The following is a 72,089-nucleotide window of genomic DNA, read 5'->3' as shown; positions in this document are numbered from 1 at the left end:
TTGGAGTATTTTTCCCTCCATTGTTTCCAACTAGAATGCTCCTTTGCCTGCATCTGTTGTGATTTTATATGGCCCGCTCCAATTGGTGCCCAGTTTTCCTTCGCTTGGGTCTTTTGACGCCGAAATTTTGGCTTTAAGGACGTAGTCGCCTACTTTGAGCGGTCGTATTTTAGCTTTTCTGTTGTAATACCTTTCGACCAGTTGCTTTTGAGTCGTTATTCTTATGTGGGCCATATCCCTTCGTTCTTCTGCCTCGTCGAGGTCTTGAAGCCTACCCATGTCGTTGTCTACTCCGCTGGTATGTGAATATCTCAGGCTTGGTTCTCCGATTTCGACTGGTATAACCGCGTCGGTTCCGTAGACCAGTGAGTACGGTGTTTCTCCTGTGCTGGATTTGGGCGTTGTCCGGTATGCCCACAGTACCTCTGGTAGTAATTCGGGCCAGAGCCCTTTGGCTTCTTCGAGTTTCTTCTTCAGTATGTTCAATATTGTTTTGTTGGAGGATTCTGCTTGGCCGTTGGCGGCGGGGTGATATGGCGTGGAGAGTATCCGTTTGATGTGCCATTTGTCAAAGAACTCCGTTATCTTTTTGCCGATGAATTGGGGGCCGTTATCGCAGCTGATTTCTTTGGGGATGCCGAAGCGGCATATGATGTTTTTCCATATGAAGGCGATGACTTCTTCTTCGCGTATTTGGCGTACGCACCTGCTTCTACCCACTTGGAGAAATAGTCAGTCAAAACTAACAGAAATCGTACCTTTCCTCGTCCTGCTGGTGGGGACCGATTATGTCCATCCCCCATTTAATGAAGGGCCAAGGTGATGTTACTGAGTGTAGGGGTTCTCCCGGTTGATGTATCATGGGGGCGTACTTTTGGCGCTGTTCGCACCTACGAACGTACTCCGCTACCTCCTTTTTCATTGTGGGCCAGTACCCGACTCGGATGATGCAACGGACGAGAGCGCGATTGCCGGTATGTGCGCCGCGGTGGCCCTCGTGTACCTCTTCGAGTACTTGCCTTGTTTGGTGTGGCCCCAAGCACTTAGCGAGGGGTCCGCCAAACGTTCTTTTGTACAGATCGTGACTTATTAGGCAGTATCGGGCGGCTTGTACGCGGAGCTTTTTGGCTGCTTTTTTGTCGAGCGGGAGTGTCCCGTCCTGCAGATAGGAGATAAACTGGTTGCGCCAGTCCCAAGTTAGATTTAAAGAGAGTACCTCAGTGTGATCTATGGCTGAATGGAGGAGGGTGACTATATTTCCCTTGTTGATGTTTTTGGTGGCTGCAGCCAATTTGGCTAGGGCCGTCTGCTTCGACGTTCTGCGCCCTCGGGATTTGTTCCAGGCGGCATTCGTCGAACTCGGGCATCAACTTGTGAATTTCTGATTGATATTTCTATAGTCTCTGTTCCTTGATCTGGTAAGTCCCGGTGATCTCGGGGCATTGTATGGACTGACAATTATTTCGCCCGTGGGGACCTCGAGTACAAGTCCCGTCCCGATCCCGAGGCGTTGGAAGCGCCGTCAGTGTAGAGGGTCCAGAGGTCGGTACTAGGAGTGGCACGAATGGCCTCTAGTTCCGCTTTCGGCAGAACCTCTGTACTGAAATCGGCGACAAAATCTGCAAGTACCTACGACTTGATGACGTTTCTCGGGTGATAGGATATGTCGTGCTCGCTGAGCTCTATGGCCCATCTGGCGAGCCTGCCCGATAACTCGGGCTTGTGTAGGATGCTTCTCAGGGGGGAGGTCGTTATAACTTTTATAGGATGACACTGAAAGTAGGGTCTAAGCTTTCATGAAGCTACGACCAGTGCCAGAGCCAGCTTCTCGAGGTGTGGATACCGTATTTCGGCGTCCACTAGGGTTTTGCTGATATAGTAAATACGAGACTGCGTACCTTTGTTTTTACGGGCCAGGACTGCGCTGACGGCGACTTCGGACACTGCCAGGTATACTAGCAAGGGTTCGTCAGGGTTCGCTTTAACTAGCAATGGTGGCGAAGACGGGTATTCTTTCAATTTTTTTAAAGCCTCGGCGCATTCCTCGTTCCATTGTAGTCCGTGATCTTTTCTCAATACGTTAAAAAATTTATGGCACCTGTCGGAGGATCGCGATATGAACCTGGATAGGGCGGCTATTCGCCCTGTCAGCTTTTGTACCTGTTTTTTGCTGTGCAAGGTCTCAGGTATTGCGTCTATCACCTTGATCTGGTCAGGATTGACTTCGATACCTCGTTGTGATACGAGGAAACCCAAGAACTTCCCTGATGCTACGCCGAAGGCGCACTTTTCTGGGTTTAATTTCATCACGTACTGTCATAGTATCTCAAAGGCTTCTTTCAGATGGTCGAGGTGGTCTTCTTTGTTTGCCGACTTTACCAGCATATCGTCGATGTAGACCTCCATGGTCTTGCCAAGCTGTTCCTTGAACATTCTGGTAACTAGCCTCTGATACGTCGCCCCTGCGTTTTTGAGTCCGAAGGGCATCACCTTGTAGCAATACGTTCCCTGGTGGGTGATGAAAGTTGTCTTTTCTTGGTCCTCCTCGGCCATCATGATCTGGTTGTAGCCGGAGTAGGCATCTAGGAAGCTTAGCAGCTCATGTCCTGCTGTGGCGTCGATCAACTGGTCGATGTGAGGTAACGGGAACGAGTCCTTCGGGCATGCCTTGTTAAGGTCTGTGAAATCTACGCACATCCTCCACTTCCCGTTTTTCTTTTTGACCATGACGACATTGGCGACCCATTGGGGATATTTTGATTCCCTTATGGACCCGTTGGCCAGTAGCTTATCTACCTCTTCGCTGACGGCCTCGTTGATTGCGGCGTTGAAATTTATTCTAACTTGCCGCACGGGTGGATATAGTGGGTCGACGTTCAGTTTGTGGGTGGCAATGTCTCTTGGTATCCCCGGCATATCTGAATGAGAAAAAGCAAATAGATCTGTGTGGTTAGTTAAAAATTCATGGTACTTACTTGGGTCGCAGAGGCTGTGTCCGATGTAGGCTTTTTTTGAGTGGTCGGTGCTGTCCAGTTGTACCGGGTTGAGATCCTCGACCGTTGCTTTGCAGGCTTCTACGATGTACGGATCTTTGATGGCTTCCGTTGTCGGGTCGACCTTAGTCCCCGACACAGTTGATTGCTATGCTTCCGCACTTGCTCCTTTCAACTGCTTGGTGTGTGAGTAGTCTTGAGCGATTCGGTAGCACTCTTGCGCGGTGCGCGGCTCGCTCCGAATGCTAAATATTCCCCAAGGGGTGGGGAACTTGATCACTTGGTAGAAGCTTGAGGGGAGTGCTCGCATGGCGTGTATCCATGGGCGTCCTATGATAGCGTTGTAGGCTGTTTCTTGGTTCATGACGTGGAAAGTGGTTTCCAGCGTAACTCCTCCTGCTAAAATCAGCAATGATACCTCCCCGGAGGTTCGTTCCACTGCATTGTTAAACTTTTCAGTGTTATGCAACGCGGTATTATACTATCTTCGAGCCTCATTTGCGCGAGGACTCTTGGATGGATAATACAGGCGCCGTTTCCGTCATTGACCATGATTCTCTTAACATCAGTGTCGTTAATACGTAAAGTTATGACCAAAGCATCATAATGAGGAAAAGACAAACCATCGGCATCTGACTTATCGAAGGTGATACTCTCTTCGAAGTCATCATACCGTTCGTGGGCGATTGTTTGCTTCAGTTTGTGCGAAGTGGTGAACTTTACATGGTTGATTGCTGAATCGTCGCCTCCTCTGACGATCATGTTGATTGTGCGTGCTGGCGAAGGCGGCTTTGGCGGCCCTTGAGGTTAATCCCGCCCTCGTGCGAAGTTGATCTTTCCCTTATCGCTGAGCAGCTCCCTCAAGTATCCTTGGTTCAGCATTCTGACCACCTTCTGCCGTAGCCCTATGCAATCTTCGGTTTTGTGCCCTCGTTCTTGGTGGAACTCGCACAGGACATTTGGCTTCCTCATGGCGGGGTCTGATTTCATCTTCTGCGGCCATTGTACCTTGGTGCCCAGCTTCTTCAGTGCGTACACTATTTCTGAGGGAGACACGCAAAAGTTATGGGCGGATAATAAAGGGGGCATACCTCTTTCATTACGGAGTGGAGCGACATGTCGCTGCAGTGCTTCTGTGTGTCTAGGCGGTGGTGGATGCGAGGATCTGACGTAAGGCTGTTTCCTTTCTTTGTTGAAGCGCGAGGATTGTTCCCGCCGGCCCTCGCTGCATCGATCCCTCCTTGCTTCTGACTGTATTGTCGTGAGCCGTTGGGTTGGTCCGTTGAGGTCATCCTCGTCTGCTCGTACCTCGGCACAGTAGGCGTTGTGGATCTCCTCCCATGTGGTGGGAGGATACTTCATGAGTCGGCTTAGTAGCTTTTTGGTTGCTCTCGAACCATCTCTGCTCAGCCCGTTTTGGAAAGCTGCGACCGTCATGCCTTCCGATACGTTTGGTAGGCTCATCCTTACTCTGTTGAATCTGGCCAGGAAGTCCCTGAGTCCCTCACCTGCGGTTTGTCGGACGGTGAAGATATCGTTGACCCTGGCCTCTACTTTCTTAGCTCCTGCATAGGCGGTGGCGAACTTATCTGCCATTTCTTCGAATGTTGATATCGTTCTGGCTGGCAGCTGTGAGTACCATGTTAGCGCCCCCCCCCCCCCCCGGTCGACGTTCTCGACTTTACTGAGTACGGATGTACGTTATTCCTTCGTACAGATNGTCAACGTTTCTCCGAACTTTTTCAGTAGTACGGATGGTACTTATTCCTTTGACAGATCGTTACCCTTCACAGCGGTCACATAGTGGATCAGGTGGTCTTCGGGGTCCGTCGTCCCGTCATATATCCTTAAGTAGGGTGGCATCTTGAAGGTTTTTGGGATCGGGTGAGGTGCAGCTTCTTCGCTGTATGGCTGTTCGACGAATCTTCCCACGTTGCGCTTTGGTAGTAACTTAGGAGCGCCGGGAATTTTGTCTACTCTTTCTTGATGCTCTTTCATCTGATCCCGAAGTGCCTTGTTTTCATTCTCCATTGCCTCCATTTTTTTAAGGATGGCTGCAAGTGTGCCATCGCTGGTCTGGTCATTGGTGTGGTTGTTGTTTGTACGTACAATATCGTGTTCACTGGTGGTAGCGATGTCTGTCGTCAACGGGTTCTTAATGTTGCTTTGGGGCGATTTTTCGAGCAAGCTGCCTAGGGTGTTCGTCAGCCATTCTTCTAGTAGCTTCTTGACCACCGGGGGTGGTGTTTCTTTGACTACAGATGTGGAAGCTCCCTTTTCTTGCATGATCGTCAGATCTTCAGATGGGGAGGGTGAGATTTCTCCCTCTTGAGTGCTACCAGGTGTTGTGCTCAAGATATTTTCTCTGCCGGCCTCGTTGAGAGGGCCTATGAGGTTGGTTGTGACGCCTGCTATTGCTTTCAATCTTGCGTCATTTTCCGCCATTTTTCGATTTCAGTAGGGTGTGAAGGAAGGTGGTTTATTTTTGATGTTCTAGGTGCAAACTATGATTTCGATTGCCGAAGTTCCCCACAGACGACGCCAAATTATTTTGCTCAAAAGATACTAATTACTTTATAAGCGAAAAACAATCAAAATAATTCACAGGTAAATCGTGATCGAATATAATGAGACCTAGAAGTTCGTATTATGCTTGTGATTGTTTCAACAACTTGGATATTCGAGAGAGTAAGAGAAAGCTAGTTTAGAGAGAGAGAAATAGAAAGAAAGATAGCTTATTATTGAAAGATCTCATGCCTTTTACAACATTGGGATTCTCCTTTATATAATAAGAGAACCCCCTCAAAAATAATAAAATAATACAGAGATAGGTCACGTGCTTTCGAGGAGACGACGAGACCTAAGGGCACGCTTTCGCTCTGACATTCTTAGGTCGTCCCCTCTACTTCGGCTATTGCTTAGTCGTGGGTCGTTGTTACCATAGTGGGCAGAATTTGACCTCATACACTAAGTATAACTTGTTTTTACGTAGATTCCCAAATACTTTTTGAAAATCTGATTTGGATAAAATTTGATGTGAAATTGAATGTGTTTGGACATAAATTTTGGGGCAAGTTTTGACGCGTTAAAAAAGTCTATCTTTTTTTCCGGCTAAAAATTCCCAAATGGTCATGATTGACCCAAAAAAGGTCTTACGCTATATTTGGGATTTGAAGTTTTGGTTTTCAAAATCTCCCAAAAACTAGATTAATTCTATGAACAAACAAATATTTGATTTTTTTTTTAAAAAAAAACTTCAAAAACTTATGGTCAAATGCCTACAATAGTCTGTTTGGCCAGACTTCTTTCAAGGCTAAAAGTATTTTTTTTCTTAACTTGAAATGTTTGGCCAAGCTTGATGGGGAAAAAGTACTTTTGAGGAGAAGTAAAAGTAGGCTTTGAGAAGCAGAAAAAAGTACCCTTAGCGAAATATTATATATACCAAATAATCTTACTTAGTTTAAACTATTAAGTAATATATAATAACTTTTGGGTTGAACTTTCATATTAGTTGAATGATTTTTTGATTTATCTAAATCATCTTGAAAGAATAAAATACTTTTCAATTTTATTTTTATATTTTACTTAAATAAAATTAAAAACTTAATTATTGTCTTTAATAATAAAAATTTGTGATTATTTATCTACTTATATAATAGTACATCTCTTCATGTCCTTATTCGTAATTTGATACTTAAAAGAGGTTTTTTGAAAAGCTTGGTCAAACATAAATTGTTGTTCAAAAGTGCTTCTCAAATTGATTAGCCAAACACAAATTGCTTTTCTTCAAAAGTACTTTTTCTAAAAAGCACTTTTGAAAGAAAAAAAAATAATTCTCAAAATAAGCTGATTTTTTCAGCCTGGCCAAAAAGGCTATGAGAGTGTCATGGTTCATCAACACAGATCAAAATTGCCCTATTTTCGAAATACTAGGAGTGTGTTTCGTATGACAAGAGTTATTTTGTAAAAAAAATACTTTTTGAAAAATACTTTTCGATGTTTTATTGGCGAATGAAAAGTATTTTATGAATTTTAATAAATATTACATGTTAATAATAATATTAAGAAATTGGGTGTCTTGATGATATTTTGAGTACTATAATAAAGATTAATAATAATGTATACGTGATAGGGTTGGAACAAATAATATGAAGTTAGAAGTTAAAATAATTGCCAGAAAATGACTTTAAGCGAGAAAATATTTTTTCCCTTTTAATTGAAAAAATATTTTATGATAACCGAACACTAAAATGATTTTTTATAAAAATATTATCCTGAAAATAACTTTATAATAAAAATATACCCCTAGAGGAAAAACATCAACATTTAGCTTAAAACATCGAGAATAGAAGAGTCGGCTGAAAAGAAGAAGAAACCAAGATCAATATTTATTCAAAGACAAAAGGCACGTTAATTCCTTTAGAGTGGAAGGGATAAGAGAAAAAAGTGATTTATTCACTATTCATTTGTTCAAAAAAAAAGAAACAAACTAATTAAATATAAGAATAATTAGTCACTTGGCCAAGGTGTATGGGTCAAAATCCGACTAAAGGAAGTTCGACATGAAGAGGTGACCAAGTGTGAGAACTGTGGCTCATCATGGGCGACTAGGTCGAGGTCAACCAGGGGTTCACAATACTGAGCCGCCGAGTAAGCCATCGGGGCCGAGATCGAGCAGTAGGAAAAGAAGTAACGGCTAGTACAGCTTTACTCTCAACGGGAATATTCCATTGAATATTCCTTCTGCTGTACTTTTTTAGGTTTTTTGGGAATACCCCACATAAATAGTAGAAGAAAGAAGGCAAAAAGTATGTAATGTTCATTCTGATAAGAATTCTTATGGAAAGTAGACTCTAGAGAGACAATACAAAATATTACTTTTCCACAAGGATTCGATTTGCTGTTTATTCCCCCTTTTTCTCGCATCAGATCCGAGAAAACCTCATATATTCCAATATCCATTTGTCTTATATCATTGTTAGAGAGAAGAATCATACACCTCATTCAACAATTGGGTGAATCATTCTCTCTATTTACACTTATTGCCATTTAATATAGTTATTGCTCATCATTGTTCCTTCACTCATTCTTGACAGCATCATTTAATATCATGTGTATTAAATTGGCTCAGACGTTATTCTGCATTATTTATACAAACACGTGTTAGATCTAGAACTTATTATATTTAACTAGGATGTACCCATCACCTTTGTAATTTAATTGGTTTAACAAAAGGTTTCATACTTTTTGATCAAACAATTTGGCGCCGTCTATGGGGAACTTTTTAGTCAAAGTCATAGTTTTTTTAGATCTAAAAAAAACAACCGCAAAACACAAAAATTTCTTTTTCCAACTTGCACAGTCTGGAATGTAAAAATCCATGGGCCCTGCCCTCCAGCTGGAAAGTAGTAAAATCCACTCCATGAGACTCAAATATCCTCATGTTGTGCAGTCTGTCCCTTCACCGATCAATGAAGTCCTGGGGATCCTCATGTTGCTCACCTCCGAAGACAGGAGGGTGTAGCCTAGTCCATCTGTCCAATAGCTTTTGCGGCTCGCCGTTTGCAACTGGTCTAGGCTCAGGTACAACTGCTGCAACTGGTTAGGCCCCGTCCGCGGGTAGTGCACCCGGAGTCTGATACACTGCAGCTGCATGCCTAGGAGCCTGAGCAATAAGGGTCTGTGCTCCCCCTCCCGCCTAGGATATGGCTGGGTCTGCTGGAAATAAACCAGCCTAGGTCATATAATCCATGAACCGCAGCATACGGCCCATGACCACCTGTGTCATGAAATCAACCGGGGATGGCTCTGCTCTAGGCACCTCGCCCTGCTCCTCCACAATGGGAACCTTTATTGTATTCGCTGGTGGTGCAACTGGGCAACTCTAGGATGTCCTCGTCCCCTACCTCAGGTCGGTGCCCTCCCACGACCTCTGCCTCGACCTCTAGCAACGGGGGGAGCAGCTCTTCCCGGGTTCGGAACGTCTGCTGCCCGCGTTCTCACCATTTGTGAGAGAATAAAAGAGAGAATTTAGTATACCATCAACTGCATGATAGAAGGTGAATAAAGAGTAGTTTCCTAACACCCCATAGCCTCTCGAAGATAAGTACAGACGTCTTCGTACCGATCCGCAAGACTCTATTAGGTCTGCCCATGACTTGTGAGACCTACATGAACCTAGTGCTCTGATACCATGTTGTCACGACCCAATTCTATTATAGGCTGTGATGGCGCCCAACACCGTTGTTAGGCAAGCGGACACCGATCAACTAGTCGTTTTCCGTTTAAATAAATTATTAAGTTGTAACATTTCCTTATTTGTTAAAAGGATTTAGAAGTTTACGAGTGTAACATAAATAAGTGGAAGCAATAAGTACTAATCGGAATCTTGTAAGCAAACCCAAAATCATAAGCCTACTAGTGTGTGTGCCAAGACCTAGTGTCACAAGTGTGTGGGCAATCCAGTAGAATATACAAAAGAATGCAGCCTACTGTCTGAAGGAATAGACAGAAAAGCAAAACATAAGGGAGACTCCAGCTGCTGCAGAACGGCTCGGAAAGCAGCTCACCGTGAAGTCTCGAGGTGGGGATCAACTACGCGCGCCAGGGTAACTAGATGCACCTGCCTCAGATCGCGTACAATTAAGTAAAGAAGTATAGTATGAGTACATAAACAACATGTACCCAGTAAGTATGCAGTCTAACCTCGAAGAAGTAGTGACGAGGGGTCAACTTTGACACTTACTATAGGCTAAAATAATATAATCAAAGTATTATACTCTGCATGCATTACATGATTAATATTGAAAGCTAAATAACAGGAAATGATATGTTCTTCTTTCACAAATATAAATTTCAAATTCAGTTATATCATTTAACAGCTTGCATTTCGAGACATTTAGCAATTACAATCATGGTGAGTTCCAAAGAATTATCATGCGCAAATTATTCCAATGTCGTAAGGTCTGATCCAACATAATATTTAAACTGTGCACTGCCGGAGGATCAAACGGCGCGAACCATAGATGCATCTATTTACTACAGAGGCGCTCGGCCCAATCCACAAATAGCAATTATTCTTAAGGAAAATACAAATTTCTCATTTATAGTCAAGTATTCCATTCAATTTTTCAAATAAGTGAATTTAACCTTTTACGAATTCTTTTATCAAATTCTAACATGACTCAAGTAAGTAAATTAGCAAGTAAGGGCGCAACATTTCAAATAAAGCATGATACGGGTCCTAAACTACCCGAACAATTGCATAATAACTCTCATCAACTCGTACTTACGTAGCCCCCCACAAGTAGGTACACACAATTATTTAATTCACCTATGGGGTTAATTCCCTCTTACAAGGTTAGAAAGGAGACGTACCTCGTCTCAAGGCCTACTTCCCAATTCAAGAATGCGCTCAAACCTCCAAATTTGATGCCAAACGACTCGAAACTAGTCAAACATTACGTAAATTAATCAATCTATGCTCAAAAGTTCATATCCCCACTATTAAAGTGATTACCCAATCCAAATCGCAAGATTCTTAAAATTCACCCGGGGCCCACATGCCTGAATTCCGAAAAATTTTGAAGAAAGTTGTTACCCATAACCTTAGAAACATAAATATATGGTTTTTACTAAGTTCCATAATCAATTTCGTGGTCAAATCTCATTTTTATCAAAAAACCTAGGTTTTCATCTAAACCCTTGATTTTCACTAATTTTTACATGTTAATCTACCCATAATCTATGTTATTAACTCATGTTGTGTAGAAATTACTTACCTCAAAGTGCTAGGTGAAAACCCTCTTCCAAAAGCTCTAAAAATCTCCCAAGAGATGAAGTGAAATGAAATAAGTGGCCTTAGTCCCACAATAAATGAGCTGTGCACAGGTCTCAGATGTCACATTTGCGACATCCGGTTCGCAAATGCGACACAATTATCGCAAATGCGAATTGGGCTTTCCCTCTGTCCAGGTCGCAAATGCAACAAGGGAATCGGAAATACGATCAACGCAGGGTCGCAAATGCACTTGTTTCTCTCGCACTTGCGAGCTAGGCCTAGACCAGGCTTCATCGCAAATGCAATGCTTCTCTCGCAAATGCGAGACCTGCAGCAGCTGCCAAGAACACCAGAAAATTGGAGTGTTTTCAACTCCTTCCACACATCTGAAACTCACCCAAGCCCACGGAGCTCCACACCAAACACTCACACCAGTCTAACAATGTCATACAAACTTGCTCGCGCGATCGGAACACTGAAATAACATCAAAAACCACGAATTGGACCCCAAAAACGCATGAATTTACTCATGAACTCCAAAAACTTCTAAAACACTCTCGCGCGTCCGATTCCTACCAAATCAACTCGGAATGATGCCAAACTTTGCGTTCAAGTTTTAAATGACATTACAGACCTACTCCAACTTCCGGAACTGGAATCCGGACCCGATATCAAAAAGTCCTCCCTCGGTCAAGCTTTGTAAAAACTTCAAGTTTCTAACTTTCGCCAAATGACTCGGAAACGACCTACGGACCTCCGAATCCACTTCCAGACGCGCTCCTAAGTCCAGAATCACCATACGTAGTTATTCTCAGGGTCGGAATCCCAAACGGACATCTCCATTTCAACCCAAACTTATGGAATTTGCTCAAAATGCCAACATTTACTATTAGGCGCCGAAACGCTCCCGGGTCATCCAAAACCCGCTCCGAACATACACCCATGTCCGAAATCATCATACGAACCTATTGGAACCGTCAAATCCCGATTTCGAGGTCGTTTACTCAAAATGTTGACCAATGTCAAACTTGGCCTTTTAAAACAATCTTAAGGAACCAAATGTTCCGATTTCAACCCGAACTCTCCCAAATCCCGAACTAACCATCCCCTCAAGTCATAAATCAGTAAAAGCAAGTACGGGAAGTCTTATTTAGGGGAACGAGGTTCTAGAAAGCAAAAAAACCAGTCAGGTCGTTTTATTCTCCACCTGTTAAACAAACGTTCGTCCTCGAACAGGTTTAGATTCATACCTGAAGTGCTGAATAAGTGTGGATATCTGCTCCGCATGTCCTCCTCGGACTCCCAGGTCGCCTCCTCGACTGGTTGGCCCCTCCACTGAACCTTTACCGTAAAAATCCTCTTGGACCTCAATTGGCGATCCTGCCTAGCAACAATGGCAACTGGTTCTTCCTTATAACCCAAGCTCTCATCTAGCTAGATAGTGCTGAAGTCTAACACATGGGACAAGTCGGCGTGATATCTCCGAAGCATAGACACGTGAAAAACTGGATGAACCCCCGATAGGCTGGGAGGTAGAGCAAGCTCATAAGCAACCTCCCCAACTCACCTCAACACCTCAAATGGGCCTATAAACCTTGGGCTCAACTTGCCCTTCTTTCCGAATCTCATAATCCCCTTCATCGGCAAAACTTTCAAGAGAATCTTCTTGCCTACCATAAATGACACATCACGCGCCTTCTGATCCGCGTAACTCTTCTGTCTGGAATGTGCTGTGTGAAGTCGTTCCTGAATCAACTTTACCTTTTCGAAGGCATCCTTTACCAAATCAGTACCATATAACTTAGCCTCGCCGGGCTCAAACCACCCAATGGGAGAACGACATCGTCGACCATATAAAGCCTCAAATGGAGCTATCTCGATGTTGGACTAATAACTGTTGTTGTAAGCAAACTCGGCCAAGGGTAAGAATCAATCCCACTGCCCTCCAAAGTCAATCACACATGCTCTGAGCATGTCCTCCAGGATCTGGACTGTCCGCTCCGACTGCCTGTCGGTCTGTGGATGAAATGCTGTGTTGAGCTCTACACGGGTCCCCAACTCACTTTGTACGGTTCTCTAGAAATGTGAAGTAAATGGAGGGCCTCTATCTGATATGATGGAAACAAGCACACCATGCAACCGAACTATCTCCTGAATATAAATCTGGGCCAACCTCTCTGAAGTATATGTAGTCACAACCGGAATGAAGTGTGCCGACTTGGTCAACCTGTCGACAATGACCCAAACTGCATCAAACTTCCGCAACGTCCACGGCAACCTAACAATGAAGTCCATAGTAATGCGCTCCCATTTCCACTCAAGTATAGTCATCTTTTGGAGTAAGCCACCTGGCCTCTGGTGCTCATACTTAACCTGCTGGCTATTTAGGCACCTAGCCACATACTCAACTATGTCTTTCTTCATTCGCCGCCACCAATAATGCTGCCTCAGATCACGATACATCTTCGTAACACCTGGATGAATGGAATATCGAGAACTATGTGCCTCCTCTAGAATCCTCTCTCTCAAGCCAACGACATTAGAAACACATAGACGACCCTGGAGTTGCAGTACACCATCCCCGCCCATAGAAACCTCCTTGGAACCACCCTGTAGTACCGTCTCCCTGAGGAATGTCAAGTGCGGATCATCAAACTGTCAAGCCTTGATCTCCCCCAATAGTGAAGACTGGGACACAACACATGCAAGAAATTGGCTGGGCTCTGAAATGTCCAACCTCACAAGTCTTTTAGCCAAGGACTGAATGTCCAAAGCTAGTGGCCTCTCCTCTGCTGAAATGAATGCCAAGCTACCCATACTCTCTGCCTTCCTGCTTAAGGTATCCACGACCACATTTGCCTTGCCCGAATGATAAAGAATGGTGATACATAATCCTTCAGTAACTCCAGCCATCTACACTGCCTCAAATTGAGATCCCTTTGCTTGAACAAATGGTGTAAGCTGCGATCAGTATAAACTTCACATGACACCCCGTACAAATAATGCCTCCATATCATAAGAGCATGAACAATCGTGGCTAACTCTAGGTCGTGCACAGGGTAATTCTTCTCATGAATCTTCAGCTGACGCGAAGCATATGCAATAACTCGCCCCTCCTGCATCAATACACGACCCAAGCCAACGCGTGAAGCATTGCAATACACCGTATACATCCCCGAAGCAGAAGGCAACACTAGAACCGGTGCTGTAGTCAAAGTTGTCTTGAGCTTCTGAAAGCTCGCCTCACAATCATCGGACCAACGGAACGGAGCACCCTTTTGGGTCAATCTAGTCAGAGGTGCTGCAATGGATGAAAAACCATGCACAAACCGGGGATAATAAGCTGCTAACCCCAGGAAACTCCTGATCTCAGTCACCGAAGTGGGACGAGGCCAACTTTGAACTGCCTCAATCTTCTTGGTATCCACCTTAATACCCTCGCCTGATACAACATGCCCCTAGTATGCCACAGACTCTAGCCAAAACTCACCCTTGGAGAACTTAGCATACAACTTCTGTTCCCTCAAGGTCTAAAGCACCACATTCAAATGCTGCTCGTGCTCCCCCAGCCTACGTGAGTAGATCAAAATGCCATCAATGAAGACAATGACAAACGAATAAATATAAGGCTTGAACACCATGTTCATCAAATCCATAAACGCCATCGGGGCATTAGTCAAGCCGAAGGACATCACCAGAAACTCAAAATGGCCATATCTAGTAAGGAAAGCAGTCTTCGGAACATCCGAGTCCTGAATCTTCAACTGATGATACCCTGATCATAAGTCGATCTTAGAGAACACCCTAGCATCCTGCAACTGATCAAACAAATCATCAATACACGGAAATGGGTACTTGTTCTTGATGGTAACTTTGTTCAACTGGCGGTAATCAATGCACATCCGCATAGTCCCATCTTTCTTCTTCACAAATAACATTGGTGCACCCCAAGGTGATACACTTGGTCTCACAAACCCCTTTGCTAACAAATCCTCAAGCTACTCCTTCAACTCTTTCGGAGCCATATGGTAGGGTGGGATAGATATAGGCTGTGTACCTGGAGCCAAATCAATACAAAAATCAATATCACGATCTGGTGGCATGCCTGGAAGGTCAGAAGGAAACACATCGGCAAATCCTCGGACTACTGGCACTGAATCAATCGTCGGAGACTCTGCGGTAATGTCCCGAACATAAGCTAGATAAGCCAAACAACCCTTCTCGACCATATGTCGAGCCTTCAGGAAAGAGATGACCTGACTCGCTGTACTAATGGAGGAACCCTTCTACTCCAATTTCGGCAACTCTGGCATCGCTAAAGTAACACTTTGCATGGCAATCAAGGATGGCGTGATATGGGGATAGCTAGTCAATGCCTAGGATGACCTCAAAGTTGGTCATATCAAGCAACAGAAGGTCCGCTCTAGTCTCATAACCACAGAATGTGACCACACAAGACAGACAGATTCGATCCACAACCGCAAAATCGCCCATAGGAGTGGACACATAAACAAGAGTACCCAAGGGCTCACGAGGAATATCCAGGAAATGAGCAAACACAGATGACACATATGAGTAGGTAGATCCTAGATCAGATAATGCTGAAGCATCCCTACCGCAACCGGAAATAATACATGTGATCACGACATCTGAGGCCAATGCATCTGGTCTGGCCCGAAAAGCATAGAATCTGGCTGGAGCACCGGCGGGCTAGCCTCCACCTGACTGAACAGTAGCTGGCTGACCTCCCCCTGCCTGGCCTTCACATTTAGGACAGCCCCTACCAGCCTTCCCTTCGCCTCTGGGCGGCCGGACATCCAGTGATGTAATCATGGGCTGGTGGCCCTGCTGCACTGCCTTGCCCCGAAGCCTGAGGTAGAATTTCCTCATGTGACTGAGATCTCCACACTCAAAATAACCCCTCGGTGTGGTGATCTGCTGCCCTGAAGTCTGACCATGATGGCCTGAAGACCCACTAGAAGAAGCCTAAATACCTGGTGGGCGTATGAACTCTCCGGCATGGCACTGAAATAGGAGCTGGAAGAACCCTGGTGGTCTGAGTACCCACTGGCAGAACCCTGGATGGCTGGTGGAAAGTAAGAACTCTCTGGTATGGTGCTGAAATAGGGTCGTGCCGGAGCACCCAGAGGAGGTGGTGGTGCTGTATATGTGGGCATGCCAGGCTGACTCCTCCCAAACTGACCTCTGCCCCTAGCCGGGGTACCTCTAAACTCTCCAGAGAAACGGGTCCTCTTGTCCCGCTGTATCTGCTCTCTACCTCTCTGACGGTAGCCCTCAATCCTCCGAGCAATCTCCATTACCAGCTGATAAGAAGTCCCCATCTCAACCTCTCGGGCCATATTAGCCCGAATACCTGAGTGCAACCCCGCAACAAACCTCCACACTCTCTCTGCGTCAGTAGGAAGTATCATAAGTGCATGGCGAGACAACTAAGAAAACCTCTCCTCATAATCGGTCACCGATATTTGACCTTGCTCGAGCTGCTCAAACAGATACCGTAACTCTTCCCTCTCGGAGGGTGGAATATACCTATCCAAGAAAATATGTGTGAACTGGTCGCAAGTCATGAGAGGAGAACCCACTGGTGTGCCAAGAAGATAAGACTGCCACATCTACGGGCCCTGCCCTCCATCTGGAAAGTTGTAAAATCCACTCCATGAGACTCCAATATCCTCATGTTGTGCAGTGTGTCCCTGCACCGATCAATGAAGTCCTGGGGATCCTTATGTCGCTCACCTTCGAAGTCAGGAGGGTGTAGCCTAGTACATCTTTCCAATAGCTTCTGCGGCTCGTCGTCCACAGCTGGTCTAGGCTCAGGTACAACCGCTGCAACTGGCTGGGCCCTGTCCACGGGTAGTACACCCGGAGTCTGATACACTACAGCTGCATGCCCAGGAGCCTGAGTAGTATGGGTCTGTGCTCCCCCTCCCGCCTGGGATGTGGCTGGGTCTACAGGAAATAAGCCAGCCTAGGTCATAGAATCCATGAATCGCAGCATACGGCCTATGACCTCCTGAAAGCCCGATGCTGTCATGAAATCTACCGGGGTTGGCTCTACTGTGGGCTCCTCACCCCGCTCCTCCATAATGGGATCCTCTACTGGATCCGCTGGTGGTACAACTAGGGAAACTCTAGGACGTCCTCGTCCTTTACCTCGGGCCGGTGCCCTCCCCCGTCCTCTGCCTCGGCCTCTAGCAACGGTGGGAGCAGCTCCTCCCGGGTCCGGAATGTTTGTTGCATGCGTTCTCACCATCTGTGAGAGAATAAACTAGAGAATTTAGTATACCATCAAATGCACGATAGAATGTAAATAAAGAGTAGTTTCCTAACACCCCATAGCCTCTCGAAGATAAGTATAGACGTCTCCGTACAGATCCGCAAGACTCTATTAGGTCTGCCCATGACTTGTGATACCTACGTGAACCTAGTGCTCTGATACCATGCTGTCACGACCCAATTCTATTATAGGCTGTGATGGCGCACAACACCGTTGTTAGGCAAGCCGACACCGATCAACTTGTGGTTTTTCGTTTAAATAAATTATTAAGTAGTAACATTTCCGTATTTCTTAAAAAGATTTAGAAGTTTACGAGTGTAACATAAATAAGCGGAAGCAATAAGTACTAATCGGAATCACGTAAGCAAACCCAAAATCATAAGTCTACTAGTGTGTGTGCCAAGACCTGGTGTCACAAGTGTGTGGGCAATCTAGTAGAATATACAAAAGAATACTAGCCTACTGTCTGAAAGGAATAGATAGAAAAGTAAAACATAATGGAGACTCCAGCTGCTGCACAACGGCTCAAAAAGTAGTTCACCGTGAAGTCTCGAGGTGGGATCAACTACGCGCGTTGGACGGGTAACTAGATGCACCGGGCTCAGATCCTGTATAATTAAGTACAGAAGTGTAGTATGAGTACATAAACAACATGTAGCCAGTAAGTATCTCGTCTAACCTCGAAGAAGTAGTGAGGAGGGATCGACTTTGACACTTACTATGGGCTAAAATTATATAATCAAAGTATTATACTAGGCATGGATTTCATGAATAATACTGAAAGCTAAATAACAGGAAATGATAAGTTCTTCTTTCACAAATATAAATTTCAAATTCAGTTATATCATTTAACAGCTTGCATTTCGAGACATTTAGCAATTACAATCATGGAGAGTTCCATAGAGTTATCATGCGCAAATTATGCCAAGGTCGTATGGCCCGATCCAACATAATATTTAATCTGTACACTGCCAGAGGGTCGAACGGCACGAACCATAGTTGCATCTATTTACAACCGAAGCGCTCGGCCCGATCCACATATAGTAATTATTTTTAAGGAAAACACAAATTTCTCATTTATAGTCAAGTATTCCATTCAATTTTTCAAATAAGTAAATTTAACCTTTTACGAATTCTTTTATCAAATTCTAACATGACTCAAGTAAGTAAATTAGCAAGTAAGGGTGCAACATTTCAAATAAAGTATGATACGGGTCCTAAACTACCCGAACAATAGCATAATAGTTGCCACGTACGGACTCTCGTCAACTCGTACGTACGTAGCCCCCACAAATAGGTACACACATTTATTTAATTCGCCTATGGGGTTAATTCCCTCTTACAAGGTTAGAAAGGAGACGTACCTCATCTCAAGGCCTACTTCCCAATTCAAGAATGCGCTCAAACATCCAAATTTGATTCCAAATGACTCGAAACTAGTCAAACATTACGTAAATTAATCAATCTATGCTCAAAAGTTCATATCCCCACTATTAAAGTGATTACCCAACCCAAATCGCAAGATTCTTAAAATTCACCCCGGGCCCACATGCCCGGATTCCGAAAATATTTGAAGAAAGTTGTTACCCATAACCTTAGGAACATAAATATATGATTTTTACTAAGTTCCAAAACCAATTTCGTGGTCAAATCTCGTTTTTATCAAAAACCTAGGTTTTCATCTAAACACTTGATTTTCACTAATTTTTACATGTTAATCTACCCATAATCTATGTTATTAACTCATGTTGTGTAGAAATTACTTACCTCAAAGTGCTAGGTGAAAACCCTCTTCTAAAAGCTCCAAAAATCGCCCAAGAGATGAAGTGAAATGAAATAAATGGCCTAAGTCCCGCAATAAATGAGATGTGCACAAGTCTCAGATGTCGCAGTTCGCAAATGCGACACAATCATCGCAAATGCGAATTGGTCTTTCCCCCTGTCCAGGTTGCTAATGCAACAAGGGAATCGGAAATACGATCAACGCAAGGTCGAAAATGCACTTGTTTCTCTCGCACTTGCGAGCTAGGCCTAGACCGGTCTTCATCGCAAATGCGATGCTTCCCTCGCAAATGCGAGACCTGCAGCAACTGCCAAGAACACCAAAAAACTAGAGTGTTTTCAACTCCTTCCACAAGTCCGAAACTCACCTGAGCCCTCGGTGATCCACACTAAACACTCACACCACTCTAACAACGTCATACAAACTTGCTCACGCGACTGGAACACTAGAATAACATCAAAAACCACGAATTGGACGCCAAAACGCATCAATTTACTCATGAACTCCAAAAACTTCTAAAACACCACTCGCGAGTCCGATTTCTATCAAATCAACTCGGAATGATGCCAAGCTTTGCGTGCAAGTCTTAAATGACATTACGGACCTACTACAACTTCCAGAACTGGAATCCGGACCCGATATCAAAAAGTCCACCCTCGGTCAAACTTTCCAAAAACTTCAAGTTTCTAACTTTCACCAAATGACTCGGAAATGACCTACGAACCTCCGAATCCACTTCCAGACGCGCTCCTAAGTCTAGAATCACCGTACGGAGCTATTCCCAAGCTCGGAATCCCAAATGGACGTCGAGAATGTAAAAATCCATATCAACCCAAACTTATGAATTTGCTCAAAATGCCAACTTTCACTATTAGGCGCCGAAACGCTCCCGGGTCATTCAAAACCTGCTACGAATATACACCCAAGTCCGAAATCATCATACGACCCTATTGGAACCGTCAAATCCCAATTCCGAGGTCATTTACTCAAAATGTTGACCGAAGTCAAACTTGTCCTTTTAAGCCAACCTTATGGAACCAAATGTTCCGATTTCAAACCGAACTCTCCAAAATCCTGAATTAACCATCCCCACAAGTCAAAAATCAGTAAAAGCAAGTACGGAAAGTCTTATTTAGGGCAACGGGGTTCTAGAAAGCAAAGCGACCGGTCGGGTCACTACAATGATGCAATGATTTGATTGCTTATTATCTATCACAAATACATCAACAACTGCCACAAATAATAATTCTTTTATTCCATGCGGCAAACAAATAATTTGACTTACAAGCATTGAATCTTTAATTTTGAATAAGATCAAATCGGGCGTGCCCTTTTTATACGACTGATTGAGGCTGGAGCATGATTAGCCGAGGATCATCTCCGATTTATATCAAACTATGATGCAGTGTTAGGTTGTCAAGCTCAAGACCCTGAGACCGATTAAGATCGAGACCGACCAGAACCGGGACCGACCAAGATTGAGATCGATCAAGATCGGGATCGAATAAGATAGAGATCGAGGGAAGCTTACTGGGTCGAATAACGGAATGCCGAAATATCTGCAATCGGGCGAGGATCACAGCGCAAATCTCAGCATGTATCAAGAAGAGGCCGATTAGTTAGCCAATCATGGGATTTCTTATTGTATTTAGAATTGTACCAAGAATAGGACTCCCCTCACTATATAAAGGAGGTCTGATCATTTGTAAAAGACATCATATTTACATTACAAAAGCAATATATTCACTTTCTATTAAGCTCTCAACATTCCTGTTACTTTGCTCATAGTTTCTAGAAAAATGATCACTTGATTCGAGAGCAACCTAGCTCAAGGATTAAAGCTATACATTTCATTTGGTTTGTTTTATTTATATTTGCAGTTAATTTCAGTATCCATTTATGTTTTCTTACAGTTTGTGCCAAGTGAATCACGTGTCCTTAAAACCACAGTATAAATTCAATTGTTATCCATTTTAAGGGTAAACAGTTTGACGCCCACCGTAGGGCTAAGGATAATAGTGATTGCCTGGTACAATTTTCGTAACACACACTATTTTACGCTCTGAAGTCAATGCCCAAGAAGTTCCATATGCCCGAGATTCCTAAGTATAATGGGACGACTGATCCAAATGAACATGTCACCTCGTACACGTATGCCATCAAAGGAAATGACTTGGAAGATGACGAAATTGAATCCGTACTGCTGAAGAAATTCGGGGAGACTTTATCAAAGGGTGGCATGATATGGTATCATAATTTACCGCCTAACTCTATTGATTCGTTTGCTATGCTCGCAGATTCTTTTGTAAAGGCACACGCCGGAGCCATTAAGGTTGCAACAAGAAAGTCGGACCTTTTCAAGGTAAGGCAGAAGGACAACGAGATGCTCAGGGAATTTTTATCTCGGTTCCAAACGGAGAGAATGGATTTGCCACCGGTCACCGACGATTGGGCTGTTCAAGATTTCACTCAAGGCCTCAACGCTCGAAGTTCCACAGCCTCACAGCAGTTGAAGCAAAATTTGATCGAGTATCTAGCTGTCACTCGGGCCGATGTACATAATCGGTATCAGTCGAAGATCAGGGTCGAGGATGATCAACTGGGACTCCTTCTGGGCCCGTTTATCCTAACAGGCCCGTGGATAGAATCAAGAGGGATATCGACCGAGAACTAAGGTCGAATAAAGATTGATATCAACCGTATAATGAAGACCATAGAGGCGGCGGTTCTGGGAAAAACTTTGAACGGAATGAAAGGAGAAATGATCGAGGTCAAGTTCACGGGGACTTATGAGCAAGAGTGGTTTCGACAGGATGTCGGGTCCAAAGAAGCACCGCGGTTGTCAGAATATAACTTCAACATAGATGCATCCGCAATCGTATCGGCCATCAGACGTATCAAAGATACTAGGTGGCCTCGACCTCTGCAAACCGATCCGGCCCAGAGAAATCCCAACCAAATGTGCAAGTATCATGGCACTCATGGCCATAAAATAGAAGATTGCAGGCAGCTAAGGGAGGAAGTAGCCCGATTGTTCAATGCGGGCCATCTTCGGGAATTCTTTAGTAATCGGGCCAAGAATCACTTCAACAACAGAGATTCAGTAGACAGAATGAGCAGGAAGAACCACTACACGTGATTAATATGATCGTTGGAAGGGTCGATACTCCTCAAGGACCAGTATTAAAGCGCACCAAGGTGTCAATGACAAGGGAGAAGCGAACTCGGGATTACGTACCGAAAGGAACCTTGCCTTTCAATGATGAGGATGCAGAAGGGATCGAACAACCTCACAGCAACGCACTGGTAATATCTGTACTTATGAATAAGCTTCAAGTTAAACATCCTTTGATTGATCCAGGTAGCTCAGCCAACATAATTTGATCAAGGGTCGTAGAACAGCTCAGCCTACAGGATCAGGTTATACCCGCGGCCCGAGTTCTAAACGGCTTCAATATGGCATGTGAAACCACCAAAGTCAAAATAATTTTGCGAGTAAACGTGGCTGCGACCATCCAAGAAATGAAGTTACATGTGATCAAGGGCGATATGAGATATAATGCCCTATTCGGTAGACCGTGGATCTATAACATGAGGGCAATGCCTTCGACCCTTCACCAGGTTCCAAAATTTCCAACACCAGAGGAAGTCAAAACAGTCTACGGGGAGCAACCCGACGCCAAAAAAATGTTTGCCATTGACGAAGTGATACCGATATCGGCGCTCTCTTCAATAAAAGAATCAAGTTCGAAGGGAAAATAAGAGGTACTTTGATCCATCATAATTCAATCACAGACACCGGCCTCGACCCAACCGGAGGAGCAGAGGACTTACGAAGATGATGACTATATGGTACTTTGATCCTTCATAATCCCCTATGATTCTAATCCGCAAAATCAATGGTCGAAGAGCTAGAACAAAATCATATTGATCGAGCATCTGCCTGATCAAAAGGTATACCTAGGAACGGGGTTAACTCTCGAGCTCAGGAAAAAACTTATTCAATTTCTTATGGTACCTGCTGTTATAATGTAATGCCATTCAGACTAAAAAATGGCGGTGCAACCTATCAACGCCTAGTAATCTGAATGTTCGAAGAACAAATAGGGAGATCTATGGAAGTTTATATGATGACATGCTAGTTAAGTCCCTGCGAGCAGAGGACCATTTGAAGCATTTGCAGGAAACTTTTTTTATACTGAAGAAATACAACATGAAGCTCAACCCGGAGAAATGTGCATTTGGGGTCGGGTCCGGCAAGTTTCTCGGATTCATGGTATCGAATCGAGGAATCGAGATCAACCTCGATAAGATCAAAGCAATCGAGGATATCGCGGTAGTAGATAATGTGAAGGCCGTACAAAGGCTAATCGGGCGCATTGCAACCCTGAGTCGATTCATCTCAAGATCGTCCGACAGAAGTCATCGATTCTTCTCGTTGCTGAAAAAGAAGAACAACTTCACATGGACCCCAGAATGTCAACGAGCTTTGAAGGAACTTAAGCAATACTTGTCAAGCCCGTCGCTGCTTCACACGCCGAAGGCAGACGAACAACTTTACTTATATCTGGCAGTATCGGAGATAGCAGTAAGTGGGGTCCTAGTCCGAGAAGAACAAGGTACACAATTCCCTATCTATTATGTTAGCCGGACCCTAGGTGAAGCCGAAAGTAGATATCCTCATCTAGAAAAGTTAGCACTCGCTTTGATAAGCGCTTCTAGGAAACTAAAACCATACTTTCAATGCCATCCCATATGTGTTGTAACAACTTATCCCCTTCGAAATATTTTGCATAAACCCGAGCTTTCGGGGCAATTGGCTAACAGCTTGTTTGGATGGTTGTATCCCATTGTATCGTATTGTATTGTTCTCTGAAAACAATGTTTGTTTTGATTGTTTCATTAAAATTGGTTGTATTGTATTGTTAAATCTATTGTTCCGGAACAATGAAAAGTCCTCTTTTTTGAAACAACCGATTTGGTGTGGTGGGATTGTTTCCTATTTTTCTTTCCAACTATGCCCTAACTTATTACTCCATAATTTTATTTTACCTTTTTTCTATTTTAACTCCAAATCTCCAACCTATAACCTACTTTATTTTTTTTCCAGAACTTCTGTCGCTAACGTTAAAGGTTTTTTTCCGCTTTCTGTTTTATTTTTTCACCAAATTTGCTTTTAACTCAATTTTAATTAGTTGTGCTCCTTTGTTTTGCCTTCTTCTGTCTTGCTCCTTTCTTCTGCTTTCTTAAGGTGTTTTCCCCTCTTTTGTTTTGTTTTTTAAAATTATTTTTATGCATAATTTTTGATAAATTTAATATTTAAACAATTGAGGGTATTTTAGTAAACTTATCAGTTACAGTACAGTACGATACAGTCAAACCAAACAGCAAAATATCATTTAATAATAACAAACAATACAATCTATCCAAATATTGTATTCATAAAATGATACGATACAATATGATACAATACAATAGAAAATATTATAAAACGATAGGGAACAATGATCCAAACAGAGTGTAAATGGGCCGTAGAACTCAACGGGTACGATATTGGGTATCGACCCCGAACAGCCATCAAGTCTCAAATCTTGGTAGATTTCGTGGCTGACTTCATGCCTGCCCTAGTGCCCGAGGTTGAAAGAGAATTATTAGTCAACTCGGGTACATCTTCGGGGATCTAGACCCTCTTTACAAATGGTGCTTCGAATAAAGGGGTTTGGACTCGGCATCATGCTGAAACCACCCATAGGAAATGTAGTTAGACTATCTATTAGAACTGTATTTTTGACTAACAATGAGGCCGAATATGAGGCCATGATTGCAGGTCTCGAACTAGCCAAAGGCTTGGGAGCAGAGGTGATCGAAGCCAAATGCGACTCCCTCCTCGTTGTGAATCAGGTTAATGGAACCTTTGAAGTTCCAGAGGAACAAATGCAGAGATACTTGGATATGCTACAAGTAACTCTACACCGGTTCAAAGAATGGACTTTGCAACATGTGCCTCAAGATCAAATAGCAAAGCCGATGCCCTCGCAAATCTAGGCTCGTCGGTCGAAGACAAAGAACTCAATTCGGGGGCTATTGTACAACTCATGAGGTCAGTGGTCGAAGAAGGCCACGCCGAGATGAACTCCACAGCTTGACCTGGGATTGGAGAAACAAATACATAGAGTATTTGAAGAACGGAAAACTTCCTTCAGATCCAAAGGAATCGAGGGCCCTGCGCACGAAGGCAGTCCGATTTAGCTTATTCGAAGATGGAACCTTACTCAGGAAGATGTTCGACGGCCCGCTAGTGATATGTCTGGGACCGGGAGATACCGAGTATGTTTTGAGGGAAGTCACAAAGGCATATGTGGAAACCACTCAGGAGCCGCATCGCTGGTTCGAAAGGTAATCAGAGTCGGCTATTACTGGATTGATACGGAAAAAGATGCGAGGAGTTTGTGCAAAAATGTGATAATTGTCAAAGACATGCTTTGATGATTCATCAACCCGGGGAGCTACTGCATTCGATTTTATTCCCATGGCCGTTCATGAAGTGGGGGATGGACATCGTCGGCCCTCTTGCATCATTACTAGGTAAGGCTCAATTTGTTTTATTTATGACTCATTATTTCTCTAAGTGTGTTGAAGCACAGGCTTACCAGAAGGTCAGGGAGAAAGAAGTCATCGACTTCATTTGGGACCACATCGTATGTCGATTCGGAATACCATCCGAAATTGCATGTGACAACGGAAAGCAGTTTATCGGCAGCAAGGTAACCAAATTTCTCGAAGGACTTAAGATCAAAAGGATCTTATCAACACCTTATCACCCTAGTAGGAATGGGCATACCGTATCGACCAACAAAACCATAATACAAAACCTCAAGAAAAGGTTGACCGATGCTAAAGGAAAATGGAGAGAAGTCCTGCCCGAAGTCCTTTGGGCGTATCGCACAACTTCGAAGTCCAGTACCGGGGCTACCCCGTTCTCTTTGGTTTATGGCGCCGAAGCTTTAATACCGGTCGAAGTTGGGGAGCCAAGCATCATATTCCGATATGCGATGAAGGAATCAAATGAGGAGGCCATGAATACGAGCCTGGAACTATTAGATGAACGATGTGAAGTTGCCTTTGTTCGATTTGTCTTCCTAGAAACAACGAATCGAAAGATATTACAATCGAAGGAACAAACTTCGTTATTTAATTTTTGGGGACTTGGGACTAAGGAAGGTCACATTGAACACCCGAAATCCAAATGAAGGAAAATTGGGTCCAAACTGGGAAGGGCTGTTCCAGATTCTCAAGATCACCGGGAAAGGATCCTATAAGCTCGGAACGATGGACGGAGAACAGCTATCGAATAATTTGAACGTAACTCATCTCAAACGATATTACTTTTGAGGTACGACCCCATTTCAATTCTTTCTATTTTTTGACTAACACTTGCAGGTTATCGACGAGGAACGGTATGAAGCCTTTAGGTTTGAAAGCACGCGTTGCACTCTTTTTTCCTTGAACTGTTTTTTTCCAAATGGGTTTTTTGGCAAGGTTTTTAACGAGGAAACAGTGGATCGTGCTACCTTAGAATTGAAAGCCAATCACGAATCGGTATCAAAAACTATGTTTATAGTATCCGAGATTTCTCTACGATCAACCTCGAATATTGTGGGGGGGGGGGGGGGTATTACCCTCAGATATTGAATTATTCTAGCAAGGAAATTATTTCAAAATGAAAGGGTCTCAATAGGTAGGATTTATTGTAAGGGCCAAACGGTCAAAATGAACCGTGCCCACATAGATTGCTCGAGCCCTAAAATAAAAAATGTACACATGTGTGATTGTTTTTGACAGGAATAAAGAAAAGTACCTTCCTTGCAACTATTTAATGTCTTGTAAAAATTTGCACTTTACAACCCCATACTTTCGATCTATTAGGGAAACGAGCCCAAGGGCCGATTGCAAACCAGAGTTCGAATAATCATTCTGACACTCGGGGACTCCCGTCCATAGAATAAACTCAAAAAGATCGAACTATTGAACATCGAGGGCATAAGACCACTTCGGCAACTCTCGAATTTTAAAGGCCATGGCCATACCCACTCGGGGACTGTTATCTTAGGCAAGCCTGGATAACTCGGGAAAGCGAACTCGCTGGGATACACACGAACTAAAGGGATACGGCTAATTTAACATGGTTCGGAGACGTTCGAAATCCGTAACAAAAATAGGCCTTCAAAAAAGAAAAAATTCTTTCACGACCGATTTTAAAGGCTACCCTCGCAGAATCTTAAACTTAAGATATTTTTGGGAGAAAACTTTGGTAACACCGAACCCCGGTAACACGTTAACCCAAAAGGGCAATAAAGGTAAGGTTTGTTCGAAACCTCGAACACAACCTTATTATTTTATGCTAAGGCACTCCAACCTTTGTGAATACAAGCAATAAAACAAAGGAAAAATTTTTTAGCTGAAAAAGGTGGAAAGCCTTATATATATATATATATATATATATAAGGCTTTAATCATTTTACAAAGGGCGGCTCGGCCAAATACAAAATTTACAAAAGCCTAAGGGCTACTTTTACTTCAACTTCGAGTGATCATTCTCACTCGACTAGAAAGCCTAAGGACTACCTTATTTAGAGTTCGAGCAGGTCCTCACTCGATCATTAAGCTTAAGGGCTACATAAATTCAAGTACGAATCATCATTCGGGTCCATCGATTAGAAACGGTCGAGGGCAATGCTTATTATCGGTCCTTACCATCCTAAACCTTGGACCCTCGAACACAACCTCATAATCTTATGCTGAGGCATTTTGGCCCTTACATGAAATAACAAAAAAAAAGACAATAGATTCAGAAGCCGTGGAAGAGAAAAAGTTCATATATTCATCAAAATCTTTTTACAAGGGCCACATGGCCCGATCAAGAATTCTTTACAAAGGCCGATCGGTCTCAACATAAAAGCAAAAGTTACAAAACCTAAGAAGTATGATCCTTATCAGAGGAAGCTTCTTCACCCTCGGAGTCCTCTCCACCGCCAGATTCGCCCGAATTCTTGGAGTCTTCCTCGGGAATAGCCAGCTTCCGAGCCTTTGTTTCCTCTGCCCTGGTAATATCGACTTCAGCAGATATATCGAAGCTTTGATCATGGGCCTCCTCAAGGGCCTCCCTTCGAGCTTGCCACCTCGCATGATCCACCATGCTCTTGGCCTGCGCTAGGGTGGCTTCAACATCGACCTTGTACCGGGTAGCATTAGCCTGGGCCTTGTTATTAGCCGCGACCGCCTCAGATCTAGCCACCTAGAGCTCTTTGGCCAGGTTGGCTAAATTGGACTGAAGCTCCTCAATTTTCTTTGCCTGTACCGAGGCCTTCTCACTTGCAGCCCGAAGCGTAGACTCGGCCGACTCCAACTTTGCTTGGACGGCCTCCTTTTTTAAAGCTAAGATGTCCATGCACCCCTTGAACTTTTCAGCCTCGGCTCTTACTTCATCTATTTGTCTTTGGAGGTCCTTGATCTGTTCGAGCTGTTGTCGAAGCTGCAGAATCGGATCGTTAGTTGTTATCTCCAACTCATCTTCACTATCATGATGCACTTGGAATACCTGCTCGGCCATCTCAGCATGCTCACCTCGAACCGTCACCAAGTCTGCCTGAAGCTTCTCACTGAGAAGCTTGTAGGTATTCTCAGTGAGGCCCCAAACATCAGCCTTGCGCTCTTCTTTGATTCGAAGAAAGGCCTCATGATGAAGCACCGAAGCCTACAAGTAAGGAAGAAAATGTTAGAACTATCTATGATTCAAAGTTATAAAGAGATAATGGAATGGCCCTCGAACTTACCCGATTCAGAGCTTGTTGGGCCTCGTTGAAAAAACAAGCAACTTCCACCTCATCCATCTTGGCTTGGTCTTCTTCGGTGACCAAGCATCAGAGATAGCTAGCCACTCCTACGGAGGTAGAAAGAACCCGAGCATCCTCCGACTACTAAGATGATAATGGATCTCTTACGCTCGGGATCGACATTAGAGGCCGGGAATCGATCAGTCAGTTTAAATCTCGAGGAGGTTTCATTCGAGCCCTTCCTCGGAACTTCCAAGTCACCCAGACCGGTGACATCTTCCACTCCAACAAAGTAACCACAGAAAGGGTCTTCTGCTCCATGGACCCCTTCACCGTGGCAAGTTTCCATCGCCTGAGCGTCCTTGATCATCGAATTAGAGAACAAAGTCAACAAGGGGGAATCTCCAATCTCTATTGCCCCAAGTAAATCTTTTGGGGCGCCGCCTTCATCTCGGGGGGCCTCGAACATGGTTTCTACCCCAGCATTGGCTGCCTATTCAACGGCCTTCTCACCTCGAGGTGAAGCATCTTCAGCTCTTTCTGGCTTGGGGACTTCGTCAAATCAAGGTGAAGCAGTTTCAGCTCCCGCCGGGCCAGTAGTCCCTTGAATTTTGGTGCTAGTTCGCACACGGGCCACCAGCCCGGAGTCTTCTTCCTCTTCGTCTTCTTTAGCCTCATCCCTTAGTTGTTGGACTGACTCCACAGTTAGGCGGATGACGCTCCCCTTAGGTTTACGGGGTCTCCTCGCCTGTTTTTTCTTTTCCGGGCCCGGAGAGCTCGGAGCCCCTTTTATTTTCTTCTATTTGGCCTTCTTCGAGGCAGACAAAGAGAGAAGTGCCTCTTCTTTAGTAGATGGGGGCCTCATTGCTACATCCTTTCCGAGGCTTACAAATGAAAAAAGACGAGTAAGATCGTTACAAGACCCGAACGATAACCATTCTAAAGAAAGAAAACTACCATGGTTACGGGCCTCCCGGACCCTTTGATAACTCCATCCAAGCACGCTCGGAGTAAGACTTCTGCGACATTAAGCCCTCGACCCATTGCCCGAGATCGGGGATTACTTCCGGCATGTGGGCCACAACTGCAACACAAATAACTTAGATGAGGAAAGAAGACAAAAAGTAAAATGGCAAAGTTCAAGGCAAAGCAATACTTATGATTCATATTCCATTCTTGAGGAAATGGCATGCCTTCGGTAGGGTTCAGATCCGAGGTCTTTATTCGGACAAATCGACCCATCCAACCTCGGTCTCGGGTCTCGTCTATGCTCAAGAATGGAGGTTTGGTGGCTCGACAGTAAAGCTTGATCAATACTCCTCTATAAAGCCGGGGACTGTAGAGGCGCATACGGAGGTCGAGAGTAAAAGGATGCCCCTCGATCTTGTTTACAAAAATTGGAGGACGATCACGATCCTCCAGAACGATGGATGGATCCAGCTAAGGGTCACATTGTACCTCTTGCAGAAGGCAACAATGATGGGTTCTAAAGAACACAATGTGAAAGGATAGGTGTAAACACTTAAAAACCCTCCACATGGGTAGTAATTGATTCCTCAGGCGAGGGCACCACCACGTGTTTTTCAACCCAGTTGCAGTCCTCTTTAACTTGGTCGAGAAGACCGTCGGTGATTGTGCATATGTATCTCGACATCGGTTCGCATCGACTCGGTGCCGAGGGTGTATTCTCTACCTTAAAATCGGCAGCAGTGGGGCACTTTGTCGGAACAAAGTCCTCTAAGGGTGGTTCAGCCACGGCTCCATCACCGACGGACCTTGATGAAGAAGCCTCTTCCTTGTGCGGGACAGTCTTTGAAGTCTTAGCCATTTTACTTTTACAAGTGAAGAACAATGAAAACTGAGAGGAAACACTTGATATTTTGTGGTGGAATAGGGAAGAAGATCTGAAAGCACAAAGCTTTGAGGAAGGCAAAGGATTTTTCGAGATCATAGTGAAGAAGATTTGAAAGTAAAGGTTTGAAAAATGAAGAAAGATATTTTATAGGTTAAAGATGACGGTTCAACTCCGGTGGTGGCCGACCGTCGACTAGCACGTATTAAATGCCTGGAAAACTGTACCGACGAGAAGTTTCGGTTACCTTCTGTTGCTTATGTCATGGTGCTTACGTCATGATGTATCGAGGTGAAGGTCGAGGTCTCAAGTCGTTTCTTATCATTACTCTCCAAAAAATAAGGGGACTATCTATATACGGTCAAATCGAGCTTGCCCTTTTTATGTGACTGATCGAGGCTGGAGCATGATTAGCCGAGGATCAGCTCCGATTTATATCAAACTACGATGCAGAGTTAGGTTGTCAAGCTCGAGACCCTGAGACCGATTAAGATCGAGACCAACCAGAACCGTGACCGACCAAGATTGAGATCGACTAAGATCGGGACCGAATAAGATAGAGATCGAGGGAAGCTTACTAGGTCGAATAATGGAATGCCGAAATATCTGCAATCGGGCGAGGATCATGGCGCAAATCTCGGCATGTATCAAGAAGAGGTTGATTAGTTAGCCAATCATGTGATTTCTTACTATATTTAGAATTGTACCAAGAATAGGACTCCCCCTACTATATAAATGGGGTCTGATAATTTGTAAAAGACATCATATTCATGTTACAAAAGCAATATATTCACTTTCTCTTAAGCTCTCAACATTCCTGTTACTTTACTCATAGTTTCTGGAAAAATAGTCAGTTGATTCGAGGGCAACCTAGCTCAAGGATTAAAGCTATACATTTCATTTGGTTTGTTTTATTTATATTTGTAGTTAATTTCAATATCCATTTACGTTTTCTCACAGTTTGTACCAAATGAATCACGTGTCCTTAAAAACCACAATATAAATTCAATTGTGATCCGTTTTTAGGGTAAACAAATTTGCATCTTATTACTTGGATGCTTGAATGTTTTGTTCTTTATAATCTCTCTTGTTTCTTTTGTAACTTTTGATATGTCCCTTTATCTTTACAAAGAATGCTATTTATAGTCGTGGAAGAGAGATAACTTAGCATTTGAAACCGTTGATTTTGAAGACGGACTATTCTATTTGAGTGGATTGCTGTCTTTAGGACTTTGCATAATTTGGTAAATATCAAATTACCGTATTGAAATAAAAAATTATAGTATTTGGTATTAGGTATTTCAATATTGGTATGATATTTGGTTTAAGATTATAAAAAATTGATATTAGGAATGGTATTTAGTATTTAAGAAAATAATACAGATATTAAGTTACACAATACACATATTATTGATTATAACATACTAAGTTACACAACACTTTTCATTGGCGTTCATGTTGAGGCTGACAGTAAAGCTCATATACTTCTTTAGGAAAATGGAGGAACAAGATAGGCTGCAGATTCTGACTCTTACTTTCCAGGTTGTCAAGCAGTTTAACATAATATTTTTACAGTTGTAGGGTATTTTTTACTCATGTATTGTTATTACATATGTTGGATTAGTCCTTGTTGTATTCTCTTGGTTCACCAATTAACTCTAAGCAAGTAACACGATATTTTTTATTATCAAATTTATTTTTTTATGTACCTTTTTTCTCTCTATGGGTTGATAGTTGCTGGTTTTGGACAAAGATTTTGTCAACAGTCAGGTGAGCTTAGAATGTTTTTATTTTTGCATGTGTAAGTACTTTAAATTAAGAATATTATAGTGTATGGCTCTATGCACTAGTTAGATATTCAAGTCGAACAAACAGAAATTACTGGGCCGAATAATCCAATCGAATGGAGATAAGCGAAAACCATGTTGAATATAATTAGGTATGGTATTTGTAGATCATTTTAAGAAATCTAATGCCGAAAATACCGAATTGAAATATTTAAATATCGTACCATACTGACCAACGAATACTTCTAGCCCCCTTGACTCATTGAATCAATCAAATTGAACTAAAATAGTAATTCTGACATGGAATTTTTAAAATTTCTAAAATAAAATTTACATATTTAGAAACTACTTTAAAAAATAATATAAGTCACAATAGTTAATGATTCAAAATAAAAAGTATTTGCAAAAGAAATGTGGTAAAAAATTAGCTTGTTCGACTTCCCAAATAGTAATATATTCACATAGGGAGTAGTTATTAGTCGCCTTGGAAATACTCCAATACGTTTATCATCTGATCTTTGGATGCCACTAAACATGATTAGATTTCCTATTAAACATCAATGAATTAAAGTTATCACTGCGGATGAACTGGCTTCTTGCATTATTATGCGCATTATAATTTGAAACACAACTTATGGACCTCCTTATACCCTTTCTATCTTAACCTCTATTCAGTTTCTAGTAGGACTGTTAGAAAATCGAATCGTAACGTTAATCGAACGGCAAGAATAGTTTATTGGTATCGGATTATTGGTATAATAGTTGGCGAATGAATAGAAATTTTATAATTAACGGCTTAATATTTTGGGGCGGATTAGTCAATTTTCTTATCGGATAAACCGTTAAGAATTTTCATATTTACACTAATTACCCCTATGTATATAAAGTAATATTTAAAGTCATGTTGGAGAATAAACCTTGAATATCATAGAAGCAGATGATTATTCTTCTTAATCAGGCTACCGGTATCATCAATTTGTGGCAATAGAGTGGTGGTGATTTAGCCTAAGCCTTCAAAGAACAAGATCTGTATATTGTGCTGCCACTGTACATCATCATTTTGTTTGTTATCATGATCTGGTGAGTAACAGATATAGAGTGCATATGCTTAAGCCACAATCTTGAACTATATGATAAACAAATGATGTTGATTATCATTTTCATCTAAGAGAAAAAAGAGCTTTATTTTACAAGGTTAGTCTATTGAGATTAAGAAGCCTATATCTCTCTCTGTACATGAATTTGTTATTAGCAATATTGCTGAAACCAACTGGATTATATAAATGCTTGACTAGAGGCGAGTGCCGAGCAGATGTAATGCTTTACTCCAAATTTTCCTAGTCACTTATTCTTAATTTCTTTTTTTATTGTCTATTTAATTTAGTCGATAAAATGTCGGATAATTGCTAATCCGATATCAATCCGCGCGATGTCTTATTGGATGGCTGGTGGATTACTACATTTAATTTATAAACCGATAACCGAATAAGTCAAACCGTTAAAAGAAATATTCGTCTGATCCGTCCGATAAGCACTCCTAGTTTCTAGAATAATATTTATACCTCCATCTGCTTTTCTAGATGTGGAATAATAACAAGGAATCATATTGTTCCAAATTGAAGTCTCTTGCGTAGTGCTCGATGAGTTGTTTATATTTAGAACGCATGAGTGCTTTATCATCAAACATGGAGTGCTGCAAATATGTGCCATGATTATTACATGAAAGCAAAGTTCCTCTCCTTTCCTAGGTGTTTATAATTACTATTATCAGTGTAATATTATAAGGGTTTAGAGACTTATGAGTCAAGGGTTATTGTTAAAGTCAAGCTTCCTGCATCACTTGCTATGGAAGTACATAAGATCAATGTATTTGATCTGGTCATTTGTTAATTTTTGTGTTTGGTTTTTAGTTGGCCAAATAAATAAGCTATATTAGGGGTGTACAAACCAAACCGGAAAATCGCACCAAACCCAAAAGTCAAACCAAACCGATTAAAAAACCCGACTAGGTTTGGTTTGATTTGGTTTGGTATTGAGTAAAAAAATCCGAACCAAACCGACATATAAATATATAATTTTTATATATACTTTTAAGATTTTATATAGAATTTTCTTTAACAAATGTCTAGAAATATTTTGGATTATCTAGCAGGATATAATATTTAACAGTATATGAAGCGCTCCATATTTATTAACTTAAAATAATGAGTTGTATGATCACTTTCTCACCAAGTGTTACTGAAATGCGTCAATCTCTTTGTTCTTCCATATTCATATCATATATTAATATCTACTAAATTGTTATATCTTTTTCGAGTGTGAAGTGATTATTATTATTTAGGTATCATATTGATTTTTATGTTTAATTACTAAATTCGGTTAACCTTGAAAGTGTACGTCAACGAAATATTATTGTCAGACGACTAAAAAAATAACTATTATGTGTTACTAAGAAAATTCTCTCATAAGAATATTTTAATAGATAATATGTTTGTCAATTTTTTATATTTTTACTAAACATATATTTACTTATAAAAAATTTAACAAAGTAAGATTGAAATAATATTTAAGTAACAAAAAACCCGAAAACCCTGAAAAATCTGACAAAATCGAACCAATCCAAACCGATATAATTTGTTTGGTTTGATTTTGGTAAAAACCGAATCAACCTGGTCCATATACACCCCTAAACTATATTTTTCTAACTGATTGGTAAAGAGGTGTTCAATAGGTACACTTTGAATATTATTGGAATGTCTAGTAGGAACAAGCCTTAATTCAAGTGTCAAAACGAAGTTGAAGAAAACATTAAGGGCCGCTTATGTATTTGGCCTTTTCAGTTTTTACCATATTTCCTTGCAAAAACAGTAGAAAAATCTGAATGTGTTCTGATGCATTTTCACTTCTTTTTTCTGGCTTCAATTTTCTTCACTGCAAAGAAGTTAACGATACCATTCTATATTACTGATATAACTGTGATGTTTCTCATGGTGTTAAGATATTGTTCCATCTTATTAGTACTGTGCAGGCTTGCTATGTTCAAGTTAACCTTTCCAAGTTATTTTCTCAAAGAAGTGTAAAGGCCACAAAAGACTGAAATACTATGTACTAATTAAGTACAACTTGGTTTTACATACCACCAATTGGTGCGATGTGTTAGGACCGAAAAAATCAGGTGTCATGCGGAAGCTAGCAAAGCAAACCTTGAACAACGATAAACCATACAACAAAGAGAAATATACCAAAAGAGACATAAACATATAACGTGGTTCGGTCAACTGACCTACGTCCACGGCGGAAATAAGCAATCCACTATAATAAAAGAGAGTACAAAATATCGAGAGAACAACCTTACGAAGAGGCAAACACAAGTGACACACTAACACTTGCCCCGTAAAGTTCTCCCCCTAAACACGACTCTCAAATCCCATATGGCTACATTGTGGATGCTACTGAATGAGAAGGACGGATCTTCAATTTATGGAACTCCAAACTTTTTCCTACAAGAAAAGGGACTAGCTAAATATGGAAGAATTATATTTTCCTTCTAGGAAAAGAAAAACCCAATTATGGTAAATATGTGGTCCTTTCCTTCATGAGATAGGAAACCAATTATGGTAAAAAAATCTGGACAAACACCTAACACGATGGATGGTTGGGATGGTCGGGATACCTGATTCGAGCCTTGAAAATGGAGAATTTCTTGCAGGGAATGCGGCATGAATCCTGATTTCGGGATAGTCAGCTACGAATTCTAGATGGTTAATAGGTCAATTCGCTCTAACACTAAATGAATTGTTTTTAAAGCAAATTTGCCGATGAAAAAAGCAATGCCACATATGTGTATTGTTCTTGTATTGAAGAGTTTGACTTTCTGGTGTTATGACTTATGACCATGTTTCAACTTTCAAGTATAAAATAGTCCCACATATAACATCATTCGTGATTAACTATTTAGCCTGTCTTTTTCCACCTGCAATGTATTACGTCCTTTGGAAGAAAACCCACAAAAAAATTATTCACATTGGTCTAATAACTAACATCCTTGGACCTAGTAATATATCACAAAATTTCACAAGGAATACTTCATAAATCATAATCGATGTAACAAACTGCTTTCTTGAGAATGACATTAATTCATATTGTATCCACATAGTTTTTTTGTATTCAAATTCTGTCGACTTTCAGTGAGATGCTTCAAAAATATTTCTTTCTTTTTTTTTTTTTTTTTTTGTGTTGGGTTTAACCATCCAGTATCCGCAACCGACTATGGAGATAAATGAAGCAAAGCAGCACAAATTAGCCGTATTTCTTTGTGAGAATTAGCATCTGGAATGACATGGCTAGCACTATCAGAAAGTTAATCATAGTCGTTCTAATTCCTTACCTATGTCCTATACTCATACATCAAGTTTGTTTAGCAACAGACACCATATCAATGAATGAACAAGTTGTAGATGGTCAAACTATAGTTTCAGCAGGAGGTATCTTTGAGCTTGGATTCTTCAGTCCTAATGGATCCCAAGGGCGATATGTAGGAATATGGTACAAAGGATTACCAACTGAAAAAGTTGCATGGGTTGCAAACCGTGAAAGACCATTAATTGGATCAAATGGAGTTCTTATGATTGAAAGTGATGGCAATTTGGTCCTTGTAGATCATGATAAAAATAGTATGCCAGTGGTCTGGTCTACACAACTTAGTTTAACATCCAACAACACCATTATTAAGGCTGTACTCACTGATGAGGGGAATCTTGTTCTTCGGGAGAACAAGTTGAATGAATCAGTAGTGTTATGGGAGAGCTTCAATCATCCATCTGACGCCCTCTTGCCTCGTATGAAGATAGGTCTGAATACTAGAACAGGGGAACAAATAATTGTTACATCTTGGAAAGATGATACAAATCCATCATTGGGAAGTTTTACCATCGCACTGTTGGATCCTCAGGAACTTGTACAAGTCATTGTTTTAAATGGCTCGTTGAAGCATTTTCGATCAGGACAGTGGAATCGGGGAAGTTTCATAGGAGTGCCTAGCATGACTAAAGACTACAGCAATGGCTTTCAACTACTTACTGATAATAAAGGGGAGACAGTTTATTTTTCTTATGGTATACTCAATTACTCTTCTCCAATATTGATATACTTAGATTCCTCGGGAGCGATAATTCAGATGGATTGGGATGCAGAAAATAATAAATGGTTAAAGATGCAGGTAGTACCTAAAGGTCAATGTGACTTGTATAACACATGTGGGCCTTTTGGTAGTTGCAAGAATAATGATTCACCAATATGCAAATGTTTCAAGGGTTATGAACCAAAGTCTATGAGTGAATGGAACAAGGGGAATTGGATTAGTGGTTGTGTTCGGAGAGCAAAATTCCAGTGTGAGGAGACAAGTCCAAATTCTGATGATGATGAGAGAAAGAGGGATGTATTTTTACCAGTTTCAGGAATGAAACTACCAGATTTCTCACATTACCTACTTACTTGGGATAAAATGGAATGCCAAGATTCTTGCTTGAAGAATTGTTCTTGTTTGGCATATGCTTATGTGGATGGAATAGGCTGCATGATTTGGGGAAAAGATCTGATTGATCTCCAAGAGTTCTCCCATGGTGGAGAGAAACTATACATTCGGCTGGCACATTCCCAACTTGGTAAATACACCAATCTTCTCTATAAACATCTCATTCTATTAATCCTTGAACGAAATTTTCAATTCAATTTGGATTTGGTTTGTCTTCTTTTTTTTCCTCTCTATCTTTTCTATGAACACGGAATACGGTGGTCAAGACCCAAATTAATTATCTACTTCTTAGGAGGTGTGATAGAGGTTTATGCACGAATTGCAAGGTCATCCCGAGTGAGAATTGACTCAACATAGGCTAATGGTTATGGACTTGGCGATCATGCGTACAAGGAAAAAGAGGGTTGTGTCTGGTCTATCTAGGATCAGGTGGGATGCCTTGACTAAGGACAAAGCTCAGGAGTTGGGGGAGAAGTTATTGGTTATGGGGGCCTAGAGGAACAGTGGAGATGCGAGATGTATGTGGACCATGACATCAAACTGTATTAGAGAAGTTGCGAGAGAGGTGTTAGGGGTCTCGAAGGATTTCTCTAGTGGCCGCAAAGGAGACTGATGGTGGATTGAAGAGGTCCAAGGCAAAGAAAGCCAAGAAAGCAGCGTATTTGAAGCTAGTAGAGAGCATAGACGAGGAGGAGAAGAGGATCCAACAGAGAGTGGTATAAGAAGTCTAAGAATGAGGCGAAGTTAGCGGTTACAGCGGCTAAGACTGCGGCGTTTGGACGTTTGTATGAAGAGCTTGGGAGAAAGCCACGAATAAGAAGCTGTATAGGTATAGGCTGGCCAAAGTGAGAGAAATGAATGCCCGTGATCTGGATCAAGTGAAGTGCATTAAAGACGAGGGGGGTAGATTTCTGATGGATGAGGCACATATTAGGCGGAGGTGGCAGTCATACTTCCATAACTTGGATGAAAGGGGGATAGGAACATTTTGCTGGGTGATTTGGAGCACTCCGGGAGTCAACGAGACTTTGGGTACTGTAGGCGCATAAGAGTGGGGGAGGCCAAGAGGGCGATGCGTAGGATGAGCAAGGATAGAGCAACCAGGCCAAACGAAATCCCGGTAGAATTCTGGAAAAGTGCAGGTAAGGCAGGCTTGGAATGATTCTCTAGGTAGTTTAACGTCATTTTTAGGACGAAGAAGATACCTAGAGTGGAGGTGGAATATGATGATTCCGTTGTACAAGAACAAGGGTGATATCCACAATTACAACAACTATAGGAGTATCAAGTTGCTAAGTCATACGAAGAAAGTTTGGGAGAGGGTGATGGAAGGGAGGGTGAGGAGGAGTGTATTTATTTTCGAGAACTAGTTCGGTTTCATGTCGGGTTGTTCGATTACGGAAGCCATTCATCTGGTGAGGAGAATGGTGGAGCAGTACAGGATAATGAAGAAGGACTTGCATATGGTGTTTATTGACTTAGAGAAAGTAGGATAAAGTATCGAGAGAGGTTCTATGGAGGTGCTTAGAGGCTAAAAGTGTGCATGTAGCCTACATTAGGGTGATTAAGGACATGTATGATGGAGCTAAGACACAAGCGAGGACAGCGGGAGGAGACTCAGAACACTCCCCGATTGTGATGAGGTTGCATCAGGGATCAGCCCTTAGCCCATTTTTGTTTTCTTTGGCGATGAATGTGTTGACGCGATACATTCAAGCGGAGGTATCATGGTGTATGTTATTTGCAGATGATGAGCTCTGATTTACAAGATACAGGTGGCATTAAGGAAAGGCCGGAGGTTTAGAGATAGACTCTTGAGTCTAAAGGCTTCAAGCGGAGCAGGACCAAGACGGAGTACTTGGAGTGCAAGTTTAGCGAAGTTACCCAGGAAGCGGACATAGATTTGAGGCTTGATACACAAGTCATCCCCAGGAGAGAAAGTTTCAAGTACCTTGGGTCTATAATACAAGGTAATAGGGAGATTGATGAGGATGTCACTCATCGTACCGGTGCAGGATGGATGAAGTGGAGGCTCGCTTCCGAAATCTTGTGTGATAAGAATGTGCCACCAAAACTTAAAGGTAAGTTCTACAAGGTAGTGGTTAGACCGACTATGTTGTATGGGGCAGAGTGTTGGCTGGTCAAGAACTCTCATGTCCAGAAGATAAAAGTAGTTGAAATGAGGATATTAAGGTGGATGTGTGGGCACACCAGGTTAGATAAGATTAAGAATGAATTTATTCGGGATAAGGTGGGAGTGGCCCCGTGGAGGATATGATGCGAGAGGCGAGGTTGAGATGGTTCGGGCATGTTAAGAGGAGAAGCATAGAAGCCCCAGTTAGAAGGTGTGAGAGGTTAACCTTGGTGGGTATCAAGAAAGAGATAGGCCTAGGAAGTCTTGGGGAGAGGTGACTAGGCGGGATATGGCACAGCTCGAGCTTACTGAGGACATGACCCTTGATAGGAGGGTATGAAGGTCGAGGATTAGGGTAGAAGATTAGTAGGTAGCCGAGCATTTCCTTTGTCTTCCTCAGTTCGATAGCATTAGTGTTAGTATGATATCTTTTTATTCATAGATTGCTATTACTACCTAGCTTTTAACAGTTATCTTGGCTTCGGTTTTCTTTTTATCTTGTTGTTGTTCGTACTTGTTGTCATTCTTTTTAATCCTCTCTTTAGCCGAGGGTCTATCGGAAATAGCCTCTCTGCCTTCCAAGGTAGGAGTAAGGTTGCGTACATCTTACTCTCCCCAGACCCCACTTATGGGAACTCACTGGTTTTTTTTTTTTTTTTTGTTGTTGTTGTTTTCTATGAACACGAAGGTTAGTACTATGCCTATGTTATCCATCTCTAATCATTTGATGGATTCACATTCTAGATTTTTTTAAATGATAATGATGTATGGGCCAACTTGCGCACACCTAAACTATTTCACCAGGTACCTGCAAACTCTCACCAGCACAGATATCAGGAAATTATGCTCACCAAAGCTTAGATAAATGGGAAAAAATCACCTAGTAGTTTTTTTCCTCTACTGGAATTTGAACCTGAGACATCATGTTTTGTTGCATCACATTTAGGCTTCATGTTTTATTTTTATTTTTTATATCGAGTTGCCTTTTGTTATGCAGATAAGGGGAGGCAAATGGGAGCCCGTATTGCAATTATTGTTTCAGCAACAGTAGGCCTAATTCTTATTGGTTGCACTCTATATATATTGAAGATCAGAAAAACTGGTAAAACGCATTCAAGTATTACAGATCTTAAGCGATTCAGAGGCACAACTTTTTGCTACCTTTTGGAGACAATTTTTAATTTTTACTAGCTTTGATCAGGCATTGGGAGTTTAATCCCTTCTTGCAGAGGAAGGATAGCTTCAAAACACACTTCAGCAGCAAATTTGCTTCATAAAAGTTTTACTCAAGGTAGCAGTTCAGAGTTACCAGTTTTCAGCTTCAAGTGCATAGAAACTGCTACTAAAAACTTTTGCCCTCGGAATAAACTTGGAGAGGGGGGATTTGGACCTGTTTACAAGGTATCATGTGCGTGTTTTAATCATCCTTCAGCAGAAAAAAACATATTTGCTTATAAGTTGAAGTCATGTGTGATTCATATATAGGGGGTATTACCAAATGGACAAGAGGTTGCTATAAAAAGACTTTCGAGGAGCTCAGGACAAGGCATAGAGGAGTTCAAAAATGAGGTTACACTAATTTCCAGACTTCAACACAGAAACTTAGTCAAATTGATGGGCTTTTGCATTCATGGGGAGGAAAAGTTGCTCATCTATGAATACATGTCCAACAGAAGCTTAGATGTTTTCATCTTCGGTGAGCTAATTAAGAAGAGTAATAGTTTTCTTGATGAATGATGGTTACTGAGTTGAGAATCCAAAGCAACAAAATTTCTGTCATTAATTTGTGTGCTTGGCAGGATCAAGATCTGATGATAAGGCGGCGTTGAGCTGGAATCAACGATATAGCATCATTGAAGGGATTGCTAGAGGGCTTCTTTATCTGCATCGTGATTCACGACTAAAAGTCATTCACAGAGATCTCAAGGCAAGCAATATTCTCTTAGATGAAGATATGAATCCCAAAATCTCAGATTTTGGAATGGCTAGGATTTTTGGAGGGAAGCAAACTATAGCAAATACCAACAGGATTGCTGGTACCTAGTAAGTATTGTTCATCGCAGTGAAATTCATCTGAACTAAATTGTACTTCCCCCACACCATGGTCGTGTCTTAATTATATATATTTATGTACCAAATGTCATGACCTGAAAGAGTATTAAGTTTCCGTGCTCCAATGCAGTGGTTACATGTCCCCTGAATATGCAATACAAGGAATGTTTTCTGAGAAGTCGGATGTCTTCAGCTTTGGTGTCATATTGTTAGAGATTATTAGCAGTAAAAGAAACAACAGCTTTTCTCACTCCAAAGACTCTCTCAACCTCCTGGAACATGTAAAAAAACTGGAAGGATATTTCATTTTCTCATATTTAAATATTCTTCTATTCCATACTACTAGTTCACTTGACAGAACTAATTAAAAGTGAAACATCAATGAATTTAGGCATGGCAACTTTGGAATGAAGGGAAGATACTGGATTTACCGGATCCAAGGGTGGCCGGTTCACTTGAAACAACACAAGTTGTTAGATGCATCGTTGTGGGCTTGCTTTGTGTGCAAGAACATGCAAATGATAGGCCAAATACAGCTACAATTGTTTCCACGCTCTGCAATGACACAATTCTTCCTTCGCCTAAGCGACCTGCATATAGCAAAGACGGAAGCGCTGATGATTCAAATTTTTCACCTTGCTCCAGAAATTCTTTTTCTATTTCGAATGTTGAAGGACGTTAACTTTAATATATCTGCTAACTGCTAAGCTTCTTTATCTGTTTGGGACCCTCACTGTGATTACCATCCTTGTCCTTGTCCAAGTTTGAATCCTAATTTTTTTAGACCGTAGGCTGTGACCAATCTCCCAGAATGTGGTCATTTATGTTTGTGGGAAAATGCATTTGATGTCAGTTTCTTCTAGTGATTTTTATATCCAAGGATCACATGGCGTATTCCTTGGTGATGGTCTTGTCCAATTGTGAAGAACAATCAAGGTGTAAGTAGTTTGCAGCTTCCAGTTTGATATTTATTGGAGTTGCCTGTTTGGCTATTCTATTGCCATGATGTTGGTTAATTGCATATCTTGAATGTCGACTGACTGACGCAAATTCATATAAAGAAATCTAGGGCAATGAGAGATTAAAAAGAAAGATAATATAAACATAGGCTGAAAAAGAAAGTAATCAACTATTAAATTTTAGGTCTTTTGATTATTTTCCTCCTATCGAGAACTATAGGGGAGGGATTATCGGCATCCTTTTTTTGGTTAAGTCAATGATTTCATTAATTTTATGTCAAGATGGTGTCAAAGGAATGCAGAATGAGGGTGTATGAACTCCAGTTGTGTTTCAAAAGATGAATCTTATCTTTACACCAAACGTATAGATGAAACAAAAAAGATATTTTTATAGATAGGTTCCAGTCATGAAGATAGCACTATAGCCTTACTGACTAATGTGACCAATTTATTCTGGAGAACGTATCATTAAGACAAGAAAATAAGACCACTTGTTAGCAGGTAATAGCTGTAACTTACAGAAAGTTAAGCAAGGATTTTGGTAGTGTAGACGTTCAAAATTCTTCAAGATAATCAGTTAGAGTGGTTCATCACTTCGAGCAGGATTTTGAAGCTATATTTGTGTCCACAACTTGTCTGTTAAATATTAAAATAAGACTCAGAACCTTGCGAGCCGTATTGTTCCTTTGTCATGCATCAAGAAATTGTGTTGAACGAAAATAACATTTGAACCCTCTTAAAGCCAACACTCAAGGAACTATCCTTCAGGACAGGTCTTCAGCCAACCAATGGGAGAACTTCATCATAGATTCTCAGTATCAGAGCTTGTCTAGTGTACATTTCATGGGTTTAAGCGTGGACTGGTGACATTTTAAATGAAGCATAAGAAAGCATCCAGTTCGCCAAGAGGGAAAAAACACCCAGTTCCGCCAAAAGGATCACTAGGATAGCTCTGCTTGAGTCTATCTAACATAGATTCTTGGGTCTTCGATTACTCTTGAGATGAAGATAAAATGGACTCAAGCTGATCACTATCCCTTACAGATCCTATATCAAAAAAATAGCCTTCATCTTTCATTAATGCAGTCAAATCTTTCAAAAGTACATGAATTTCACCAGCACGCGGATGAAATTTATCCCCTGCAACAAACATATTTGTTTTCTGCCCCACTATAATCCAACTGCAGCCAGGGGGCTTCCTCACTCCTTTCTCTTTCATTTCCTTCCTTAAGGAGTTAACCCCACACCAATTGCCTGATGAAGCATATATATTAGATAGCAGTACGTATGAAGAAGAATTTTGGGGTTCCAACTCAATAAGCTTTTCAGCAGCCTTCTGCCCCCTTATATCATCCCCATGGATTTTGCAAGCACCAAGGTAAGCAGACCAAATCATTGCATCTGGTTCAAAATCTAATCTCTCAATAAACTCCTCTGCCTCTTTGAGATTACCCCAACGACCAAGCAGATCAACCATGCAGGCACAGTGATCTACTCGTGGCCGAACATCATAGCGGCTAGTCATATCCTTGAAGATTTGACGACCCTCAGATACCATTCCTGCATGGCTACAAGCAGTGAGAACCCCAAGGAATGTGATATCATCAGGCTTCACAGATGCTCTCTTCATTTCTTCAAAGATTTTCAGTGCATCTTCCGCAAAACCATTTTTTGCAAAGCCAACTATCATAGAATTCCAAGAGATAACGTCTTTTTTGCTCACCATTTCACTAAATACTTGCACTGAACTTTTAACATCCCCACATTTAGCATACATATCTATTAGGGAGCTAGCGGTCAATTCATATGTGTCAAAACCAGTATGGAAAATGAGAGAGTGGATTTTCCTGCCATCCTGCATAGAAGCCAAGGTCGAACATGCTTTTAGGACACTAGCAAAAGTTGCCTGGTCTGGCATGACATTAAACTTGCGCATTTCCTGATAACCAAGCAAAGCTTCCTCACAGCAGTCATTCTGAATATTGCCAGATATCATAGCAGTCCATTGAACTGGGCTCTTTAGTTTTGTAAACTCTGAGAAAAGCAATCTCGCATCTTCTAATCTTCCGGAGTTATAATACATGCCTATCAAAGAGATTGCCAAGAATTCATCGTCATATGAAAACCCAAGCTTTAAAATGAAAGAGTGCAGTTGCCTCCCAAGCATGTAAACCTGGCCACTACATGCATCAAGAATACTAGCAAATGTCACCTCTGAAGGTCTTAGTCCTTCAACAAGCATATTCTGGAATAAATGCACCGCGTAATTAATATTTGTCTGAGCATAACCAGAAATTAAAGCATTAGTTGACACCACGCTTCGATCAGGAAGGCAAAAGAAAACCTCACTGGCAGAAGTTACATTACCACACTTGCAATACAGGTCAACAAGGGAACTTCCAGCAAAAAGGCCACTTTCTAGGCCATATTTCACCAGCAGGGAATGAACTTGTTTCCCTTTATTGAGATCTTGTATATTGGCACAGGCACTGAGTACGCTAGCCAAACATGCCTCATCAGGAACAACTCCCTCCAATACCATTTTTTGGAACATGATAAAAGCCTCTTCTTCTTCTTCTTGCTGAACATATCCAACTATTATCGCATTCCAAGAAATATTATCTCGAGTTAGCATTTGCTCAAACTGTCGCCTGGCATCACCTAGAGCACCACATTTGGCATACATGTCTATTACAGCATTTCCGACAAATAAATTAGATGCAAATTTATTCTTAATGATAATAGAATGAAGCTGCTGCCCCATTTCCACATCTTCCAAACAAGCACATGCACTCAGTATGCTAGTGTAAGTATATTCATCGGTATCAAAACTAGAAAGTCTCATATTCCTGAATAACTTGACAACTTCACAAGCACTGCCGTTCTGTGCATAACCTGCAAGCAATGCGTTCCACAACACTTCATTTTTCTCTCCCAAGCTGTTAAATACTTCACTTGCAGCTTCCATCTTTTGACATTTGGCATACATATTAATCAAAGAACTACCTACGTAGACGTTGGATTCTAATCCCTGCTTAACTGCCAAAGCATGAACCTGTAAGCCAAGGGACAGATTTGCTACGCTTGCAATTGCACTGAAAACACTTCCCAAGGTAGAACGTGTGGGTCGAATGCTAGCTTTAATCATGTCCTGGAAAAACTGTATAGCTTCCACCTCTTTCCCTCCCTTGGCATGCCCTGAAATCATCACATTCCATGCCACAACATTCGGACTAGCCATCTGCGAAAACAACTGATGAGCGTCATCAAGCCTTCCTAATCCCACACACGCATTTATGATGGTCACGGATGCCACTTGATCCGGCACACACCCTCGTTCCTGCATCTCCTCAAAAACTTCCATCGCTTTTTCAGGTAAACCTACTTTTACATAAGCAGAAATCATTGCAGTCCAAGAAACATTGTCCGGCTCCACCACCCCATCAAAGATCCTCCGAGCATCGATCAAATAACCACATTTTGCATACATATCAATAAGAGAACCTTCAGTGAAGGAATCAAACTCAAACCCTGTTTTCATCACACTACAATGCACTTGTTTCCCAAGCTCAACATCCACTAGCCTAGCACATGCGGATAAAACAATAGCATAACTAAACTGATTCGGCCACACACCAATATTCCACATTGACCCAAAAGCTTCTACGACATTCTCTAACAACCCATGTCTCGAATACATCAACAAAATCGAATTCCAAGCCATGCTATCCTTGTTTTCGAGCCCAAAAAATGATTTCTCAGCCGAAACCATGTCTCCACATTTGGCGTATAAATCCACAATGGCATTCCCCAGATGATCTTGTGATGCAATCCCATGTTTCAGGCTTTGCACATGGATGGTTTTGCAAGCTTTCGATGCACGTGCTGCTTTCTGGGGCAATTCGTCGAGCACATGGCGGGACTGAAGTTTTTTGCATTCCTGGTGGCATATTTTCAGGAGATTGTTGTAAAGAAGAATATTTGGAGATGATAGGGGGTTTGGGTTTTCAATTCGGGGCTGTGTCGCCGAGAATTTGCAACGGCTATGGAGAAGCAGAGAATGTTTTCTGAGAGGGAAAAGCTTAAGAGAGGTTCTGTGACGCATCGACTCGGTTACGAGTCGGACAGAAATTCGTTTGGGCCGTTTTGGCGGGTTAATATGTATAGAGAAAGTCTTACTACAATAATTACCAGGTCACTTCCCAATTTACTATTACTACAGATAATTTATCTGTAATCAGTTTTACATAATTTGATAGTAATGACAATATCAAAAAAGTTAAAACTCTTCTTTAACTTTTTGTCTCGCACACAATGAAATTCTCCTATATTAAGTTCTAAGCTTTTACATAATTTGATAAGAGTAATCCCCGAGCAGCACTTGTTCTTGCTGATAAGGACAAATAATATTAATAAAAGATTGATTTTAGTGAACACTAGAGGATGTAGGGTACGGGAAGAACTGCACCTCAAAAAGTATGGTGTAGACGGTCTAATCTAAATGCATACATTAATGGCCAGTACTACGGCTCTAACCCGTAACCTATAGGTTACACGAAAATAAATTTACCATCGCACTAAGTCTCTCTTTCGTTTCAGTGAACACACTAAAACAAGTTTTGTACGATTACTCCATAGGAGATAAAAAATGATGAGCTGAAGTCTTAATTAAATTTCAACGACCATATTTGGTGAGCATTTGAAGCATCCGTCTTTATTATGAGCCGTGGCCAAAAAATTTGGATCTCTGTTGTTACGTGTTTTCCTTCAGGGTCATGGTAATTGGTATTTCCAGCAAGTCAACAGTAACACCATTATTGTTCCACCTACCGTTTGATTTAATTCATTCTAAATAGCATATTTTATTTGAATTTGGAATGAAAGAAGCAGATTGGTTCTTTATTCTACAGAATGTTTTTTTAAAGTTACTTATCTGAAAATTGTGTACGGGTAAAATCAGGGATAATGCCTACCCCGATTCCCCGATGAAAGAACATAGGGGAAACGCGGATCCACGAGATTGTAATCGGGGCCAGAGACACATCGTATCGAGACCCGGGAAGGATGGACGATATATCCGATATCGGACACGGTAAAGCAACGCACCTCGGACCAAGTATAACTTCTAGACCTGGGGAGACGCGGTGGACAGTTATGCACAACTGATAGGGGGCCGTAATAGTCTCCCTCGATCGGGCATTACGGCGTGAATCTCGTTCAGAATCAACTATGGACCAATAATTTCGGGAAAAGAAGATTTTTACCTTTTTAGACTTGTACTAGGACTGAAATTCTCCTATTATATAAAGGAAAAGTTTTTCTTCGATCTGACACATTGTAACACGCAATCCAAATAAAAGTTTACTTTTACTTTCTAGCTATTGTTAAGAACTTTGCTCACTTGATCTGTTCTTCATTCACGACTGGGCTCGAACCAAGGGTGCAATCGAGGACGAGGTCACTGTTCAATTGATAAAGGGTAAAAAATGCATGTTTTGAGTGTGTTTGTATTTTATTTCGTGTGTGAGTTGCCGGAGTTCATATCGCTTTTAAAGTGAAAATATGCTCATTACGTATTTTTTATGTGTAGGAACAAACTTGCGCGGAAAAGGATCAAATGGGAGAAAATTGGTGAAAAAAAGAGCTGAAGAGAAAAGTCCCAGGCAACGAAGCGAGGTTCACCTCGCTAGACCGGGACCAAAGCAGAGAAATCAGGAAAGTCCCGGACAGTGAAGTGAGGATCACTTCGCCAGACCGGGACCGGAGCAGAAAAACTCAGCTTTTCCAATCCGAATTAGGAGAAGCCAATTCGGCCTAACTCAACCCAAAACCGTATAAATATGAAAGTTAGCCACTTTTTGGAGGGAGAGAAGACTTTGGAGAGGCAAGAACACACTTGGAGCAAGGAGAATAATTCAACTTCACGGTTTTTCCTCTTTCTTCCTAATTTTCCATTGTTATGAATTTCAATCTTGTATTTGTGCAAACAACTATGAGTAGCTAAATTCTCATCTAGGGTTTGATGGAACCTATTGAAGGATAATATTTTCACTATGTTTAATATAAATTTGCCCTTTATTTTTCTCTATTTGTTCAACAATATTATTATTGTTGTTAGTTGAAGGGCCCTCAATTGACTGTGCCTATTTAGTGTGTACTTCTCGAGAGAGAGTACGTATTTAGGTAGTTGTTGAACAATACCACTCCTAACGTATTTGAGAGATCAATACGGAGGGTTTAAAGGCGGGATTAGAGATAACGAAGCATTGGTACAATTGTAGTGAGCGGTGAATTAGTGTCAGCTAGCGTAGTTCGAGAGAATACGTCTAGTAAATTGTGGTAGTTGCTCGAGAGAGAGCTACACACTCAAAGTACTCACGATCGGTAGAGAATACTTGGGTGAATTTATAGAAAACATAGCGGGAGAGATTCCGACAATAGAGAAAATCAAAACCTTAGACCTTTCCAATCTTGTCTACACCATTTGCTTTGTTAGTAATAAAATTACAGCTTTTTAATTACCTTGCTTTTAGTTAATAAACAATCAACTTATTATTCAATATTTTTGAAGGTTGATTACTTGAATTCTTGCGAAACTAGTGGTTGTAATTAGTAGGTTAATTCCCTGTAGGATTCGACTCGAGACTTGTAAATCGAATTATATATGCAACATTCGCTAGACCTCTTAGGAGGCATAGTTGGGCGTGATCAAATTTTGGCGCCGTTGCCGGGGAATCAACAGTGTTATTAATTACGACTAGAAGAATAGCTAGGATTCGTAGTTTAGTCAGCTTTCTAGACTTGAAATTCATTATATTGAAACTCTAACGTCTGTAGTCTTGTGTGTTACAGGTGCATGCCTAGAAACTCCTCAAGAACTGGTGAATTGTACGAAGCATTACCGAACCCTGAAAAAGCTTTCAGGACACTAAATCGAGCAAACAAGAAAGACAAACGACAACAGAACTCAACAGAACAATCGAACTAGACATGGGGGACGTCAATGACAATCAAAACAACATAAACAATGCGAATGGCCCGAAAATCAGGGTGTGGCACCTCTTGTGCCAAAGTAGCCTTGTATGATTGGGCACAACCCACCACTGAAAATCTGGAAACCGCAATTGCAGTCCCTCAGATACAAGCTGAATCATTTCAAATCACAAACAACATGCTACATTTATTGCAGAACAAGGGATTGTTCTCGGGGTCCATTCTCAGTGAAGGGAGAGGCTCAGAATTGTCTCAATTCACTCCCCATAAACTCGATCACTACTTGGGAGGAATTAGTCAAGCAGTTTTTGGAATAAATTCTACCCACCCAATAAGACTGTCAAGCAAGTTGATGAGATATTGAGCTTTAGGCAGAAACCAGCTAAAACATTGCAAGAGATGTGGGAGAGATTCAAAGGGATACTGGTTAAGTGTCCACACCATGGTATTCCAGATCAGATGTTGGGACAGAGGTTTTACATGGGGTTGGCAGACAGCTTGAAAGCCAATGTTGATGCTTCAGCAGATGGAGCATTTTTTAGCAAATCATTCAGAGAGTGTAAGGTTCTGCTTGATAAAATGGCTCGAAACTCAGGATGGATGACAAGAGACACTGCAATCACCCATGTAGTTCACTCAGTAGCGCTGGACCCGAACAACTCTATAGCCGAGAATATGGCCACTCTGATGACTCAAATGAGTATCCTCACCAAGAAGATTGATGAATCAGGCCAGAAGTAGGTACACATTGTTGATACGAATCATGGAGGATTATGCACACCATGCATTAACCAACCATATGTGTGCTTGTCAGCGGTGAAAGTGACGGCCAGAACTACCAAGAGAAATCGAACTATGTGAGCAACTTTGGGGGCCAAATACAAGGTGGGAAGAATTGGGACAACAGAATCAGCAGTATAGACCAGCACAGCAGCAGTACAACAATAACAATAATAATCTCAGAGCTATACGACCACAAGGTCATGCTGTACCGTATCAAAGGCAACAGGGATACAATCAGCAGAATCAACAGTTAGGTTATCAACAACCTCAACAACAACATATAGAGAGACAAGATGATGGGTTTTTCGAAATTAAAGGAATACTACAATAGCTCATTGGGTCCAGCGGGAAGATGGAAGAAAAGGTCCACTAACTACAAGAAAAGGTAGTATCAGATGACACAACTATCAAGGGCATTGAGGTTCAATTAGGGAAGATATCCATGGCTCTTAATAATCGTCCTCCAAGACATTACCTGCGGACACACACGTCAATCCAAAAGAGCAGGGCCCGAAGTAGTTGATCGCTGTAGGTCTGAGAAATGGTAGAGATCTTGATCTAGAGCAAGAAATTGCTCGAGAAAGCCAACCAACTGAAACACTTGTGCTAGTACCACTTGAGATAGATGAGTCAATTGATTTAACTGAGGTAACAGTGCAACAGGCCCAAGAGGAAACCAGCAAAGAAAAAGAGGTGGAAAAGGAGACTGAGCAAGTGCAAGAGAAGGTATCAGAAAAAGTGTCTGAGAAGGATTCAACTCAAGTCACAGGAATGAAGCAACCTCCAACACCCTTCGCACAGAGGTTGGCTAAATATCAGAAAGATGAGCAGCACAAAAAATTCATGGCGATGTTGAAGCGAATTCAGGTGAACATTCCTCTGATAGATGTTTTGCGAGAGATGCCAGGTTTATGCAAAAATGATGAAGGACTTGATGTCTCGCAAGTTTGATTTTCAAGACCTGGCCACTGTAACATTAACCTAGACTTGTAGTGATGTGGTGACAAGACCAGTAGCTGAAAAGTTATCTGACCCGTGAAGTTTCACAATTCCATGCGCCATAGGCAGCTATGCTTTTGCTAAAACATTGTGTGATTTTGGGGGAGAGCATAAACTTGATTCCATTGTCTATATATAAAAGGTTAGGCATTGGAAGAGCAAGGTCCACATCCATGTTACTATAGCTAGCTGACCGGACGGTGAAAAAGCCATCAGGTATACTTGATGATGTACTTGTGCAAGTTGGAAAGTTTGTGTTCCCGATAGATTTTGTCATTCTGGACTGCCAGGTTGACGAGGAGATTCCCATAATGGGAAGGCCTTTCTTGGCCACAAGGAGAGCTCTGATTGATTGTGAAACTAGGAGCTAAAGATGAGACTGAACGATGAAGAAATAACGTTCAATGTGCAGAAGTCTATGCAGCGACCAGTGAGTTTGCTAACTGCTCTTTGATTGAAGTCGTGGATGTGATTCTGGAGGAGGAAGGTGAGGCATTGAATGCAAAAGACCCTCTAGTAGCCTTCCTGATGAACTTATAAGAGGTAGATGGCGAGGACTTGGCGGAATGGGTTTTGGCCCTTGAAGGCCAAGGGTACTAGAAAAGAGAGCTCGAATTCGAGACTTTACACTTAGAAGAAAGAAAGACCCCTCCAGCTAAGCCATCAATTAAAGAGCCACCACAGTTGGAGCTAAATCCTTTACCGTCTCACCTCAGGTATGCTTTCTTAGGACCTAGTTCGACATTACCTGTTATTATCTCATCTAGTTTGTTAGATGTGCAGGTAGAACAACTTTTGCAGGTTCTGAAGGAGTGCCAGACTGCAATTGGGTGGACCATTGCAGACATAAAGGGTATCAACCCAACATTTTGTATGCATAAGATTCTACTGGAAGATGGGCACAAACCTTCCAGAGAACATCAAAGAAGGCTGAACCCCAACATGAAAGAAGTGGTGAAGAACGAAGTGATCAAGTGGTTAGATGCGAGAATAATCTTCCCCGTCTCTGACAGCAACTAGGTCAGCCCAGTTTAGTGTGGGCCAAAGAAGGGTGGAATGACTTTATTGCAAAATGAGAACGACGAGTTGATCTCCACAAGAACAGTCACGGGATGGCGAATCTGCATTGATTACAGAAGATTGAACAAGGCCACCCGAAAAGATCACTTTCTGCAGCCATTCATTGATCAGATGCTAGATAGATTGGCGGGGAGGTCCCACTTTTGCTTCCTGGATGGATACTCGGGGTATAACCAGACCTCTATTGCCCCGGAGGATAGAGAGAAAACGTCGTTCACCTGTCCGTATAGCATATATGCCTTTCGGAGAATGCCGTTTGGCCTATGAAATGCACCCGCCACATTCCAAAGGTCCATGATGGCCATCTTCACAGATATGGTAGAGGATATAATAGAGGTTTTCATGGATGACTTCTGAGTGGTGGGGAACTCATTTGATGATTGCCTTATGAACTTGAAAAGAGTATTGAAGAGGTGTATGGAGACTAATCTGGTATTGAACTGGGAAAAATGCCATTTCATGGTACAGGAAGGTATAGTCTTGGGACACCTAGTGTCAAGTAAGGGCATTGAGGTGGACCGTGCTAAGGTTGATGTAATTGAGAAGTTACCTCCACCCACTTCCGTCAAGGCCATAAGAAGTTTCCTTGGTCACGCTGGCTTCTACAGGTGGTTTATTAAAGATTTTCTAAAATTGCTAACCCTTTATGTAAATTGCTTGAAAAAGATCACCCCCTTTATTTTTTTTTATGACTGCAGGGTAGCTTTTGAGGAATTCAAAAAGAGGCTGCTGCCGCACCAATCATAGTGGCACCTGACTCGGCGCAACCTTTTGAGTTGATGTGTGATGCAAGCGACTATGTTGTGGGAGCAGTTCTTGGGCAGCGAAAAGATAAAGTCATGCATCCAATCTACTATGCAAGTAGAACCTTGAGTGGTGCCCAACTTAATTACACAGTGATCGAGAAGGAGATGCTAGCAGTGGCGTTCACATTTGACAAATTCAGGTCATACTTATTACCTGATAGGCTCGAAAGTAATTGTTTATACCGACCATGTTGTTCTCAGGTACCTAATTGAGAAGAAGGAGTCAAAGCCACACCTGATTCGATGGGTGCTGCTGCGGCAAGAATTTGACTTAGAAATCCGTGACCGAAAGGGAACGGAGAACCAAGTGGCTGATCACTTGTCTAGGCTGGAAGGAGCAGAGATGAAGGTTGAGGTGGAAGAGATTGTGGAGACTTTCCCGGATGAACAACTGTTGGCTACGAGCCTTGAGGTAGCGCCATGGTATGCAGACATTGCAAACTACCTGGTGAGCGGTATTGTCCCATATGACCTCACCTCTGTTCAAAAGAAAATGTTCTTTCATGATTGCCGCACGTATTATTGGGATGAGCCTTATCTGTTCAGGATTTGTATTGATAACATGATCCGGAGATGTATCCCCGAGACAGACCAATTTTCTGTTTTGCAGGCTTGTCACGCATCCTCATATGGTGGCCATCTCGGGGGAGTAAGGATAGCTGCAAAAGTTTTGAAGTCGGGCATCTACTGGCCGACATTGTTCAAAGATGCACATCTTTGGGTGAAGGGTTGTGATGAATGCCAATGGACCGGGAATATTTCTTGTCGACATGAGACGCATATGAACCCAATACAGGAGGTGGTGGAAGTATTTGATGTATGGCGAATCGATTTCATGGGGCCTTTTGTCAGCTCATATGGCAACAAGTATATATTTGTAGCTGTGGACTATGTGTCAAAATGGGTGGAAGCTGTGGCACTCCCTAAAATGATGCAAAGGGAGTCATTGGTTTTTTGAGAAAGAATATATTCACCCGGTTTGGCACTCCAAGGGCAATAATCAGTGATGGATGCACTCACTTCTGTAACCGAGCTTTCGCAAAGTTGTTAGAAAAATATGGTGTTCGCCACAAGGTTGCCACCCCATATCATCCACAAACAAGCGGGCAAGTGGAAGTGTTGAATAGAGAAATATAGAGTGTGTTGACAAAGACCGTGAATGCTACAAGAACGGATTGGGCGAAAAAGTTAGACGATGCACTCTGGGCCTATCGTACCGTTTTTAAAACTCCAATTGGCATGTCTCCATATAAACTGGTATTTGGGAAAGCGTGTCACTTTCTTGTGGAGTTGGAGCATAGAGCTTTGTGGGCATTGAGGCAGCTCAATCTCGACATGGAAATAACAGGTACAAGTAGAGTCACAGGTTGCACAAGCTTGACGAGTTCCGTTGTCATGCTTTTGAGAGTACAAGGCTATATAAGGAGAGAATAAAGATGATGCATGACAAAAATATTCTTGAGCGAAATTCTAAACTTGGAGACGTGGTATTGCTATATAATTCGAGATTAAAGTTGTTTCCGGGCAAGTGTAAATCTAGATGGTCGGTACTATTCAGAGTAGTGCAGGCGCTATCAAATGGAGCTGCAAAAATTGAGTCCGATGATGGGAAGAATAGGTTTAGAGTGAATGGGCAAAGGTTTAAACACTTCCTCGGAATGAGTGACGAAAAAGGAGAGAAAGATGTCATACAATTGAACGAACCTCAATATGCGAGTGAAGTATAACCGAAAAGTCTGCGTCATTCCGCGACGTTAAATCAGGTGCTTCGTGGGAGGCAACCCATTGTAATATTGTACTTCGTCGTGCCGCGATGTTAAATCAAGCGTTTGTTGGGAGGCAACCAATTTTCTTGTTTTCGTCTAGTTGTCATTGTCGTTTAGTCACAAAAAAAGAACGCGGGGGACGGCGAAGCAAAGCTAGCTTCGCGAGACCGAGACCGAGAATGTTGAGGAGAAAACTTCTGGGGACAGAAAAGTGTGTCACACTTCGAGACCGGGACCAAAAGAGAAAGAAAAAGAGAAGAAGGGATAGCAAAGTGCCCATGGCTTCGTGAGACCGGGACTGGCCATAACTGAACAGGTAAAGGGGCGCGTCTCCAGGTCGCGCGGTCCTGGTGCGACCCCAGGTAATATCTTAATTTTTTTCTTTTCTATTTTTCTATTTTCTAGTTAGTTTATAAAATTAAAAAAAAAACTCGCCCGTTCCCTTAGGTCATGACACTATTGGAAAATTGAACCAAATGAAGCTTAACAAAAGTTGTGCACATAAGTGTTCGATGATTTGTCCGAATGATTTTTTGGTGAGGTTTAGTGAAGTCTGAGTAGCTAACCTACCTTATTGGCAATACGAACATATTTTATGTGTGGGGTGGCCGTTGGGTGTCTTATGAACTTCAATTGTGCTCTTTCAAAGACAAGTATCATCCGCGGCCAACTTAGGCATAACTGAGGTGTGCCTTACTCACATATTGTTGAATTGTGCTAATTAACATGGAATAACTATCAAGTTACAGACTGATGCAGAGGGGCTCCAGACAGTTGATTTAAGTGCTACTGATGGCACTATTGCAGAGGAGCCAGGACTAGCCGCTGTGACCGAGGTTCACTGCCGGTCCTCACCTCGACCCGAGTGATTTTGAAGGAGTTTCTGACACCCACTCTACTTTTGATCTTGCTTATTTGTATTTCTGTGATATTGTGCAACTGAGGACAATGCACATTCTTAAGTATGGGGTGGGGTGTCTGGCTTTAATTTTTGTGGCATGTGCTTAATTGCTAGTGATACATTTTGAACTGCACGATCACTCTTATAGCCATTGTAGTTGTATAATTGTAGTAGTTTTTTTCGTAGTGGCTTAATCCCGAGTTTTTTTAAACCACAGTTCTTTCCCGAGGATGTCATTTTCTTGAACCGGGTAGATCTTTTTTTTTTTCAAACTTTGTAAAGAATTGTGGACTTTCTCTGAAGATGGATTACCTAGACAGTTTTCTTAAGGGATTAAAGTCTAAAGAAAAATACAAAAAGATTTTTTTTATTTCTCTTTTATTTTATTTTCTGGTTGAACTGACAATGGAATTGGAAGAAGCTTGAGCATTTGAATTAAGTACTTTCTTCATGATCTCTATAATTACATGCCTTGACAATATGTGTGGATTTCTTTTGGCACCGAGGCTCATCTCTAGACTTTTGTGATTAATTTCTGTATGCTAAAAGTTTATGATGGCTGTGCTAGTTGCTTTAACTCGAGTGTCAGGTCCGAGCCGTCCTAAGTGAGTCATGTGCATTGTGTGAGGTGAGACTTTAGTGTACTCTGTTCCATCCTTGTGAGTCTAGAACTTGCCATGTGTGTGAGTCAAGGCGAAATGATTAAGTGTTGTAAGTTTGAGAAGTGATATAGGCTTTCTTTGATTGACTAGTTTGCCTATTTGCCTACCAATGCTATATTATCTGTAGTCACCCCTTTTGAGCCTGCTGGCCTTTTCTTTGGAAACCACATTACAAGCCGAATCCCTTTTGTTCTTAATCAAATCTTGTTGGACCTTTACCACCGAAAGCACTTAAGCGGCTTGAAGAGTAAAGAAAGAGAGTGGGTAGCTTTTGAGTGGAACCATAGAAAGGCCGAAAAGGTGGACTTGTGTATAACAAAAAAAATACTAGCCAGAAATACCAAATTAAAGAGAGTGAAAAAAAATAATAACACCTCTCATATCTTTGTCTAGGCTAATGAGTATCTATATGTCGATGTGCATAATGAAGAAGGGCCTAAATGTGCATGGTTTCATGGCAAGACATCGAATTAGTCATGACAAGAAGGTGCTTAAAAGTAAAGTGTATTGTATTAAAGTGGTTAGGAGGGTAAGTCACTATTCTCTCAAATATATCCTACATGTCCCTTAGCCTACATTACAACCTCTAAAGTCCTACTTGATCCTAGGCTTTGCGAGCTTAAATTAGTAGAGACTTACACTACGGGCAAGCCTATGGTACGAACTTGGGTGGCATAAGAGTTTCTTTGTGAGAGTGAGCAAATTCTTTCAATTTGAGAGTCCTTAAATTATACTTGAAATTATATTTGATTGTGTGGACTACTTTCTCTCTATGTTTTGTTGGTGCGGGCACATGATTTGCAAAGAATTGATAGAGACCTTGATTTTTGAGTTGGCACAAGGAGCGAGTCATAGTGTGGAATGCATTAGAGTCAAGTTTTGAGGCGAGAATATTAGAAAGAGCCACACGAATATTTTAAATAATCTTGGCATGAGTTTAAAACTTGAGGAAAGGTATGAAGAGTGCATATGCTGAGGTCTAAGCAATAAACCATTGTCATTTGGTGTGATGCTTGAGTATGTTTTGAAAGGTGTTTCTTGCTTATGTGCTTAATTTTAAGTTGCTCGAGGACGAGCAAAAGTTTAAGTGCGGGGTGGTGATAAAGGGTAAAAAGTGCATGTTTTGAGTGTTATTTCGTGTGTGAGTTGCGGGAGTTCACATCTCTTTTGAAGTGAAAATATGCTCAATACGTTTTTCTTATGTGTATGAACAAACTTGCGCAGAAAAAGATCAAACGGGAGAAATATTGATAAAAAAAAAGCTGAAGAGAAAAGTCCCGGACAACGAAGCGAGGTTCACTTAGCCAGAAAAGGACCGAAGCAGAAGTAATCGGGAAAGTCTCGAACAGCAAAGTGAGGGTCACTTCGCCAGACCATGACCGAAGCAGAAGAAATCAGGAAAGTCTCGGACAACGAAGTGAGGGTCACTTCGCCAGACCGGGACCGGAGCAGAAAAATGCAACTTTTCCTATCCGAATTAGGAGAAGCCAATTCGACCCAAATCAACCCTAAACCATATAAATATGAAAGCTAGCCACTTTTTGGAGGGAGAGAAGACTTTGGAGAGGCAAGAACACACATGGAGCAAGGAGAAGGATTCAACTTCACGTTTTTTCCTCTTTCTTCCTAATTTTCCACTGTTATGAATTCTAATCTTGTATTTGTGCAAACAACTATGAGTAGCTAAATTCTCATCTAGGGTTTGATGGAACCTATTGAAGGATGATTTTTTCACTATGTTTAATATAAATTTGCCCTTTGTTTTTCTCTACTAATTCAACTATATTCTTGTTGTTGTTAGTTGAAGGGCCCTTAATTGATTGTGCCTATTTAGTGTGTACTACTCGAGAGAGAGTACACATTTAGGTAGTTGTTGAACAACACCACTCCTAACGTATTTGAGAGATCAATATGGAGGGTTTAAAGGCGGGATTAGAGATAACGAAACCTTGGTGTGTCCGTAGTGAGCGGTGAATTAGTGCCAGCTAGCGTAGTTCGAGAGAATACATCTAGTAAATTGTGGTAGTTGCTCGAGAGAGAGCTACACACTCAAAGTACTCACGATCGGTAGAGAATACTTGGGTGAATTTATAGGAAAAGTAGCGGGGGAGATTCCGACAATAGGGAAAATCAACACCCTAGACCTTTCCAATCTTGTCTACAACATTTGCTTTGTTAGTAATAAAATTATAGCTTTTTAATTACCTTGCTTTTACTTAATAAACAATCAACTCATTATTTAATATTTTTGAAGGTTGATTACTTGAATTCTTGCGAAACTATTGGTTGTGATTAGTAGGTTAATTCTCGGTGGCATTCAACTATGGACTTGTAAATCGGATTATATTTGCAACGACCGCTAGACCTCTTAGGAGGTATAGTTGAGCGTGGTCATCAATCTAAGATCAGGCTTGGTCACAACATTGTGATTGGTTTGATCGTTTATTTCTTCTTTAATTCATTTATTTGCTATTCTTAGTTGTTCGTGTTGAATTAAATCACGTATCCTTTAAACCGCGTACAAATTTAATTGTTACCAAATTTTGGGGTGAACAGTTTGGCGCCCACTGTAGGGCTAAGGATAATAGTGGTGATATGATACGAATCTCCATAGCACACCCTATTTTATGCTTGTTCTTTGAAATCTTAATTCCAGGTCAATCTAAAAATGTCAAACTCTCAGTCCGTTCACTTGAACGTTGACGCTGAGTCAGGCCATCACAATGAAAATAATAATATGGTCCCCAGTAATGATGTGCTTCCCACCAATCCCAACGGCGTCCCAGCCGCCGACCCGGCAAGTGCTAACTCACAGGTGGCCATCAATATCAATTTTCCAACTGATCTCGGAAACAATGTTCGCGGAGGACCCCGACCGACAGCTCGAGAAGCGCCAGAAGGTGAGGGTAATGGGTGAGCCTACGGCTGATTTTCGAAATGTTACAGGATCAACAAGTGGCAATAGCACATTTGCAGAATCAAAGCCACGCCCCCAACAGGGTCGAACTCGAACAATCCCGGGAAAGCACACAGAGAGACAAACAAATTACCAAGAGACCAGGGAAAGCCGAGCCCAAGGTAATTTTTGAGGTGATGAAGATGCTTAAGGAATTGACCAAACGGGTGGAATCGGGCGAGAAAAAGATTAAGTCCAACGACAAAAAGGTGGAAACATACAACTCAAAGCTCAATCAGATCATAGGAGCACCCCCCGATATTAAAGGGATTGGACTCCATAGTATTTATCTAGAAGCCCTTTCCTCCAAGCGCGGCACCAAAGCTGATCCTAAAAAGGTTTCGTATGCCCGACATTCCCAAATATAACGGGGACACGGATCCGAACGAGCATGTGACCTCCTATACATGCGCGGTCAAAGGAAACGATTTGGAAGATGATAAGATCAAGTCGGTATTGCTGAAGAAGTTTGGGGAAACTTTGTCCAATGGAGCGATGATATGGTATCACAACTTGCCTCTCAATTCTATTGACTCGTTTGCTATGCTTGCAGATGCTTTCGTAAAGGTCCATGCTGGGGCCATCAAGGTCGAAACCAGAAAGTCAGATCTTTTCAAGGTCAAACAAAGGGACAACGAGATGCTCAAGGAGTTTGTGTCGAGACTCCAGATGGAACGAATGGACATACCGCTAGTTACAGATGATTGGGACGTTCAGGAATTCATTCAGGGGATCAACCCCCGAGTTCCATGGCCTCCCAACAATTAAAACAAAATTCAATAGAGTACCCAGCGGTAACCTAAGCCGATGTCCACAACAGGTATCAGTCGAAGATCAGGGTAGAGGATGACCGATTGGGGGCCCCATCTGGATCTATTTACCCCATCAGGACTTATGATAGATCTAAGAGAGCCATTGATCAAGAGCGAAGATCGGTACGAGACTGGTACCAACCATACAGTGCAGACCAAAGGGGAAATGGATCCGGGCGCCACCCCGCGAGGAACGAGAAGAGAAGCAATCGAAGACTTAGTGGTCGGGGTTTGATGAGTAATAATGGTTCGACAAGTCACTCGGGAGTAGGGAGGCACCAAGATTATCAGAATACAACTTCAGCGTAGACGCTACAAGCATCGTATCGGCCATAGGGGGCATCAAATAGACCAAATGGCCCTGGCCGTTGCAGTTCGACTCAACCAGAGGGACCCTAACCTGATATGTAAGTATCATGGCACTCAAAGTCCCGAAGATTGACGACAGCTAAGATAAGAAGTTGCTCGACTATGCAACAATAGACACCTTCGAGAGTCCTAAGTGAACGAGCTAAAAATCACTTCAGTAATAGGGATGCCCTCAAACAGGTCGAATGAGAGGAACCTCAGCATGTGATTAACATGATCATTGGGGGGGTTGAAGTCCCACAAGGACCAATGATAAAGCGTACTAATGTATCCATTATGAGGAATAAATGCACCCGGGATTATGTTCCGAAGGGAGCCATTTCATTCAGCGACGAAGATGTCGAGGGCATCGTACAACCTCACAACGACGCACTGGTAATTTATGTACTTATCAATAAATCTCAGCTTAAACATGTGTTGATTGATCCAGGTAGCTCGGCCAACATCATAAGATCGAAGGTCGTAGAGCAATTGGGGTTACTGGATCAAATCATACCGGCAGTCCGGGTATTGAACGATTCAACATGGCGTGTGAAACCGTGAAAGGAGAGATAAGTCTGCCGGTAAACACTGCCGGAACAATCCAAGAAATGAAGTTCTATGTAATCGAAGGGGATATGAGGTACAATTCCCTATTCAGAAGGCCATGGGTCCACAACATGAGGGCGGTACCCTCGACCTTGCACCAGGCATTGAAATTTCCCACACCGGGGGGAGTCAAAACAGTCTACGGAGAAGAACCGCACGCAAGGGAGATGTTTGTTGATCGTCCGATAAAAAAATCGGACGGTCCGGGCTATCGAATCCCGAAGGCACAAAGCCTATTAGGAGTGCACGATATGAAAGGCTACGACCACCTTAAAAAAGGCTCGGAGATGTCCAAAGTCCGTAACTAGAAAGTAAGGCCCTTACGTATAATCAAAACCTATTGAAAGGTTACCCCCAGCAAAAACATTGTCGTATATGACTAAAACACTTAAGCATGTTAAAGGCCTTCAATTTTATCGAAGACTCAAAGCCACGAGTAATCCGGGGTTGTCATCGAATTCGGGCCCCATTCGGACCCCCGAAGCACGGATGCTCCGGACTACATTCGATTTTATGCTAAGGCTTTAAAAATCAATACACAAGTAAGAAATTGCAAATAGGTGCTGAAAGTTAAAGAAACAGAATTGTCAAAAGGGGAAAACTTTATATAATTTAAAAAGTATTTACAAAGGCACGATAAAAAACGGCCCCAAAATAAACAAAAAAAAAATTACAAGGGGAAACTAAAAAAGAACTAAGGAATCTATGCCTAGTATTCCGATGGTAGGCTAGAAACCCGTATTTTAGTCATAGTTTGCATTCTAACAACTGCATTTTACATGTGGTTGAACTTAATTAATGGTGATTTGCGCTTATTACGTATTTTATGCCTTACAGGAAATGATTTCGAGCTATTAAGATAACTTGGAGCTGATTTGAACAAGTTGAAGCTTTGAATAAAAGCCCAAGAAATTAAGTCAGGATCACGTTCGGGGGTCGAGGACCAAGTCTGGATGTCAAAAAGTGAGAAAACAAAATTACTTTGAGAAAATTGCACTACCGCGCAGCGCCATGCATAGCGGGGCGCGAGGCGCTAGTGCAAAATTCCTGTAGAGTGAAAAAAGTAGGCCTCTGAACTTTCCCACTAATGTGGCACATGGTACGCCACGGTAGTGTATTTTCTTGCCCAACTTTTCCCACTTTAGCTTAGAAAGGATAGTTTCGTCCGGGCTCGTTCCTACATGGTATAAATACACCAAAAATACAATTTTTAGAGGATTTTGGACCTTGGAAGCTTTGGGAGAGCATAGGAGGCTACAAGACACAGGATTTCATCATCTTTCCATCAATTCAATACGGGAGTTTGGATTATAACGTTAGATTGATGTTTTCTTATTCTTTAATTATATTTGTGATGACTTCCTCCATGATTATGGAGTAGTTTCCCTTAGGGTTTGACGGATATGGTGTTTTGATTGATATTTGTGGATTTTAACTCTAGTTCTTTGCTTGAATTCGTTTATGGAGCTTTGAATTGTTGCAACTTTATTCACCGGTTTATTTAATCGAAAGAGGAATATCGTGGTGATTATCTTTGCATTATTTTGTTTGGTTTAATTCAGTGATTCTCTTAAGTAATTGAAAGAGCTAGTTGAATTGCTTATTAAATCAAGTTGGGATAATATTCGAGAAACATTTTCCTGAAGACTATTCCATTAATGTATGCTTGCATATTTTCACCGTACTTATATTAGTTCACCTCGTAGAGTTAAGGTTTAATCGAGAGAGGAGTCTTGACTACACGTTTGAACTAATCATCGAGTGAATTCGTGAGAATCATTAGAACATTAGAGTGAATTAAACTAGAGTTAGATCCCAAATAGCTATCGAGCACCTATCCAGTCAACACCCTTATTTCTCACATTGATAAGCAGCCAACTCTGCTGATCTCTAATTCTTTGCAGTCAATTGTCAATTGCTTTACTTTTAATAGTTAGTTGTAGTTTATAATCATTCCAACCAAGGTGTTAGTAATTCTGAATAGCATTTAAGCTAGAAATGACTTGAACATTGTTTAAATCAAATCCCTGTTGAGACAATAATTAAACTATACTATCTTTGGCTAGCAAACCTTAATTTCGTGTTATGTTTTGCGCTCGTCATCTTCACCGGGGCTTGACTCGTCACCAAAACCGTCAAAACCCGCAGGCTCGTAGATTCCCTTTGCCTCGACCTTGAGTTTCTTGGCTTCTACAATCTCGACCGACATGTCAAAACCTCGAGGGTCTCTCTCCGGGATAGCGATTCAAATATTTTATCTTCGTCCTTAAGCGGGCCTCGGCTACAATCTCGGCCGACATGTCAAAACCTCGGAGGAATTGATCAAAGTTGCCTTCAATTTGGACCTCAGCGCAGTATATTCTTGGCCGAGGGCATCCTATTTCGTGACAATTGAGTTCAGCTGTCCCGGAGTTCATCATTTAGCCAAGACCTCTTGTCGGCCCTGTCTTTCGCCACATGGAGTTGGTCCTTGACCGATGCCAGTTCCTCTTTTGTGGCCTCTTTCTCTGAAGCCAGCAGATCCATCCTACCCTTTCACGTCTCGGTCATGGCCTTGACCTCGTCCATCTCAGCCTGATGTTGGTCGATTAGCTCTACTTTCTCTTTGACCTGCGAGGTTGCATTGTTAGTCATCACGAGTAGCTTGTTGTTTTTAGCCTCAAAGAGATCCTTACCTTCTCAACCAGATCGGCATGCACCCATTTTACGGACGAGGCCTCCTTCTCAGCCTTTTCCAGCTCAGCCTGGAGAGTTGGGAGATCCTTATGAGCCTCAACTTGCTGCTCACTAAGAGCCCTATACATATCCATCTTTCGGATATGCTCTTTGAGCTCGAACACGAGCTGCATGATTTCCGAGCGAGACCGAAAGAAGCTTTCGTGATGAAGCACTGAAGCCTGAAAAAACAATGAGGCCATTAAAATATGCTGAGCAAAAATCCGCAATGGATGCAGAGGACAAACGTCTTACCCGGTTCAGCGCCTGTTGTGCCTCGTTGAAGCGGCTCGACGTGCCTACCTCGTTCATTTTTGTCTAGTGCTCCTCGGTCACCAGAAAATAAAGGTAGCTGGCCACGCCCACCAGAGCAGACAATGCTCGTGCGTCTTCTAGGATAGTAATAATGACCATTCTCTTATTGTCAGGGTCCACACTCGGGGCAGGGAACTGCTTCACCAGTTTTGGGCTCGAGCTCGGCTCGCCCACTCTCGATGGCATATCCTTTTATGGGACCTCCAGGTGACCAATCCCGGAGAAGTCCTCCAACGCGGATATGTCCATGCCATTGAAGAACGTGTTGAGGGCATCATCTAGCCCCGACGCCATCTTGTTTAATTTCTCCTTATCAGCTTGAGCCTCTTCGAGCATGGACTCAATATAAGACGGTGTCTCCGTGATGTCAATGACACCAGCTGCCTCCTTTAGGCCAGGAACAGCTTCTCGGGAGGCCATGGCCTCAGACTCTCCCTATGGTCCCCGACTAGAAGAAGATCGACCTCTGGTTACCTTTCCTGGTCGCCGCCTTCTCCCCCTCGTTGACAATCGACCCATGAACAATAAACTCGTGGTTGTCTTCCTCGGGGTAATCCCTGAGCTGGTAGAGGGAATCAGAATCCGGTATCCTGGACTTGGTGCTCCTTTTTTTTTCGGATCCAAATGGCCACCCTCTTCTTCCTCACCTCGGCATCCGGGAAGCGTGAAGACTTCCTTTTTTTTTCTCCTTCTTTGCAGCACCCCGGGCTACCCCGAAGCGGAGGGTTCAGTGAGCGCGTTCGGATCCTCGCCCTTATCCAACGGCCTGAGCTCGATGGTCTTGGAAAACATGTAAGAAGGAAGAAAACTTAGCGAAATATAAGTAAAGTGTATGAATGTAATCATTCAGAGAGAACCTCACCATGAGAACGGGCCTCCCACTTGCCCTTCAAGAGCTTACGCTATACACGCTTAGAGTAGGGCATCTGTTTGCAGATCCCCTTGATCTATTCCTTAAAGCGGGGGACTGCATTAGGAACACGGGCAACCGCTGCACAATGACAAACACAAGCAATTAGGAAAAGAATAAAAGGGAATGCCAAATACTCGAGAAGGAAAAGACTTACAAGATGCGCTCTATTTTTCGGGGAACAGTATAAATTCGGAGGGGATGAGGTCTTCTTCACCTGAACGAACCTCCCCTGCCAACCTTGATTTCGGTCCTTATCGATGCTCGAGAACGGAGTCTTACTTGCTCGGTGAATGAGCTTGATCAACCCCTCCCCCCACCCACCCACCCGAAAATTCAAGGACTGTATAGACGAAGCAGATAGTCGAGGGTGAACCGAGGTGCAGGAGGAGGATTAAGATCCTCCAAAAGGATGGGTGAATCTGCCCAAGGCAGAACTCATACTACAGAAGTCGATGGGGTCCGCCGGGGCGAGCGTGAAGGGATAATTGTAAATACTTAAGTACCCCTCCACGTAAGTGGTGATGTCGTCGTTGGGCCCAGGGAAGACCACCTCCTTACCCTCCCAGTTATAGTCTACCCGGACTGTGGGTGGTGTTTCCTCAGTAACGAAGCATATGTACCTCTATGCTCCCTCGCCTCGGTCCTGTTGATTGGAGGCCTTCTTGACGTTAAAGTCGTTCCCGATAGAGCAGAACCCGAGTAAGAAGCTCTTCAAGGTAAGCTCATGGCCACCTCAGGAATGGTCACTTCGGCATCAATGGTCAGGTTGGAAGATGAATGAGTGGTTTGCTGGAGCACGAATGTGGAAGTGGGATCTGGGAAATATGAAGGTTTGAAGAAAAAATATGAAGATTTGAAGATGGGATGAAGATATGAAGGTCTAGGTTGAAGATTCAAAGAGAATGTATGAAGATTGAGGATGAAGATATGAAGATCTAAAGAGTAATATATGAAGATTTGAAGGAGTAAAAGGTAAGTAGAAAATTCGAGGGTGTAACGACCCGACCGGTCATTTTGAGCATTTGCATTACGTTCAGCTCTTTGAAGTCTTGAGTAGCATCATATGATGTATTATATGTTATATGAATCGTCTGTTTTGGTTTTCAGATTATTTAGAATCGATTTGGAAGAATGAACGTCATGATTGAAGCTTTAAGTTGGAAGAGTTGACCAAGTTTGACTTTTTATCATTTGACCTCGAATTGGATTTTTTATGGTTTCATTAGGTCCGGATGGTGATTTTGGACTCGGGCGTATGCCCGAATTTGCATTTGGATATTTCTAGTAGGGCTCAGCGCTAATTGGCGAAAGTTAGAAATTTGAAGGCTTTGGAAGTTCATAAGTTTGACCGAGAGTTGACTTTGAGGAATCAGATTCGGATTGTGGTTCCGGGAATCGGAATAGCTTCGTTATGTCATTTGGGACTTGTGTGCAAAATTTGGGTTCATTTTGGGTTGATTTGATATGTTTCGGCGCGAGTATTGGAAATTGAAAGTTCAAAGTTCATACAAGTTCAAATTGAGGTGCGATTCATCATTTCGATGTTTTTAGGTGTGATTTGAGGCCTCGAGTAGGTCCGTGTTATGTTATGGGACTTGTAGGTATACTTGGACGGGGTCCTGAGAGGCTCGGGCGTGTTTCGGATTGATTTCGGGCCATTTTTTTCATGTTCTAACAGCTTGTTGCTGCTGGTTGCTGGTATTTCAGATCTTCTTCGCGATCGCGAAGATTGGGACGTGATCGTGTAGTGTATCAAAGGAGCTAATCTTTTTCCTTCATCGCATTCGCGCTAGTGGAACCGCATTCGCGTACCTTTCTGAGGCCCGGGCATCGCGTTTGCTTCCTTATGCTTGCGTTCGCGTAGTGCAGAGATGAGAAGCTGGGGAATGGGGAAATTACCTTCGCGTTCGCGAAGTGGATGATGCGATCGCATAAGGCTGGAGCTGTTGTGAATCGCGTTCGCAAGGGCTATGACGCGAACGCGTAGAGTATTTTGGTGGCAGATTATTTTGTTCATCGCGAAGGCGGTGAATTTTCCGCGTTCACATAAGAGGAATGCCTGGCCAGAATAATAGGTACTCTATTTCGGGGTTTTCAACCATTTTATCATATTTAGAGCTATGGAGCTCGGATCGAAGCGATCTTTTAGGCGATTTTCAACACGTGAACTAAGGTAAGTGTTCCCTACTCGGTTTTGGTTGTATTTCATGAATCTATCCTCGTTTTTGGCATTTGGTTGATGATTTCAAAAGGAAAATTGGGGGTTTTGACAAAATTTCCATAGAGTGAGTTTTTGAGTTTTGAACATCGATTCGGAGTTGGATTTGAGTGAAACTAGTATGGTTGGACTTGTAATTGAATGGGTTGTCACATTTTGTGAGTTTTGTCGGGTTCCGAGGTGCGGACCGGGTTTGACTTTTTGGTTGACTTTGGGCTTTTGATTAAAGATTCGACCTTTATCATTTAGAAATGTTTTCTTGGGCTTTATTTGATGCATTTGAGCTTTGGCTAGTTTTGAGCTGTTTGGAGGTCGGTACGCATGAGATGGCATTTTTGGAGCATCACTTGGCTTGTTCGGTATTGGATTTGGCTTGTTCGAGGTAAGTAACACTTCTAAACTTGATGCTGAGGGTATGAAATATCGAATTACGTAATATGTGATGGATATTAAGGTCACGCGCATGTTAGATGACGGGCGTGTGGGTGTGCACCATGTGAATTGTGATTTAGTTGATTCCATGGAACTGTGTAGCTATCTTATCTAAACATTTTTACTATACTCTATGTGTTAGAGCACCTGAGCTGTAATTGATGCTAGAAATCGTGTTTAAGCTATATGCTGGTATTATTGGGACCCATAGAGGTCATTCTTTGCTATTGAGTTATTTACTTAATTGCAGTTATGTACTCAGTCACATTCAAAATTACATATCATATCTTAGTCTTTCTTATCGTATATTGTCACATCTTGTATCATTTATTAGGGCCGCTTAGCATGAGCATTGTGAGCCCGAGAGACTAGAGAGATTAATGAGTGAGTGAGGCCGAGGGCCTGATTGTGAGAAATAATTAAGGGATCGGGATGCACGCCGCAACTTGTTTTTTTTTTACTTATGCTTGGATCTGGCTTATTATAGCACTTGGGCTGAAGGAGCCCCTCTGGAGTCTGCACCCCCACAGTGAGCGCAGTGGATATTATATTTGGAAAGTTTCATGGGCTGGATTGGCCCTATAGAGTATTGAGTGACTGACTGTCAGTCGCTATTTATATTGAGGGATGGATCTTCCCTAGGCTGGTCCTGCCCCGTACAGTACTGAGTGATGGAGTACTTAGAGAGTGTGAGTACATGAGTTCATCACTGAGATGCATTGCATTTGACATGCGTACCTGAGATACATGCATTGAGATGCATTTCCTTCTGCTACCCGATTTTTGGTAACATTCATGATTTCACATGTATATTGACATATAGGCATAGAGATGTATTCTCCTCATGCTATCTGAAATGAAACATCTTCTTTATGGTTGAAAGGTTTTCCGGGAAAATCACAATTTTCAAACTTACTCATATTTTTTTGGGGGTTTTCGGCGAAAGATTTGGGATCTACTGTTATACTTTAGAAGCATGCCTATTTTCCATAACTGTGAATGAGCCGAGTTATTTTTTGTACCTTATTTATTATACTGTTAGAACTGTTGCGGTTATTGTAGTTGAACTCTGACCCTTGTCCCAGCTCGTCACTACTTCAACCTAAGGTTAGGTTTGTTACTTACTGAGTACTTAGGGTCGGTTGTACTCATTCTACACTTCTATACCTTGCGTGCAGATGTTGGATGTTGATCTTGCTGCGTACGGCGGGAGTTGGATCAGAAGATGTACCTACGTTCTAGTTATGGCTATCACTTGTCCTTGGTAGCATTAGATTCGAATTATGTTCATTTACATTTCTGTTGGCCCAAGAACAGGTGAAGTTTTGAAGAATGACAAAAGAAATCAGTCATAGACCAGGTCCATCATGTGAAGCACAGTCATGATCAACCTATACATGTGAGATGCACGTGAAGGAGATAAGTCCTACTGATCAAGCAGCAATATCTCCTGATCTGATCGAAAAGGTTGCATATTGGATAAGGGGAGAAAGTCTCCGTATATGAAGAGAACACAATCCGGATAAAGATAGTGTTGGAGTTTGAGATCTTCAAGGACTCAACTACGATAGAAGATCAGCAATTGAGTCCCAATCAAACTCTGATTACTAACCTATTAAAAGACAGTAATTGTTTTCTTTTACAGGTATTGCACAATAGCAGAAGTTAAAGTAAATTGAGAGCAAAAGAGCAAGGCATTTTGCAAGCAATTTATGTGAGATTTGAGTGTGCATTCCTGAAGCTACTTGAACGAGATAGAAGAACCAATTCCATTGTGTCTCTCTTTTATTCTAGTTCAATTGTAGTAGGTGGTTTAAAGTTGTACCTTTCAGCTTTCACAGAAGCAATTGTATTAGGTACTTAGAGTGTTCAAGTTATAAGCTAACTTGAAGTTGTCGCAACAGTTGAGGCTGTGTGCTACAACGGGATTAGAGTTAATCCTTAGGTTTACAAAGAGTTTTTGTAAATGTTGTTTTGGCTCAGTGATATTAGTGGAAGTTTGGGAAAATCCTACTGAGTAGTAGGTCGTGGTTTTTTCACCTTTTGAGCGAGGTGTTTTCCACGTAAACATCTCTGTGTTCTTTATTTTATGTACTTATCATTCCGCAAACATTAGTAGTTAGAACACCTAGAAGAACCAGGTTCTTCTAGAGAGAAAATTGGGTACCACACAAATCACCTCCCCTCTTGTGTGGTATTGACGTTTAGAAAATCAATTGGTATCAGAGCGGGTTATCCTTGAAGAGGCTAACACCTTAGGAAAAGATCATCATGAGTGCACCACCCGGAAACTGGGAAGGGCAATCCACTGCTAGGCCTCCACTCTTCAATGGTCAGTACTATTCCTGGTGGAAGAACAGGATGAGAGATCATATCATAGGAGAGAACTATGAACTCTGGTACATAGTCACTGATGGTCCTTTGGCAACTACAAAGAAGAATGAGGAAGGAGTGGATGTGCCAAAGACAAGAGCTGACTGCACTGCTGAAGATTTGAAGAAATGGAAGAAAAATGCCAAGGCCAAGAAATGGCTTGTGTGTGGATTAGGTCCAGATGAGTACAGTAGAATTCAAAGCTGTACCACTGCTAAGAAAATCTGGGACACTTTGCAAGTGGCTCATGAAGGAACACCTCAAGTGTAGAGGTCCAGAGGAACACTACTGTATTCTCAATATGAGAATTTCACCATGAAGGAAGGAGAAACCATCCAAGAGATGTATACAAGGTTCACCACACTGACAAATGAACTTAAGTCTCTTGGAAGGATTATCCTTGAAGAAGACAAAGTTGAGAAGATTTTAACAAGGATTCTGCTAGTCTCTTGGGAAAGCAAAATCACTGCTATTCAGGAATCAAAGAATATTGCTACCCTCAAGCTGGATGAACTAATTGGAAACCTTACTGCCTATGAACTGAGAAGGCAAACCATGAAAATGGATGCACCCAAGAAGGAAAAAAGTCTGGCTCTTAGAATTACTGAAGGTTTAGATCTGGAGGATGAGGAAATGGCTATGATCACAAGAGATTTCAAAAAGTACCTGATGAGAGGAAAGGGTTCTTCAAGAGGTACAACCTTCAACAAACCAAGGGCTCCTGAGAAACAGACCAATGAGGGTTGCTACAAATGTGGTAAGACTGATCACATGATCAAGAATTGTCCTCAATGGGAAATTGAGTAGAAGAAGGAAAGGGCTGAACGAAGGAACAAGAAGAAGGAACAGGTTCAACCAAAAAGGAACAAAGGATCAACAAAGGCTATGGTTGCTGCCTGGGGAGAAACATCAGATGAGGACTCAGAAGATGAAGCTGGAGATGAACAAGCACTTATGGCCATCGGAGAATTAGATGATGAACAAGAGGTAAGTATTCTTCATCTCAAAGACAAGATTAAATTCCTGTCTAAAGAAAGGTTGTCTGAGCTACTGCTAGACTTCATTGATGAGTCTGAGATAATTAACAATGAGAAGGAAGAACTGTCTAGGGAATGTGTGATCCTAAAAGCCAAGTGCAAAAATCTAGAGTCTAGGGCTAATGAGAGTGAAAGTTAAAATGCTGAGTTGAAGAACCATGTTCTTGAACTTGACACTAGTGTCCTAGAACTTAGGTCTGAAAACTTAAAACTGAAGTTAGGAACAGGAAAGAAGAAAGTTGATCACACACATCTCACCCTAGAAGAAAACTTAAGAAAAATGAAGGATGAGCTGTACAGGAAGGATGAGCAGATAAAAGTATTAAGAGAAGATCTAGGGAAGGTAAAACATGAACTAGACAGAACT

General features: G+C 42.0%; 2 protein-coding genes across 2 annotated transcripts; one reads left to right on the top strand and one right to left on the bottom strand.

Moving 5' to 3' along the window:
* The first annotated feature begins 36,183 nt into the window (after positions 1-36,183).
* Positions 36,184-43,045, top strand: LOC109211189 (G-type lectin S-receptor-like serine/threonine-protein kinase At1g11330). Its single transcript, XM_019374691.1, has 7 exons — positions 36,184-37,989; positions 40,991-41,095; positions 41,195-41,394; positions 41,479-41,689; positions 41,793-42,036; positions 42,176-42,326; positions 42,437-43,045. The coding sequence occupies exons 1-7, from the start codon at positions 36,666-36,668 to the stop codon at positions 42,725-42,727; spliced, it is 2,526 nt and encodes an 841-aa protein (XP_019230236.1). The 5' UTR covers positions 36,184-36,665; the 3' UTR covers positions 42,728-43,045.
* On the bottom strand, positions 42,547-47,317 carry LOC109211188 (pentatricopeptide repeat-containing protein At3g09040, mitochondrial). Its single transcript, XM_019374690.1, has 2 exons — positions 43,524-47,317; positions 42,547-42,635 (listed from the first exon to the last, which is right to left on the bottom strand). The coding sequence occupies exon 1, from the start codon at positions 47,107-47,109 to the stop codon at positions 43,996-43,998; it is 3,114 nt and encodes a 1,037-aa protein (XP_019230235.1). The 5' UTR covers positions 47,110-47,317; the 3' UTR covers positions 42,547-42,635; positions 43,524-43,995.
* Between the last annotated feature and the right edge of the window lie 24,772 nt (positions 47,318-72,089).

The sequence above is a fragment of the Nicotiana attenuata genome, unplaced genomic scaffold (assembly GCF_001879085.1).
Source record: "Nicotiana attenuata strain UT unplaced genomic scaffold, NIATTr2, whole genome shotgun sequence".
NCBI classification, from domain to species: domain Eukaryota; kingdom Viridiplantae; phylum Streptophyta; class Magnoliopsida; order Solanales; family Solanaceae; genus Nicotiana; species Nicotiana attenuata.
This window is presented reverse-complemented; position numbering and strand designations above follow the sequence as displayed.

Coding starts and splice junctions, on each gene's coding strand:
- LOC109211189 (XM_019374691.1), top strand. CDS start 36,666: ATGGCTAGCACTATCAGAAAGTTAATCATAGTCGTTCTAATTCCTTAC. Junction 41,096..41,194: donor ATTGAAGATCAGAAAAACTG/GTAAAACGCATT, acceptor AGCTTTGATCAG/GCATTGGGAGTTTAATCCCT. Junction 42,327..42,436: donor CTCTCAACCTCCTGGAACAT/GTAAAAAAACTG, acceptor CAATGAATTTAG/GCATGGCAACTTTGGAATGA.
- LOC109211188 (XM_019374690.1), bottom strand. CDS start 47,109: ATGCGTCACAGAACCTCTCTTAAGCTTTTCCCTCTCAGAAAACATTCT.